This window comes from Silene latifolia, chromosome 4 (genome assembly GCF_048544455.1).
Source record: "Silene latifolia isolate original U9 population chromosome 4, ASM4854445v1, whole genome shotgun sequence".
NCBI classification, from domain to species: Eukaryota; Viridiplantae; Streptophyta; class Magnoliopsida; order Caryophyllales; family Caryophyllaceae; genus Silene; species Silene latifolia.
This window is the reverse complement of record NC_133529.1, coordinates 57,481,257-57,553,345: the sequence shown is the minus strand read 5'-3', so window position 1 is coordinate 57,553,345 and position 72,089 is coordinate 57,481,257. Positions and strand designations below refer to the sequence as shown.

The 72,089-nt window shown below is 39.6% G+C and overlaps 1 protein-coding gene across 1 annotated transcript; it reads left to right on the top strand.

Moving 5' to 3' along the window:
- Nucleotides 1-32,814: 32,814 nt before the first annotated feature.
- On the top strand, nucleotides 32,815-46,370 carry LOC141651538 (uncharacterized). The gene is made up of 2 exons (XM_074459245.1): nucleotides 32,815-33,015; nucleotides 45,324-46,370. The coding sequence occupies exons 1-2, from the start codon at nucleotides 32,815-32,817 to the stop codon at nucleotides 46,368-46,370; spliced, it is 1,248 nt and encodes a 415-aa protein (XP_074315346.1).
- The last annotated feature ends 25,719 nt before the right edge of the window (nucleotides 46,371-72,089 follow it).

Genomic DNA, 72,089 nt, shown 5'->3' with positions numbered 1-72,089 from the left:
TTAATAAGTCGGAATATATTTAGAATTGACTAGAATGTATACAACAAAAATGGGAGTAAGTGAGTAAGTACGTGTCCCCTTTTTGTCTTCCTTCCTTTGCTATTTATAGTGGCCTCCTCTGATCTTCAACGGCTCCTTCAACGTTCATATGAACGTTCCTAAATAATAGGTGATGGTGAGAGTGTCGTTGGAGCTCTCAATCAAACACATTTATATTCTCAACAAACAACTAGTTAATGGTTAAGTCGAGGTCGATCCACGGGACGGTGTGCTTTGGGTTCTAAGTCTATCTATCTCAATTCATGCAAGTGTCACAATTGATTTGGGTTGTAGTTGTGAAAGCAATCAAGTAAAGTAAGCAATGAATTAAAAGATGTAACAAATGATTAAAAGCACTAGGATATCATGGGATCATAGGGGATTCATGCGAGTAGATCATACAAACATATTCTCAATTATATAGCAAGCACTTATTGTCGTGATGGGATCGAGTTGGTGTATAAGCTTACAATCCCTAAGAAGGTTTGGGTCTTGGAGCCGAATCGATTAGATTGTACAACACCTACAAGTTGACTTAATCCTTCCTATCCAACTATATGCATGGTCTAATGAGGCTCGAGTTGGTCTATATGCTTACAAGCCTCATTGAAGAGATAATTGATGGGTAAAAACTGCAAGGATTCATAGGCTCGCATTTCATCAAACATAACATGTGCATAAGTTGAAATCATAGCAAGCAAGCAATTTAATTATGAAAAAATATTAGATTAAGCATGAATCATTCCCCATGTTTATTTCCCTTAATTTCCCATTAATCCTAGCCAGGAAACTACTCACTCATTATCATGGAAAACATGTCATTAATGGTGTCAATCATCACAACAAGTATAAACATGATAAGAGAATGAGGAAATAAACAATAAAGAGTAAGGAGTAAAGAGATTATACTAAACTTAAGATGAATAAATGGAAAGGAAAGAATAATAGAAGAGAACTTAATTGATTGATGAAGAGTTATCAATTCTCCAATAATAACCCAATAATCTTCAATTACCTAATAAACTTTGAACAATGATTAAGGAAAGATTAATATGGAATGTTTGAGATTCATCTATTCTAATCTACTCCTAATCTGATTTAAGGAAGGTATGCCTCCACTAAGAGGGCTCTCCCCTATTAATTATTACAAATGGAGTATATATAGTAGTACATCATTAGGTTAAGCAAGGGTGGATTAGTAAATAACAATGCTAAGTTGTACTTAGGGAATTGCAAGTCTCGAGGGAGATGCGCATATCACGTAGCTACTCTCACCACGATCCGATCGGATCGAATTGAAGCACGGTTGAAACTGCCAAGGGATCCGCTCGTCTTGCTTGGGAGACGCTCGGATCAAAGGTCCTGGAGCCGATCGTCTCGTGCTCGGGCCGCTCGGATCTGGACAGTGGAAGCCGCCCGTCTTGTGCTTAAGACGCACGGATCGTGGTCCAGTTTTCCACCATCTTGTTTTAGAAGCCTATGATCTATGCATACTTTTTATTCTTGCTTCATTGGTCATTGATCTTGCCTCCTCTTCATACTAGTCCATCTAGGATTGCCAACAAGCTTCCAAATATGCACGGGAGACGGGAATTCCGCCTCATCATCTCCTTTCCTATAAGACATATAAAATGCACTAGGAAAGAAAAATAGAAAGCGTTTGACGGATAAAATGGTCAAGAAACGTTATAATAGTATGCAAAATGGATTCAATTAGGGGACTAAATGTGCGCAAATAAGAGTCACATCAAACATCCCCAAACCGAACCTTTACTCGTCCCGAGTAAAGAGGTGACTAGAACTAGACCTTTATTTAAACTATCCTAGTAATATAACCGATGTGAGACAATTAGTGGGTCTCACTCCGCCCCTTCAACTCACAACAAGACATCCATGAGGTAAGATGCCTTCTTGCAAGGCAAGTTGGGGCTTGCCAAAATGGCGATACATCCAAGCATTAAGCACACAAAACCAGTAATGGATGCATCTACAAAAGAATAGCCACTTTCCTCATCTAAGTGGCGGAAATCATCTACAGGGGAAGCAATTTAAGGGTACACACTCCATCATACATATTGTTTCTCCAAGCTACTAAGTCTAAGAGGATACCAACAAATCACCTCCAAGTTGTGTCAAACTAGGGTACTTTTATCCTCAATCGCTAAATGCTTTTGTCAAGAGTAGACTCCCTATGGTGTTAGAAACACTATAGGATCAGGAAATTCCCCCTCTTGCCTAGACAAGAAGAAGGGTCGTCCCCTCTCCACCATGCAACAAAAATAAAATCAATGGATAAAAGGGATCAAGATGTTTTGAGTTTCACATTTTTAGTTTGCTTTTTGATTTATTTTTCCCCTAATTTCTTGTGGCATTTGACATTTGAGAATAATTTCTTTGCCATTTCTTTGATGTTTGGCATTTTGATACTTGACAATTTCTTTTAATCTTTGAATTTTTTAACATTTTTCAAAGTAACCCCATTTGTAGCAAGGGTACTTTTATTGAAGCATAGGAGTCTATTTTTTCTCCTCTTTTCATTTATGCAATTTTTTTTTTGGAAACCTTTTTTACTTTCATTTTGGTACATGAACTCAATTTGATGTTTTTGTGTCCATTCCCTTTTTGTTGACAAAATATGATGATAGAAGTGAAAGAACAATTACATGGCCTCAAAAGTCACCTTGGAATAAACAGTAGCCAAGGAGTCATCACACCACAAGGTACTCTTGACTAGGCCTTAGTCCATGGGTCAATAGATACTAGTATAACACATCCTAGGGTGTCTTGAGGGTATTCTAGCAAACAAAGTCTCAAGGAGAAAAATTATATACAAGGGCCTTATATACACTTGTCAAGCTTCCCATATAGGCATTTTCACAAAATTTTCTAACCATGAAACTACATGCCATAATGCAACTAACATATATACAATTCTAATGCATATGCTTCTATCAACTAGTATGCCATGTAATCTAAATGCAACTCCTAACAACACATAGGTACACAAACCGCAATAACAAAATACATCACATCCTCCTTGACATGTAAGCCCATTCTCCTGGATATTAGAGCGATCATACCAAGCGGTGTTCACATTCCCTTGACAATGCCGCAAATGTAGTGTTGTATCTACGTGAGAATGCCGCAAGTATATACAATTCTACACTACTAAATTAAAGAACATATTTTTGGAATTTTAATTTTTCAAAATTTTATGGATTTTGTTTTTATGAAATTTAAAAAAAAAAAACATATTTTGTGGATTTTTCAAAAATTTTCAATTTTTATGTGTTTTGGATTATAAATTCCCATCCTCCACTTTATTTTGGACATTGTCCTCAATGTACATGTAGGAGTAGGAATGAAAAAGAAATACATGTTTTTGGATTTTTGATTTTATGGAAATTAAATACAAATACAATGATATGATATGAATGCATGCTCTAACTAAATGCAATTCTATATGGCATATATAATAAATGATTTCACTCTAAACTACACTATATGATGCATGTTATATGTAGATGCTTGGGTCACTTATGATCAAACCTCCCCAAACCGATTTAAGCACTATTTCTAGCGAAGAAAGGAATAGGTTTGGTCATTAGTGACTATGCAGGAATGCACATTTATATGCAACTATCTACATGAATATGTGAGATATATTGCAATGCAAACTATACTATATGAACTAACTAATTTAAATGCAATATGAAATATTTCACAAATGCAAGCTAAATGTGTATATAACTAAATGCAAGGTAATTTAAAATGCAATGCAACTATACATGAGAGAAAGGAAAGGAAAGAGTGTCATACAAATGGAGGTGGTGTGGTAGACACCTCTTGCCCTTTCACTCATCATCATCATCATCATTGCGGCATCCATGTCCGCTAGAACCCCCTTGGTAATACCATCCTCCTTGGCCAAAGAATCCTCCACCTTGGTTGCCAAAGTTCCCGTTTTGGTTCCCTTGATTAGGGAATAAAAGATGCGGTTGAAACCAAGATGGGTGAGTACCTCTAGAGTCGATGTACCCTTGTTGAGCCATGTTGTAGTAGGAGTGGTATTGAGCCAAGTAGTTGTTAACCCTCCCATCGTATTCTCTAAAATCGACACGTTGCATGAGCTCCATTAAATCATTCATGTTTGGGGCCCTTGGATCTTGGGGAGCGAAAGGCCTATGTGGTGTCGGGTAGGGTGGAATGGGCTCATATGATGGTGGTGCAGTAGCCGGTTCTGACAACTCACGAGGTTGACGAGGTTCCTCTTCTCTTTGTGGTGGGTTGGGGTGAATCTCGATGTTCAGGAGGTAGCTCGGTGTAGGTGAGTACCGACTCAACCGTGGTTCGGTAGGTGGTACGTTCCATCCCATGAGGACAATTGAAGAGCATCCCTTTGTAAACCACTCCACACTTCCGGCTTGATTGTAAGTGCACCACCGGTGGTGGTTGAAGATAGCATCTTCGTCAATCAAAGTTCTCCCTTGGAGCTTCTCATAGGCCCCATGAAGGTTAAACCCGGGGCAAAGATCATTTTCCAACATTGTGATTACGCCTCCCATCACAAAGGTCTTAATGTTAGAATTACCTTGAGCATAATCAAAGAACCTTGTAAGTATCTCAAGGGGCGTGTTGAAATTGTTAGCCCTTGTCCCTTGAACATTTATGTAGGACTCTAAGATGGTCAAGTAAGAAGGGTGCACCTATCTTGTTCTAGCCTCCCATTGATGGTTCCGGCTATAAAGCGCTCGGTGATCCGAATCACCGGATGTTGGATGGCAAAGGTATAGCATTGTTTTAAGGCATAGAGTTCCCTCCCGGAGATGGCTCTCCAAATGTTGTTAACGGTGAAGTCGTAGGGCTTATCGGTGTTTTCTCGCGGCACTTCAAGACCAAAAATGTTTGCAAATTGGTCAAGAGTTAACCTATGGTCTTGATTACAAAGTCGGAACTCCAAACAAACATTTCTCCGAGTATTAGTGACGTTGCGGAGACTACACAAAAACTCGAGGGTAAGACTTAGGTAGGTATCCTCATGAGCATAGAATAGCTTCCCGATACCCAAACCATCGAAGAACATTTCGGTTTGATACCTAATGCCTAGAATTTCTAAAACAGTGGTATCAATAAATTGGGTGGGTTTGTAATGCTTACCTAGAAAATGTACGAATTTTTGGCGGTGCTCATCGCAAGTGAAGATTACCTCGGGGAAGTATTCGAGTTGTTCAACACTTTGTATCACCACATTGTGATGGCCCCTTGCCTCTCTTGGGATGGATGAAGAAGTACCCTTGCGCTTCTTAGGTGCGGCGTCGGCGGATTTCTTGCCCTTGCCTCTTAGGTTCATCATTTTTGGGTTGGAAAGTTAGGGTTTTGGGTTGGTTTTTGTGATGGGGATTTTTGAGAGATGATGATGTGAGATTTTTAGAGGATAAGATAAGGAAAATGGGGGATGGTGAGGGTGTTTATAAAGGAGACGGGTGGGAGACGAGCGGTCCAGGGCCGGGCTCGGGCGGATGTTTCGAGAATTTAGCAAAAAGCCGTGTCAATCCGAGCGTCTTGTGCACGAGACGAGCGTCTTGAAGCTGCAATCCGAGTGTCTTGCTGGGAGGATGCGCGGATTCAAAGTCAGTGAGCCTGGGTGTTTCAAATCCAGTTGGGGACGAGCGTATCATGGGGGAGACGAGAGTCTCTGCTGGGACGAGTGGATTGTTGAGAATCCGAGCGGATTCTCATCCAGTACAGAAACGTTCCCAAAGCACTCCCCATGGCGAGCGTTCCAAGGCCAATCCGAGCAGATTCCTTTGATACGAGTGTCTGTTCTACAATCCGGGCAGATTCTTTCACAGTGCTGATTTTTGCTTGAAGCAAGGCTCAGAACGAGCGTCTTGCTGTCGGGACGAGCGTCTTGTGCCGTTGTTCATCAATCCCTTATTCATTTCTTTTGAAATGTTTACCTTGCACCCTTTTTTGATTCCTTTTTATCATTTTCTGAAAATATTCTCGATGAATGGGTAAGAAACCCTCTCTCACTTCTCTCATGAAAGAACAATAAAAGTATATACAATATTATACAATGCGAAAATTATGGGAAGGCATATTTTACAAATGGTGGTTTGAGATAGGACTCCACCAAACTAGTTTGAATTGCAGAAATTCTTTGTTTTGTCCATAGAGCGCAAGGCTCTTAGAAGAAGATCAAAGGCTTGTGAGCATGCCCCAAATAAGCATAAGTATGGTTTGCTCCAATTCAAAATAAAGTTTGGCCAAGGAAGCTTGTCATATGTTCTCTCTTTCACCTTGTCCTTGGCACTAGCGCCTTTGCAATGCTTCCAATTAATAAGCCCATGATTCTTGTCAACCCGAGGAATGATGTATGGCTCATATTCGTCCGGATACTTTCACTCACCAACTTCTTCTTCAATTTTGGTGATGATGATAGCATATGGATTTATCAATCCTTCAAGAGTTGAAGGAGAATTCTCATGGCATTGATGACGGGATACCTTAGGAGTTGGAATCGTGGGTACCAAATCTCCATAAACAAGTTCATTTGCTATTTTGTTCTTGAGCTTTTCCACCAAGTACCCTTTATATGATGATTTGACTTTTTGGAGAAGGTCCACCATGTCATCTCCAACAATCATAGGTTCCATGGTGGGTGTGAAATGGTCTTCATAGGCAATAGGGGAGAGATATTCATTTTCTTCATGATACGATATCTCGAATTTCTCAAAGATAGGCTCCTCAAGTAAGGTAATTTCACAAGTCCATTCTTCTTCCCTATTCCAAAGGTCCTTGTAAGACACATATTCTTCATAAGCTTCTTTTACGATCTTGTCATCATGGCTATCTTCATAAGAATCATAAATAGGGGCTTCATCTTTCTTCAATAGTTCATCCTACACCATCTCAATATTCACATCAAAAGTTACACCCTCATACTCACAAAGACTAAGAGTATTTGGCGTACTCAACCTCATATCTTCTTCATCAAACAGAACACTTTCATATTCACAAGAGCTCAAGGAGATTGGCTCTTTCCACTTCTCGTATTCCATATCAAAGGTTACTTTTTCAAAGTCGCATTCATGGATATTGTCTAAAGGGTGGTGAGGGGTAGTTATTTGGGCTTTCTTCATTTGGAAAATTTGAATTTCCAACTACTCACCTTGGGTAACAATGCCTTGAAGAACATTGTCCCTATTTTAGCTCTCCTCTAGCAATTGTTTGAAGAAATTTTGTTGATCTCCCATCATTTGGAGAATCGCATTCTGAATGGCAAATTCATGCTCAATTTCTTGTTGTGGGTGTGTGTGAAAGTTGTTGTATTGTGGCATTTGAAATTCACTGTAGAGTGGGTATTGGAAGAGTAGTTGTTGTGGGTATTGGATGTGGCGATTTTGGTGTGAAAAATTGGGGTAGTAGTTAGGATTTTCATTGTATATGTTGTAAGGTAGGTTTGTGTTGAATTGCTCCTCAAACTCCCCATACCCATAGTCACACTCAAAATATCCACCACATACTCCATATTTCAAGTCTTGAGCCATCATAGCTAAGACAAGGAAACAACTACAAGCATGGAAACTACATTGAAACGGTAAGAACGAACCTTGAGGAACAAGTTCCTCAAGATTAAAGCTCAATTAAAATAGACAAATAAGCAAGAAATTAATCACATAACACCATCCCCGGCAACGGCGCAATTTTGATGTAGAGAGTGTCGTTGGGGCTCTCAATCAAACACATTTATATTCTCAACAAACAACTAGTTAGTGGTTAAGTCGAGGTCGATCCACGGGACGGTGTGCTTTGGGTTCTAAGTCTATCTATCTCAATTCATGCAAGTGTCATAGTTGATTTGGGTTGTAGTTGTGAAAGCAATCAAGTAAAGTAAGCAATGAATTAAAATATGTAACAAATGATTAAAAGCACTAGGATATCATGGGATCATAGGGGATTTATGGGAGTAGATCATACAAACATATTCTCAATTATATAGAAAGCACTTATTGTCGTGATGGGATCGAGTTGGTGTATAAGCTTACAATCCCTAAGAAAGTTTAGGTCTCGGAGCCGAATCGATTAGATTGTACAACACCTACAAGTCGACTTAATCCTTCCTATCCAATATATGCATGGTCTAATGAGGCTCGAGTTGGTTTATATGCTTACAAGCCTCATTGAAGAGATAAGTGATGGGTAAAAACTGCAAGGATTCATAGGCTCGCATTTCATCAAACATAACATATGTATAAGTTGAAATCACAACAAGTAAGCAATTTAATTAGGAAAACATATTAGATTAAGCATGAATTATTCCCCATGTTTGTTTCCCTTAATTCCCCATTAATCCTAGCTAGGAAACTACTCACTCATTATCATGGGAAACATGTCATTAATGGTGTCAATCATCACAACAATTATAAACATGATACGAGAATAAGGAAATAAACAATAAAGAGTAAGGAGTAAAGAGATTCTACCAAACTTAAGATGAAAAAATGAAAAGGAAAGAATAATAGAAGAGAACTTGATTGATTGATGAAGAGTTGTCAATTCTCCAATAATAACCCAATAATTTTCAATTACCCAATAAACTTTGAACAATGATTAAGGAAAGATTAATATGGAATGTTTGAGATTCATCTATTCTAATCTACTCCTAATCTGATCTAAGGAAGGTTTGCCTCCACTAAGAGGCCTCTCCCCTTTTAATTATTACAAATGGAGTATATATAGTAGTACATCATTAGGTTAAGCAAGGGTGGATTAGTAAATAACAATGCTAAGTTGTAACTAGGGAATTGCATGAGGGAGATGCGCATATCACGTAGCTACTCTCACCATGATCCGCTCGGATCGAATTGAATCACGGTTGAAACTGCCAAGGGATCCGCTCGTCTTGCATGGGAGACGCTCGGATCAAAGGTCCTGGAGCCGTTCGTCTCGTGCTCGGGCCGCTCGGATCTGGACAGGGGAATACGCCCGTCTTGTGCTTAAGACGCACGGATCATGGTCCAGTTTTCCACCATCTTGTTTTAGAAGCCTATGATCTACGCATACTCTTTAGTCTTACTTCATTGGTCATTGCTCTTGCCCCCTCTTCATACTAGTCCATCTAGGATTGCCAACAAGCTTCCAAATATGCAAGGGAGACGGGAATTCCGCCTCATCATCTTCTTTCCTATAAGACATATAAAATGCACTAGGAATCCAAAAAATAAAGCGTTTGACGGATAAAATGGTCAAGAAACGTTATAATAGTATGCAAAATGGGTTCAATTAGGGGACTAAATATACGCAAATAAGAGTTACATCAATAGGCTTTGTGCCCTATTTACCCGGAAGTGGGTATTTGACTTCACAACTGTCCATCCTTATGAACTTATCAACAATACTTTTCCTTCTCACACGAAACCCTAATCACCTATTCATGATTCCCTAATTACCATGGCTTCCCTATGTCCTAGCATAAACAATTAGCTAAGTATAATTAAAGTTGAGAGAACAATAACAATAACCAGAGAAGAGTCGTCTTCTACCTTCGACTAGGGCATACTTTTCCACTTATTCTTTGCATATGGCACGTAATTCTTCCTTAAAAACAAAACAAAAACATTCTAGTAGGTTTATAGCAATGCAATCAAGAGGCAGAAGTAGTGGTTATCAAGGGAACAAACTGAAGAAAGGCCCGTCTGAGGAGGACGTTGTAAGGACCAAATCCATGCAGGAAGTCAATGGCATCCCTGGATTGCCATTCAGTGATGAAGATGGGATTGAAAATGAGAACTTATGGATTACTAAACGTAAGAAAAAGGGGAAGCAGGTGGATGAGGATGAGTTTAATGGGGAACTCATTCAGTTTTCAGGAGAGGACACTAAGGAGGAAGTTGAGTATTGGAATCAGGCCGTATATTGTTTTGTATTGGGAGCAAATCCTCCTTGGGAGGTGCTTCATGGATATATACATAGAATATGGGCGAAATATGGTATATACAAAGTATCTTTCCTCCCTAATGGTGTTTTCTTAGTCAGATTCAAGACAAACAAGGATAAGGATGCTGTTTTGCAGGCAGGTTATCATATGTTTGACAATAAACCTTTAATTGTTAGATCTTAGACAGAGGAATCAGAGATTACAAAGGAGGAGGTGAAAGTAGTCCCTGCTTGGATCAGAATATGTGACTTGCCTCTACAATTCTGGGGTAAATGTCTCCCTAGAATAGCAGGACTTATAGGAAATTCGTGAAAGCAGACCAGGCAACAGCAGAGAAGACGAGATTGGGATTTGCCAGAGTAATGATTGAACTCAATGTGGGTGATAAGTTTCCCAAGGTTGTGAAATTTCTTGATGAGAAAGGGTCAGTGATCACTCTGGACATCGAGTATGAATGGAAACCAATCATTTGTGATAAATGTAAAGGAATTGGGCATGATGGTGGACACTGTAAGAAAATTGAGCAAGGAGCCAAGAAGAAATATGTAACACAAAAAATTTGGAAACCAGTTATCAAAGTTGCAGAGGCCAGTACTGTGGCAGTGACTGATACACAGACAGAAGTTGATGCACAGGTGGATCAACTAGGAACAAAACAAGGCCAGGAATTAGCAGAAGCACCTGTAGTTGAACTCATTACTCCTATTAAACAGAAAGATCAGGAGAATCAGCAGGTGATGGATACTGAATGTACACCCCCACAAAGTTCAAATGGAATGAATTATTTGAAGGCATTAGGTGGCTCAGTAACCCCAAAAATTGGGATTGGAATAGGTAACCCTGATCCAAAGCCTACTCATGAATAATATAGGTTTTTGGAATGTTAGGGGTCTCAATAGTGTACATAAACAGAAAGAGGTTAAGTGGTTTATTTTTAATAAAGGGATAGGTCTTTTTGGCCTTCTGGAAACCAAAATAAATGCAAATAATGTCTTCAACATAGCATCTCATATGTTGGATGGCTGGAGTGTTACTACAAATAGTAGGTATCATAAAGGTGGGAGAGTGTGGATATTGTGGCAACCAGGATTGTTTGATGTGCAGATCTTGTAGTATGATGCACAATTTATCCACACAAAGGTTCAGTCCAGGATTACTCAGAAGAGTTTTTACCTTACTATGATTTATGCCTTCAATGAAGGGAATGATAGGGTACATCTGTGGACTAAACTGGAAGAATTTGCACAACAGTGTAATGGACCATGGGCCTTAGCTGGTGATTTTAATACAGTGTTATGCCCTGATGAGAGATTGGGGGGGGGGGAATACTAACGAAGCTGACATGGATGATTTCATTAGGTGTATGGAAATTTGTGGTATGACTGATATTGCAGCAACAGGTGCCTTATACCCATGGAATAATAAACAGGAAGCTAATACCAGAATCTACAGTAGATTAGATAGATTTCTCATTAATCAAGAATGGATGAACTGGTTTCCTGATATGGTTGCCCACTTTTACCCTGAAGGCATATTTGATCACTGCCCCCGTGTTGTCAGTAACTGTAAGACTGGTACTCCTCAACATGCCAGTTTTAAGTACTTCAATATGTGGGGCCAGGCTCCCAATTTTTTGGACAGGGTGAAGGAGGAATGGACAAGGAGTTATGAGGGTCATAAAATGTTTGGTATTGTGAAAAAATTGAAGGCTCTGAAACCTGTTCTCAAAGGACTCAATTCAGAATGCTATTCTGATATTGAGAATAGAACTGTTAAGGCAGTTCAAGGATTGGATAACATTCAGCAGCAGCTTGCCCAAGATCCTGTTAATTCTGAGCTGGTGTCTTAGAAAATAACATTGCTTGCTGAAGTTCGAAGCCTCACTGCTGCAAGGGATGGCTTTCTGAAACAAAAAGCAAAAATACAGTGGATTGAGAATGGAGATCAAAACACTGCACTGTTTCATGGAGCTATTAAGAAGAGATATATGGCTAACAAGGTTATCCAAATTGAAGACCAGAATGGCCAGCTCTATCAGGATAGCCAGAGCATTCAGGGAGCCTTTTTGGATTATTATATGAACTTGCTAGGCAGTACTAAACAGACTGAGAAGGTGAGGATTGATATCTTGAACACAGGGAAGCTTTGCACCCAGGAGCATTGGAGCATTCTTAATAAGCCTGTCAATAATGAGGAGATTAAACAAGCATTCTTTACAACTCCTATTGACAAATCACCAGGACCTGATGGGTACACCAGTGGCTTCTTCAAGGATGCTTGGGAGATTGTGGGTATGGATGTTTGTAGTGCTATCAAAGAGTTCTTTACTACTGGACAACTGTTAACTCAGCTAAATGCTACAAACATTACCTTGATACCCAAATGTGAAAGACCTACTTCAGTTAAGCACTTTAGGCCAATTGCCTGTTGCAACATGATTTACAAGGTAATATCAAAATTACTTTGTAACAGGCTATCCCTTATTCTACCTGAGATTATTCATGAGAATCAAGGAGCTTTTATCAGAGGAAGGTCTATACTTGAGAATGTGCTTATTTGCCAGGATATTGTCAAAATGTACAATAGGAAGAGTGCTTCTCCAAGATGTCTTTTTAAGATTGATTTGCAGAAGGCCTATGACTCTGTGGAATGGGACTTTGTGGAGCAGATGTTGCTGGGTGTAAACTTTCCTGAACTCTTTACTCAGCAGATTATGACCTGCATTAAGACCACCACTTTTACTCTAGCACTTAATGGAAATCACTTTGGCTATTTCCAAGGAAAGAGAGGACTTAGGCAAGGGGACCCCATCTCCCCCTTACTCTTCACAATCTGTATGGAGTATTTAACAAGAACAATCAAATATGCCACAGGAAGATGGGACTTTCAGTATCATCCCTTTTGCAAAGATTTACAACTGACACACCTGATGTTTGCAGACGATTTGCTGATGTTCTGCAAAGGGACAGCTCAGTCAATTATGCTACTTGTTCAAGCTTTCTCCACTTTTTCAAAAGCATCTGGATTGATTATGAATAATGGTAAGTCTGAGGTGTTTTTCAATGGCATGGCAACTGAACTGAAGGATGATATCAGGCAGGCTACTGGTTTTATAGAAGGATAAATGCCATTCAGGTATCTGGGATTTCCTATTCAACCAGGGAGAATTTAAAAAAGAGAGTGCAATATCTTAACTGAGAAGATACTGAATAGAATTAGGAGTCTAGGAGCCAGGAAATCGTCTTATGCTGGCAGACTGACCCTAATCAATTCAGTTCTGAACACTTTGTACAACTACTGGGCAAATATTTTTATTCTCCCCAAAGGCGTACTAAGAAGAATTGAAGCTGTGTGTAGGAATTTTTTCTGGGATGGATGTGCTGAATACCATAGAGTGCCCCTTGTCAAATGGGACACTATCACTCTCCCAAAAAATGAAGGAGGATTAGGAGTGAAAAATGCTGCAATCTGGAATACTGCAACAGTGGCTAAGCTTGTGGATTGGCTCTATTGTAAAGCTGATAGACTGTGGATTAAATGGGTAAATCAAATTTATCTTAAGCAGCAAGACTGGCATGACTATGAACCTACATCTGATGTTACTTGGACTTGGAAAAATATTTGTAAAGTTAAGGAACTCATGAAGCCTGCTTATGCAGATGGACAATGGATGCCTGATACTCGGGGATATACTGTCAGTAGGGGGTATGACTGGTTGAGACTTCACCAACCTAAGCCAATCTGGTTTGAGACTGTATGGTCCAACTGGAATACTCCTAAACACTCACTGATCTCTTGGCTTATAAAGAATAACGGGATAAATACAAGAGAAAAGCTGTTCAGGATTGGATGTAGTAATTCTGATAGATGCTGTGTCTGTGAAGATGCACCTGAGACTCAGGAACACCTGTTCTTTGAGTGTGGGTATAGTAAGCTTATTCTGAACCAGATAAAGGATTGGAGCAAGCTGCAGATATCAGTGACATGGGATATAGGATCTGCAGGGTCAAAAATACAACAGCGTGTGTATGCTCTTGTGTTGACTGCTAGCTACTATCATGTGTGGACACAGAGGAACAATGCGAGGATAAATGCTGTGCTTGTGAGTCCAAAACGAGTTGTGCAATTGATTAAGGACAGTGTGAGGCAGAGAATCAAAATTAAACGGGATGATCACATGTCAAGTGCTGAGAAGAATTGGTTACTAAGTCTAGAAAATTGAATGTACGGTTTGGTCCTAAAGGGATTCGAACCTAAAAGTCTTGGTATATTACTTGTAATTATCATGCTTTTTTGATATATAATATAAATCTCACATTTTACCAAAAAAAACTGTCCATCCTTATGTTTTGCTTGGTTGACTGCTTCTTTTCTTTTGTAGGTTTGTTGAATTGGTCTCCCGTAAAAGTAGGAACCACTCTATTGCATTCTGATTGTCGCCTGACATATTGAGTGATATCCAATCTGTGTCTGATATGTATCCCTTTAAGTCAGGCCTGATAGGATGGCCTGACCTGTCTTTCCTTCCTTGCCGGCGCCTGTCTAAATGATAAATGTAGCGTCTTGGGTTGCCCCTGTCCAAGCTAGCCTGATAATCTTTGCCTGACAGTTGTCTGATTAGGCAGGACAAATCTTGGCCCAAGAATTGCCCCTTATCTCCTTATTTTCATTGAATCTGGCCAGGAATGAGGAGATAAAAGATCGGGCCAGGCATAAATATGAGAATCTTACCGGAAAAGAGTTTTGAGTTATTTTCAACTTTCTAACGGCTAGTGCCCATTAAATGGGTTAGGTTCATCAAACCCTAGGAGAGTCATGATTAAACTCATCCACTTGTGTTATCCGTTCGCTTGATTTGTGCCTCTAAATTTATTTGAGCCGTTGTTTTGGTAAGATTTTACCGACTAAAGATTTGTGAGTCAATGCGGCTATTCTAATTAAAATATGATATTAAAGACTTAAGTAGATCGGTAGTAAGAGCATAGCGAGAACGAAAGTAAACAACTAGTACGAAAGAGAAACAAACGAAAAGAAAGAGAGACAAACGACACAAGCAAAATGGTGACGCGGGAAACCCAAAATGTGGGAAAAATCGCGGGGGGAATGGTATCCCACCAATGATTCACTAGTAGTAATAGTATTCGAGGGTGAACCTAGATGGAACGATCAGGAGGTACAACAGTGATCTCCAAATGACTAAGTACAAATGATACGAACGATGTATACATTTCTAAGTGTGTTAATGATATTAATTGTTGCAGGTGGTGAATGATATTTCTTCGAGTGGAGTCAATGATGAATGCCCTTGAATCCGATGTTTGTTGCTCTTTTATAGCCCTCCTTTGAATTTTTGCACATGCTCCCTACATATGCTCAACTATACGCTCCACTTCCTATGAAATAGGAAGTGGTTGCTGACTTTGTCAAAGCTTTTGGTGATTACTGCAATGTTCATGCTGACCATTTCAACGTTCTTGCTGGCCGTTTGTTACTTAATTCAAACGTGGCCTTTGCATCACTTGAATGTCTAGGTTCATCCCCCCTTGTTCTTTCTTGCGTTTTACAGCATGCTGCCTTGTTATTGATCTGTGTGCCTTTATTTTATCCAATTGCGAGTTGCCACGTCATGACGAGAATGACAGGGTATTTTTACCCATGCAATTACCCCTAAGCAACTGCCAGGTTCTGTTCTTGCTCGATGGATGCGGGGAGTTGCTTCCCTCCTGGACGCTGCATGTAGTGGTGATGTCATAGCGTGACATCAGCCCACTTGCATTCTTATTCACTGAGCCTGACCGTTAGAGGTCTAATCAGTCGCTTCCTCTTAATAATTCCCCACCTCCCCCACGTCTCCTTTCCCTTGATCCCCCCTCCCCAACGTAACTCCCTACTCTTAACTCCCTCTCTTAACTTCCTCTCTTAACTCCCTTCGGTTATAAATACACCCCTCCCCTCCCACTTCCCTTATTCCCGTCCTTATTAACCCTTTCCCTAAAAACCCTTTACTCTACCTCCCTTCTTATAAGATCTTCCTATCCACCAGGTAAACTCCTTACTTTCTTCCCTCTCTCCTAATTTTTTCACCTCTAAACTTTGCAATCATGGTAAAAAAGGCTATCCGCCGCACTGCTCCTCCTCCTTCTCCCCGTGGGGGTCCATCTGCTGCTGCTCTCTCTCCGTTTTGATCCTCTGGGATCCTCGCAGATCACTATCTGTGCGATTCCAGCTTTGCTGACACCCCCCTCGAGGAGGTGAGATAGAGGTTTGGCCTTGGGCAGGAGGTCGAGATTCACATTCCTCAGCCTGGGGAGGCGCTGGATGCCCATAATCCCGGTTGGGTATGCCTGTACAAGTACCCTTTTACCCAGGGTTTGTCTTTTCCCTTCCCTCCTTTGGTGCAAAGGATCTTGCGTCACTACAGGTTCGCGATCTGCCAGCTTGTGCCTCATGCATGGCGCATTCTGGTTTCGCTCTGTATCCTCGCTGAGGATCACATTCTGGGAATTGGTCTGGGTGACCTCGCCCTGCTCTATGCTTTCAGGCCCTTTGTTGCCGGGCTTATCACCTTGAGGTCCTATGACAGAAGCAACCCTGGCGTGATCCTCCCTCCCAAAGTGAGGGACGAAGGCTGGAATACGAAATTCATCTTCGTTAAGATTGACTCTCTTACCCCCACCCCTGAGTACTTATTTGACAAGTGGGGGGCCTCTAAAGGTAATTTTAGTTTCTGGGTGTCTGTCATTTTTCTTTTATCTTAATGTTCTTACTGGTGTACTGCTGCAGGTTTGAAGCAGCCAGTTCCCTCGAGAGATCGCAGCGTGATTAGTCGTTTATTTGCTCTTTCTATTGCAACTCGTTCTTACCCTGGTGTACTTTCTTACCCTGTTGGTGCATCTGCCTCCGAACCTCTTGATATTAGTGAAGGAGAGCAAGAGGAGGAAGAAGAGAGAAAAGAAGAGAAGCAAGAAGAGGAAGTTGGTACCTCCACAAGTCAGCAAGAACCCCAAGCTGCCGAATTCCAGATGTCATCTGGTAAGGCTTTGTTTTTTATAGGTTTTCGTTCTTGCTAGATGGCCATTTGCTTTTGTGTTCTAATTGTGTTCCTGTACTGTGGAATACTCCTGTTTCCTCTCTCTCCCTGCTGGATAGAAAGAGAAAGCAAGTTGCTTCTGCCTCCTCGGGTCCTTCTCTCAGGAAGAGGCCATCGCTCCCTGCTGAAAAGGAGCCGGTTAACACGCCTGACCTTATTGAGGTTGCTCGTCGGGCTGCAGTGGCTCCTAGGCCACCTTTGCCCAATACTTCCACTGTAATCCGCCTTCCCAAGGGGTATGGCTCCAGTCGGGTGCCTCTCTGGCCTCACATGAACAACTCCAGCTCCCTGCTGCTGTCCATTCTATAAGAAATACCCCTCTTCCTGCAGTACTAGATGAAGCTCCTGGACGCGCTCTGCAGGTACCTTTTTTAATTCCCGTTATGCTTCATTGGTCTATTTTTTTCGTACTGCTGACTGTTCTTCTTGCAGGTCTTGCAGGACGGCCTGTTCCTACGTAGGGAGGTCGGCAGATTGATGGGGGAGGTGAACAACCTCAACGTCAACCTGGGGAAGGTGGAGGCAGATCTAGCGATGGCTAGGAGGGAGAAGGTGGCGACCCAAAAGAAGCCGACTGAGGAGAAGGCGGCTGCCCAGAAGCATCTGGATGCTGAGAGGAGGGCAGTAGAAGGGCGTTTGGAAAAGGCTCACAAGGAGGTGGAGCTGTTGAAGCATCTGCTCTTGGACTCTACATTGGTTTCCGCCTGGGAAACAAAGATCAAATTCATCAAGGAGTTTGAGGCGGTTGAACACTCCAACTGGGACCTTGCTGAGGAGGAACGACTGTTTAATGCTGCATATCCAACTAAGCCGGACTTCATCCTCATCAACGACTTGTTGGGTGGTGATGAAGGAGAGACCAGTGTTAGGACTGAACAACCAGCTGTCGCGTCGGTCGAGGAGGTCAGGGAGGATACCCTTGTTGCCCAGGTAGGAGAAGGTCAATCTGGGAGAGAGGCTATTGTGGATCCCAACACCCCTGTAGATGTTCCTGCTGGTGCCGCCCCGTATTCTGCTGCTGCTGCCTAGTTTAGGCATTTAAATTTTAATTTTTTTTATCTTGATGTTTTGTTGGGCACCCTGTGTGGTGGCCCATTGTAATCCAACTCTTGGTGCCTGGTAGTTTTGGGTACCTTTTAGTACTCTTTTGTTTTTGCCTCGTATGAGGGGCAAAAATACTTGCTTTTCAAGTTCCCCCTGCTGAGGGGTGTTTATGAATTTTCCGTTTTGTTCCTTTTGTTGTTTTGCTAGCAATTCTTTTGTTATTTCTATTTGTGTGCTGACTTCGTACTTGTTGAGGTGTCTATGGTGGTTCAGGGAGCTTTCTGTCCATCAGGATGCTCGAATCCCTCTATTTCGACCACGCGCACATCGGGTACTTCTTGCAGGAGGAACAATTTGCTAGTTCTTGTTCATCAGTTAGCCTACGAGGACATTGCCTTAATATTAAACTTACCATATAATGATAAACCTAAAAAAATGGAAGCGATTTCATAAATCCGAAATAGTTTAGGGAGCACAAAGTGTGTTTCCCCAGAGTTTTATAACAACTTAAAAGAAATAGAGTTTCATTTTGGCCTTTTGAAATACTAAGTACGCTGCATCCATATTTTGCTCCTTGTGACACCTGTGAAGTTGACACCAAGGGAAAATAAGAAAAAGGGTTTTGACTCAAAAGGATTTGAAAGATACGTTGTAAGTTGTCATTTCCTGAGTAGTACCTGCTGAATTTAGGAGACTTACCACGTGCGTACTGAACGAAAGACCTTGCCAGGTGACTTAGTTGTTTCTGCTGTTAAAAGAGATGTTACTGTTAGACCAATGCAGGTGGTATAGTCAGGCGGTAGGAAACAAAATGATTAATTCTTTGCGTATGTACCTTATGAGAGAGTGAGATGTGGCTCCAGCAAGTGGGTTCTGGGTTTGTTCCCCTTCAAGCGATAGATGCTTAATCAAAGACACTTTTAGCAAGTTAGTTCATGTTCCAAGGTTTCTGGAGTACTGAATGCTAGGATTCAAGGGTCCTGGGAAGTACCTGTTAGAGGTGGGACTTCTGTGTCCTGCACCTGGAACCTCAGACATAATACTTTTTAAGGTGAATGATGTTCCAAGATCTAGGGATAGCTTCCCCATCCATAGTCTCCAACATGGATGCCCCATTACCCACGATGCCTTCTATGCGGTAGGGACCTTCCCCGTTGTAGGCGAATTTGTCTGCACTCTGGTTCTTGGTGTTTGGGAATACCTTCCTGAGTACCAGGTCCCCTACCTGCAGCGTTCTCAGCCTCACGTTTTTGTTGTAACTCCTGGCAGCTGTCTGCTTGTAGGCTGCCATCCTGATTTGGGCGCTGGTCCTTGGCTCATCAATGGTATCCAGGCTGCTGGCCTCTTCTACCTGGTTCCTCTCTTCGGTGGCATTGGCATATCAATGTTTTTAGGTTCATATACCTATTATTAGACTCTTCTAATAGTGAACAAATTAAATTCTTAATATGTGTTCTTTAGATCTAGTGCATGCATAACAAAATAAGAGATTAATAAGGAAAAACAATGTCCCTTACATTGTTATATGGTTCGAAATAATGGGCACAAATAAGGTCACCTTCCTTATTTGTTCTTGACCTATAATATGTTGGATGATCCTCCAAAATCCCAATGTAGAGATCCTCCTTTGATTGCACCCAAGACTAATCCCTTAAACTAGTATATTAATTAACTAGATTAATATAGTAGTACCTTTAAAATAATTCTAATAATATACTTATTACTACACTAGTAATCTTATATTGTGATTTAGAATTTATGATGAACAATTTCTTATTTCTAAAACAAGTTTAGAAGGAGGATGAGAGAATAGAAGAACAAGATGCATGCAAATGAATGTGTAATGTGAAGTAATGAAAAATGAGAACAAATTCTCATTATATGGGGGAAGAGGCCGGCTAGCATAAGGCCAAAGAGAGCATCTTGCCTTTTCCTTTTGGTCTTCACAAAAAATAGGTGTTTAAGGCTATGATGCAATAGGTATGATTATGCTATTTTCTCACATAAAATAAAACAACCACAATCCATCACAACTCCCTCCATTTCGGTCCACTTCACTTAAAATGTACTACCATTTTATTTTGTCAATTTGTCGTTTGTCACACAATATGTCACATGTAGTATGTGACATGTTATTAATTAATTTAATGCATATTTATCAAATAAATATCATTTTATAGATTAATTAAATTACATACAACAAATTGACTAGTGATACTTGATCACATAAATAAAATGGGTCATATAATTATAATTCACAACATATTGTAATTATAATTAACCATTCATTCTTATCTCAATTGTTTCACAAACAATAATCAATTTTAGTAATAAAGTATTTCAATTAATAAAATAAATCTTATTTAATCCAATTACAATAAGATATAAATATTCTCTCTCACAATTGAATTGTTTAATTTTAAGGAATTGATTAACTTGTATCGTCATACAATTAATCAATTTGTCTATTAAGGGAATTGTCCTTTAGGTGTGACCTTAAGGGATCAACAGATCACCACCGTCAAACGATAGTAACGTCTAACTCTAGTTAGCTGATAATTACTGATTAATGTTGATCAGTTGACTATATAAATGAATCATCCCTTACGTATTCTTAATATGAGATTTAAACATGTGATCGTACTATTGTTGAGGACACATACATCAACAATCTCCCACTTGTCCGAGACAAGTGTGTGTCACCAATTCTCTTGTCCTATTACAATCTCCCACTCAATGTAAGGTGTCTCGCAGGTCGTACTTGCATTTGATCTTATCTTGAGTGGTTTCCTCGATCTTGGAGTGTAACTGTTTGATCGGAATTATCTACCGTAGATACTTTCCGAGCGTGGCCACGCATTTTCAGTTCACTACTCCTCGAGTGGCCTTGAGATTTGAAATAACCCTGACAAGGGGGTGGACAATTCCTATCGCACTATTCCCTTTGTTTAGCCACAGTTCATCATAACCCAAAATATACTCATTTGACCTCAATTACGACAATCGTAGATCATAAATCGAAGTCAATCAGAAATTTGTGCCAACTTTGGCTAATACTCTCTAGTCAAAAGAATTGACTCATAAGAATACTATTGCAGCTCTTGCCACGACCAGACTTTATGAATTACCAGAACTCTATAAGCGGTCACTGCCCGACAGAGAGTCCCATACAGTCTGCCTATGTGATCGACTAGTCATCCCATATGACTCTATGGGACTTGAACTTGCCATCAATCGCATCACACTCTAGTCACTTCGAGACATCATCTCTTCTAAGTAACTAGAGGTGAATACTATGTCAATCCAGTTCACTTTAATGGGGTTCAATTTGTCTCTACAACCCATTTGGATATAACAAAGTAAAGGGTGAGTTTAAAGAAACTCAAACGATAAATGCGATTATCATATATGAATAGTCAATACACTATTACTACTTCATATCTTATAATCATCAGTGTACCTTTTACACTAGTTGAAATGCAATAAAATCTTGGCAAGTGGATATACCATATATCCATATATTCCAACTTTATTAATTGCTATTTCTTTCTTTTCAATGTTATTTCTAATAACATGAATTTATCTAAGTATATGTCTCGTCTTCTTACCAGACTTGGGCTCTTTAACTTAGAAGATGCTCCCACTATTATCACATAACTTATGATAAAGTCTTTGGTAGAGGAATCTACTCTCATTCCCTACCTTGACCATTTATCACAATTTACTTAGATTCCTTTTGTAGAATTTGCAATGTACGAAACTAAAACACTTTTCTAGTCTCTTGCTCTTAAGTCAATAAAATCAGCCTAGGTTTTCAACAAATCCTAATTGGTTTGGAAACTAAAGTTTGTGCAACCCTTCAACACACAGCGTAGTTTATCATCCAAACATATGAACGAATCCTTAATTTTTCTCAAGAATCTCAAAGATGTTCTTTAAGGCTTTCACATGCCCTTCATTGGAATTAACTTGTTATTGACTTATTATGCTCTAAGCATATGTTACATCATGGCGTGTGCTTCTGTTGGCATACATGATCGTTCTAAGGGCGGAAACATTAGCAAACGATTTCATGTGATCGACAACTTAATAGGTTCAGTGAATGGCTATGACTCCATCATAGCAATTCCACTTTCATCAACATGAATAACCTACTCAAACTTGTCGAGGTTAAACAGATATGAAAGATCTTATCATCATAAGACTCTCAACTCTATGCCAATATTCTCTCACATAGATTCAGAATTCTAGAATACATCGCACCTGGCCTTTTCCTAGTCTCCCAATCACTCTTTCACAGAAAAGAGCATTGGTACATTATTCTCAATCAGTAATATGTTATCAAAATATAAGACATGGAAAAATAATTCTTGCTCCCACTTAACTTCATGTATAATCATGATTTTTCAATCATGTGAATGAAACCATTCTTAATTATCACATGAAAGAAAAATATAATCCTTTGATGCTTGCTTAAGACCATTCTAGGATCACATAAGAAAGCTACGCATAATACGTTAGGATTCTTAGATCTTTATCTAAGGTGTTGTGTTCCAAACACATCCTTCTCTAAATTCCCATTTTAGAAAAGCGAATTTTTAATATCATTTGCCATTCTTCATTAAAATGAAATGCGGCAATTCCTAACATAATTTATCTTGATTAACATCTTCATGTCAATCTATGTACTTGGGTACTCTAAAGCTCTATTTACTTTTAAAGAGACTCTCGCCTTAAAGTAAATCTACTCTTCAGTAACAAACTTTGGATTTGTAATGCTATGGCTCGTATGTAACAAGGTCAATTTGGGACAAGGTCATAATACCATTAATACCATTACTTTCGAAAAGCAACATTTTAACAATAAAACATGTGTGCTATACTCCCACTAAACTATACTCCCACTCTATATTTATAGATTATAGTTCCATTACTTTCAAAAAGTAACACAATAACTATAAGTCATGTTTGTGACTATCTAATCTACTCCCACTCTATCTCTTAGAAATACATCTATCTTCTTAAGAGATAGCTTTGTGAGTTACAAACATATATGGTGGAGTAATTGAAGTTTGTCTAGACTGACGTATTTAGCACATAAAAGACTAGCTCTATTATGGCAGTTTGATTCATGTCATATGCGAGTTTGATCCATGTCATATGTTAAATAGACTCTCTATTTCAGGTATCTCCTGGGTTGACCATTTGTTTTTAATAACGTGTCCGTATTGGATTGCAAATTCCCAAAATGGAGTTCGATAACTCAAACCAACTCATATTAGTTTGATCTTATGGGTAGTGACACAAGGTCATAATCCATATTTAATAAATCAAATTCATTACTTAGATATTTTCCACTACGATTGGATCGTAATGCTTTAGTTCTCTTGATCAATTGGTTCTCTACTTTATTTAGAAATTCTTCAATTTCTCAAATGCTTCACTTTTATATTAGATTAAGTAAACATACTCATATCTACTTAAATCATCGGTAAAAGTGACTAAGTAGTCATAATTTCTCCTTTGCGGTGAAGCTCATTAGACCACATACATCGGCATGTATTAGTCCTAATAAATCACTTGCTCGTGTTCCTTTACCACTAAAGGGAGTACGAATCATTTTGCGAAGGAGACAAGATTCGCATATTCCATATGATTTAAAATCAAATGGCTCAATAAATCTAGTCGACACTAGCTTTTAATGCGTTTCTCATTTATGAGACCTAATCAACAATGCCAAATGTACAAAAAATTTGGATTACTTTTTTGAGTCTTTTGGATCGTATTATGTAGATATCTTTGCTTGAATTGGAAGTGTCTAAGACATGAATATCATTAGGAGAAGTGACTTGGCTCACAGCCATATCTATTTAAAAAAAAAACAACGATTGTTTTTTATGGCGAAATATTAAATCCTTCCATGTCTAACATGGAAATAATGTTTTAGACAAAATGGGTACGTAATCACTATTATGTAGATTCAATTTAAAACCACTTAGCTAAGGCAATCACAAGGGTTCCCTTTGACATGGTGGCTACTCTAGTTCCATTTGCGAATTGGAGATCCATGTTACCCTTGCTAAGTGCTTCCACACTCCTTAACCCTAACTGGAATGACAAGTCCAGCTTTGATATCTCACAAATACCCGGGGCAATTTCGCTTCCAATGGCCCATGACATTACAATAATGACATTTTTCGTAGGATTTGGCACCCTTCTTGGTTTTGGTTGTGGTAGTCTCACTATCCATTTCCGATTCATTATCAGGTTTGGGTTTCTTACCCATCTTTGCCTTTCCTTTATTAATACCATTACTCCTTTCAGTTTCAAGAACATTCTTGCTAGAACTCCCACTGAAATTAATATTTCTCCTTGTTTCTTTAAACAAGGATGCCTTAGGATTAGTGAGATTTTCTTCACAAGATTTTCTTACTAAAGAAGCGGGCATAAATATTGGAGTGGGAGGTGTGGAAGTGGTAAAGTAGCAAATATTTCTGTCCGGACCAATGCCAAAGCGTAATTCTTTAATCGTATCATTGTCATACTCGGAGCACGTTTCATCGAATGATTGGATCCATGAATTAATGGTGATTGGTGTAAGAGTATTAGATGAATCCATTGCGTTTAAATAACTACAAAATCGGAAATGAAGGAAATAATTAACATCTATCGTTTTAATAATACTTGTAAACGTTTTAAACAAGTTTTAAGCATTTATATAGTGACCTCTACCCAACTATTATAAATGATCCCGAGATCCAAATTCATATCAATTCGGGCACGGTGAGCTGATTCATCCCTTATCAATATAACTCGGTGGATTAACTCTTTAATCGATTCTACTTCTAGAACTCCCTGTCGATAAAAATTACTTTAATATTTATCTTTAGCCCGGAACACATGCGACTACGGTCACGAATACTTCCGTTGAGCTCAATCCAAATTTCGATGTAATAACATTTTATTACCCACTTACCCAACGTAACAAGTTTAGCACCCCAGTGAGCCGAGCCTACTTCCTTATGAAATTGGGACTCATGGTTTCTACTATTTGGTAAGGCTAATGCTCAATTATTATTTAGTGAGAGGTCTTGTCAATTTATTATCTATCACGTCTTAAGTGAACTAAAGCGGTGAACTACGATAATTATAATTGACACGGTCGATGACTCGATATGATAAGCATATGTTGTTATGGCGATTTGGCAATGCATGCAACATATTAAAATAAATGCTAAGCAATAATAATAAATTCCTAGTATGGCCTTCCTAAAATAGAAAATAAAATAATTTATTACATATTCGGAAACCAACTCTTTGGTCCCTTGAATCTTCAAGTAGCACGCCTCCCAAGGACACCGTCTTTGTCGGAACGCCTTTCCAAATGGCACCGTCTTGAAGAAATTCCATAATTACAAATAATAATAAAAATACAAAGCTATTACTATTATAAATTTGTAATATGAAAAACTAGTAAAAATAAAAGTGATACGAGATCACATTAAATTACAACCGAATCAATATTCTTTTTCATTACGGGTTATATCGATTAAAACTAAGACCATACTAAGATAAAATTACATAATTCATAATTATATAAATAAAAAGACATTCAACAACTGAAATATTCAGCATTATAATAAGTGTCTATCATGCCAATTTATGTGCTAAATCGCCCTATTTAACTTATATCGATTATATAACCCGGTTTTATGGAAATGCGTGATAATAACTTATTAAAATCACTAATCAATACTTAAATCAAATTTAAGCTCAAGTTAATTATCCTGACACTCTTAGGACTCAAAAATTAGTCATCACTCAATTTTTGACAATAATTCAACTTGATATAATTTTATGCTCATTTTGACCTTAAAATCATAACATTTATGAAATAAATCCAAATTAAATTACAATAATTTCAAAATTTGAATTTTTAATTTCTAAACATTCTGGAATAATTCCATGACATTCACAATGTCAAAAATCATGGTTAAAATATTCGAATTAATTTCGAGAAAAATATAGTTGCAATTTATCGGTTTTATCAAATAAAACATCTAAAGTATACAAAAATTAATCCAATCAATTTTACAACTTTATATCTGATAAGTGGTATATTAATGAAACTTAAAATAATTTTCTCATACCATGTAATTCGTTTTACCAATTTATGCTAAAATAGTCACTATTTATGTCATTTTTACACTAAAAATTCATAAATCATGCTAAATGAAACCATTTTATTTTAAAATTTACATACAGTGTGTAAATCATGCATGTGACAACATATTAAAATCTCATGGTACAATTCGAAGCTTAACTATATATAACCATTTTACCTACTTTTAATCCATTTTTATCTCATAAAAATCATAAATCATGCAATATTAATCACTTTATATGAAGTTTTACATACAATAAGTAAAATATGCATGTGAGGTCATATAAAAATTTCAAGGTCAGAATCTAAGTTTAACCATTTTTAGTCATTTAACCTCTATTTATACCATTTTTATCACATAAAAATCATAAATCATGAAATATTAATCACATTAATATGAAATTTTACATAAATACATAAAATATTCATGTGAGGGCATACTAAAAAATCACAGCCAGTAGTGAAGGTTAACTTATTTTAGTGAATAAAAGTTCATTTTACTCATAAAAATGTAATTATTTCACTAAAAATCAGTAAAATTAGCAATAAAATACCATAAATCATAAAAACGACCTAAAAACATTTTAGGACAAGAATATATAACATGCAACATGATTTCGTGACTTACTCTTATAAATCACAAATTATTAGTTTTATATGTTAACATTTTAACTCGGAAAAACAATAACCGATTATGCATGCAATATCCTATGCTCTGATACCAATTGTTAGGTTCATATAACTATTATTATACTCTTATAATAATGAACTAATTAACTGCTTCATGTGTATTCTTTAGATCTAGTGCATGCATAACAAAATAAGAGATTAATAAGGAAAAATAATGTCCCTTACATTGTTAAATGGTTCGAAATAATGGGCACAAATAAGGTCACCTTCCTTATTTGTTCTTGAGCTATAATATGTTGGATGATCCTCCAAAATCCCAATGTAGAGATCCTCCTTTGATTGCACCCAAGAATAATCCCTTAAACTAGTATATTAATTAACTAGATTAATATAGTAGTACCCTTAAAATAATTCTAATAATATACTTATTACTACACTAGTAATCTTATATTGTGAATTAGAATTTATGATGAACAATTTCTTATTTCTAAAACAAGTTTAGAAGGAGGATGAGAGAATAGAAGAACAAGATGCATGCAAATGAATGTGTAATGCAAAGTAATGAAAAATAAGAACAAATTCTCATTATATGGGGGAAGAGGCCAGCTAGCATAAGGCCAAAGAGAGCATTTTGCCTTTTCCTTTTGGTCTTCACAAGAAATAGGTGTGTAAGGCTATGATGCAATAGGTATGATTATGCTATTTTATCACATAAAATAAAACAACCACAATACATCACAACTCCCTCCATTTCAATCCACTTCCTTAAAATGGACTATAATTTTATTTTGTCAATTTGTCATTTGTCACACAATATGTCACATGTAGTATGTTACATGTTATTAATTAATTTAATGCATATTTTTCAAATAAATATCATTTTATAGATTAATTAAATTACATACAACAAATTGACTAGTGATACTTGATCACATAAATAAAATGGGTCATATAATTATAATTCACAACATATTGTAATTATATTTAACCATTCATTCTTATCTCAATTGTTTCACAAATAATAATCAATTTTAGTAATAAAGTATTTCAATTAATAAAATAAATCTTATTTAATCCAATTACAATAAGATATAAATATTCTCTCTCACAATTGAATTGTTTAATTTTAAGGAATTGATTAACTTGTATCGTCATACAATTAATCAATTTGTCTATTAAGGGAATTGTCCTTTAGGTGTGACCTTAAGGGATCAACTGATCACCACCGTCAAACGATAGTAGCGTCTAACTCTAGTTTGTTGATCATTACTGATTAATGTTGATCAGTTGACTATATAAATGAATCATCCCGTACATATGCATAATTTGAGATTTAAACATGTGATCGCACAATTGTTGAGGACACATACTCCAATAGATGCGTCGGTACTTGCACCTCAGAGAGAATAACTGCCTCGGCCCCATTTACCAGACTGAATGGTGTTTGACTTGTTGCCACTTTGGGAGTAGTTCTATTAGACCATAGCACGAAGGGGAGCTCATCTGCCCAGTTGCCTCCTATCTCCTCCAGCCTTCTTTTCAGGTTGTTCATGACTATCTTTTTGCTGGATTTTGCCTGACCGTAGGACTGCGGATTCCTAGGAGTGGATTTAAACAGCTTGATGTTCCACCTGGCGCAGTAGTCTTCCGTTCTGTTGGATATGAATTGTGACCCGTTGTCACATATGATTTCTGAAGGGATGCCATATCTGCTGACTATGTTCCTCTTGATGAAAGATATCACATGCTTCTCCAGGATCTGAGGGAAAGCTTCTGCCTCTATCCATTTAAAGAAGTAGTCCGTCATTGCCAGCATGTACGTCCTGTTTCCAGAAGCACGGGGTAATGGTCCCACAATGTCCATTCCCCAATTCATAAAAGGCCAAGGCGAGATGATCGGATGCATATGTTCTGCTGGATGGTGGCTGACAGGAGCGTGCCTTTGTCATTCTTCGCATTTCTTGATATAGTCTATGGCGTCCTTTCTCATGGTAGGCCAGAAGTAACCTTGCCTTAGTGTCTTGTTGGACAGGCTCTTACCCCTTGTGTGATTTCCACAATCACCACTGTGGATATCACACATTACTACCTGTGCCTCCTGCATGCTTAAGCACCTCAGATAGGGTCCTGCCAAGGACTTCCTAAATAGGATACCATCAATGAGTACAAATGTAGAGGATTTCATGAAGCTCCTGGTGTCTTTCTGGTCAGGTGGTAATACCTCATCATATAGCCAACTAATGTAAGGCTTGCGCCAATCATCAATCTCTTCCTGGGGTGTGGCAGTACACAGTATCCCTGCTTCGTATGTCCACTGGGTGGTTGCAGCCTTACTGGCGTTCTGCTGTTCATTATGGCGTATGGCAGGTTTTACGACATGTATGAATGGTATAGTACCCACTGCCCCTGGATTGAAGGCTGCTCCCAGGGTGGCAAGAGCATCTTCTTCAACATTCTGATCCCTTGGTATCAGCTGGATGTGGAAGGAGGCAAAACGGAGTTTGAGCTCCTTTGCCACTTCCAGGTAGGCTATCGTTTTAGAATCCATGGCCGTGTATACGTTATTCACATGGTTTACGATCAATTTGAAGTCACTATACACCTCGATGCGGCTGATTTGCAATTCTAAGGCTAATTGGAGTCATAAGATTAGGGCCTCGTATTCAGCCTCGTTATTCGTTGCTTTGAACTCACACCGTACTGCCTGTATTATCATCTGTTCCCTCTGAGGTGATTTCAGGACCAGCCCTACCCCTGCTCCCTTCGTATTGGATGCCCCATCAACATGTAACTCCCATACCTGATCCCCTTTAGCCTCACTTAGGGTCAAGATTTCACTGTCGGCTTGTTCTTGAAGGGTGGGACTAAAGTCTGACACAAAGTCAGCTAGGGCTTGGGTCTTTATGGCTGTTCAGGGTTCAAATTTCAGGTCGTACCCACTCAGGTGGACAGACCACTTAACCATTCTCCCTGACAGTTCGGGTTTCCTAATTATGTTTCTCAGGGGGTAGTTGATCACGACTGAAATTGTATGTGACTCAAAATAGGGACGCAATTTGTACGAAGCAGTAACAAGTGCTAAAACGAGTTTTTCTAGAGATGTGTACCTGGTCTCTGCAGGTAATAGAGACTTGCTTATATAGTATACTGGTTTCTGCATTCCTTCGTGCTCTCGTACCAGTACAGCGCTTACAGCCACCTCTGCCACTGATAGATACAAGTACAACGGTTCACCCTTTTCTGGCTTGGATAGAAGAAGAGGGGTCCTTAGGTACTGCTTGAGCTCCTCAAACGCCTTTTCATGCACCTGCATCCACTCAAACTTCTGGCTCTTCCTCAGGATGTCATAAAACAATCGACACCTGTCTGAGGGCCTTGATATGAACCGGTTTAGGGCTGCTACCCGACCTGTGAGCCTCTGTACGTCCTTTGTCTTCTTAGGAGATTCTAACTGAAGTACTGCTTTGATTTGCTCCGTGCTTGCCTCTATCCCTCCTTGCGTCACCAAGTACCCCAGGAATTTCCCAGAGGAGACTCCAAAAGTGCATTTCAGGGGGTTCAGCTTCATATGGTATTTTCTGAGGATCGAGAAGGTATTCTCCAGGTGCGACATATGTTGTTCTGCCTTCCAAGATTTGACTACCATATCGTCAATGTAGACTTCCATTATTCTCCCTATATCCTCCTTGAACATTCTGTTCACCAGGCGCTGATAGGTGGAACCAACATTCTTGAGGCCAAAGGGCATCACATTGTAGCAGTACAAGCCTCTGTCAGATCTGAAGGCCATTTTCTCCTGATCCTTAGGGTCCATTTTTATCTGGTTGTACCCACTCCAGGCGTCAAGGAAGGTAAGTAACTCTTATTCACTTACCACTCCTGGATCATACTCACTGCTTCCCTCTTCTTTACTCTTTTATACTCGGATTCGGATTTGTGATCGGTATTATTGTTCCTTTATAATTTCTTAATCATGATTGTTATTTGAATTCCTTCCTTTCTATTATCACTTTTATTATTGCTTTATTCCATCTCTTTATTTTCATTATTATCATGTTTAATTCCGATTGTCTATATATATATTATTGTTGTTGAGTCGATAATGATGTGTAGCTAATTCCCTTTTGCTAAGACTAGGGAATCCATGATTATGAAGGAATAGCTATCGCCATATTAGGTTAATACTTGTGTAGTCTTTGTTGTTAATCGCTACAGTTAATTGTTTCTGTCTAATTGAGTAGACGCAATTAGTCATTTTATCGTAGTAAACCTTGACCTGGACCGGAAGGTTGGAAAGGGTGAGACTCGTAGCGAACATTAGGGCACCGTAGTGAGGGCGGAAGCTAAGCTATTTGTGCTTTAGGGTGAATTGAGATCGGAAGGAGATATTCACTGCCCCATAGGCTATACTTGCATTGACCTAAGACCCAGATTGCTTGACTGTCTTAGCTGCTTATTCCTTGTTTGCTTAATCTTTATTCTCCTGCCTTTTTCTCTTTCTCAATCTCTTTAGTTTAGAACAACCAAATCAAAACCCCCAAATTGGTTACCGTGACGAACTTAGTTAAGCTGACATTTTCCCATCTCCCTGTGGAGATCGACCCGACTTCCCTAGCTATATTAGTTTGAGCCAGTTGGTTATATTTGATAGGTATACGACTGCGCTGTCAAATTTTGGCGCCGTTGCCGGGGAGGTGGCGCAATTTTGTTGCTTTATTTAAGTTTATCGCTCGTCTCAAGGAATTTATTCCTTGAGACTGATCTCATTTTTACAAAGTTTTTGATTAGTTTTGCAGGTTATCCATTCTAGAAGAGAACATTGTCGTGCCTGCTCCGCTTTGTAAATTCTATTTGCCAGGATGCCGAATATAGCCAGCCTTTCAGAGCCTAACGTGGATTCCCTTCCAAAATGTTTCTTACTACGAACTACTGAATCGGGAACCTTTGGAATCCACCCATCTTACATACAGCTGGTCGAGAGAAATCTCTTTAGGGGGGTACCTGAAGAAGATCCATGCTGGCACATAGAGCTATTTACAGAGTATTGCTCTACCATTCCTCTTGCTGCTGGGGTGACACAAGACAAAGTTAAGGGAGTTCTCTTTCCCTTTTCTTTAGCTGATGATGCCCGGGAATGGTTGAGGGATTTAGATAGGGAAGCAGCCTGTGTAACCGACTGGAGTTCTCTTGCTTTGGCCTTTTACAGGCGATATTTTCCACCTCAGCGCACTAATGCTTTGAGAGCTCAGATTATTTCTTTTGAGCAATTGCCCACCGAAGACTTGGATGGGGCTTGAACTAGGTTCAAGAGGCTCGTCTGTTCTGTGCCTCATCACGGTTTCAAGCGATGGTTCCTATGTACCCAATTTTACAACGGGTTATATCGAAACCAGAGAACTATCCTTGATAGTGTAGCTAAGGGGAGATTCACGAAAAACGTGGAAGATGATCAAGGGTGGCGTCTTATTGAGGAGATGGCCATCCATGTTGCCGAATATGGAAATCCCCGAGGAAATGGGCAAGTTAACGAGTTGGCAACAGCTGAAGTGGAGAGTCCTAGCAAAAGTCTAGGTAATGTGGAGATTAAGGAGGTTACGGGTGAGAGTGCACAAGTTTGTGCAATTACTGAGCATGTGGAGTTATGCGGTAGATGCGGCATGGCGGGGCATGACCCCATTGATTGTATGGCGAGAATATAGCGCGTCCTTCCTTATCAAAAATACAAGCAAGGAGTTCCTTTTTTCTCAATTATATGAAGAAATTACAAATGTTTCTACTCCTTCCATGCCAATGCCGCAGCCAAACCCCCCTTCTACAAATGGGGAAATTGCCGAACTGAAATCCTTGATGTTGAACTTAACATAACAGTTTGGGGAAAAATGCAACAAGAATGAAACTGTTATCATGGACTTAAGAGAACAAGTCGCGCAGTTGATACTCGCGAAACACCAAGCGAACAATCCACCGACATGCGACCCAGTTAACGCCATTAATCTCCGAAGTGGCCTTGCTTATGAGGGGTCAAAAATGCCGAAAGACGGGGTTGTGACAGCTGATAATGCCCCGGAAGAAGAGCTAGACGAGTATACGGACGATATCCCTGCTGTATATTGTCCTGGCACTCGATCGAGGGAAAATACTACTCGATCGAGTGAAATTTTCCATCAAGATGGTCGATCGAGTATAAACACTACTCGATCGAGTAGTGCTCAATTTGAAGAACTCGATCGACCAATGAATTCTTCTCGATCGAACAGTTTAGCAGATGAAGTCACTCGATCGAGTGAAAATTGTGATCGATCGAGTGAGCCAGAAATCCAAGAGCTCGATCGAGTGGTTCAAATAGCTCGATCGAGTAATTTCAAAGATAAAATCACTCGATCGAGTGAAAAAAGTGATCGATCGAGTGCCAGAGCCAGCGGAGATCCTATTTTGACATCTAATTCCGCTACTGTGTCATCTTCCTCTGCTGTGAAGACGTCACGTGCTGATAAAGGTAAAGAGAAAGTTGCGGGTCTACTCATTGCTACCAGAGTACTCTTCCCAAGTCGTCTGAAGGACGCGAAGGTCGAGCGACAGTACGGTAAGTTTGTGGACGTTGTGAAGAACCTCCAGGTAACTATCCCTTTTACCGAACTTATTACCTAGGTACCTACTTACGCTAAATTCATGAAAGATATTGTGACGCGTAAGAGAGAGCTAAGTGAAATTGAGACCGTTTCATTTTTGGAAGAGTCTAGTAATTTACTTTTAAATAAGGCTCCACCTAATATGAAGGACCCGAGTAGTTTATCTATTACTTGTGTTATAGGCAATGTAGTTATTGATAAGACTCTTTGTGATTTAGGAGCCAGCGTGAGTGCCATGCCCCTATCTATCTGCAAGAAATTGAATATGGGTCATCTTAAATTGACTAACATTACCCTACATATGGTTGATAGATCTGTTCGGCGACCCTTAGGTGTCTTAGAGGACGTGCCTGTGAAAATAGGCAAGTTCTTTATACTAGTAGATTTTATTGTTTTAGACATAGCTGAGGACACCCGGAGCCCGATTATATTAGGAAGACCGTTCCTTTATACAGCTGGGGTTATTATTGATGTCAAACAAGGGCGTTTGACTCTTGCAGTAGGGGATGACGCGATAAGTTTCAGTCTGCCTAGCACTTTGGCTCGGCCAATGATAGAGGATACATGTTATTTTGTCGATATTATTGACGAGTCTATTTATGACTTCTGGGCGGGTTCTTTTATAAAGGACCCACTTGAGGCTCTTATGCTTTTGGATGAGTGTGCAGATAACCCAGATGACGATGACGCTGTGTTGGATTTGCTTAGGGATGATTTAGATGAGCGTGAATTTACCGATGCTGATGGAGAGCAAGTGGAACAGATGATCAGCACCCTTTGCTCCATTGAGGTAAAGGTGCCTGAGCGTAAGCCTCTTCCCTCTCATCTAAAATATGTTTTCTTAGATGATACTAAGCAATATCCAGTCATTGTTAGTGCTAAGCTTGATAACGATCAGCTGACTTCCTTGTTAGCTGTGCTTAAGAAAAACAGGAAAGCTTTGGGTTATTCCTTAGACGATATGAAGGGGATTAGTCCTGATATTTGTATGCACAGGATAGAGCTGGAGGAAGATCACAAACCTTGCGAGACAGGGTCGGCCACAAAAGTTTGAACTAGAAGACGCAAGATGTTGTGATGGCTGAGGTAATGAAGCTGCTCGACGCAGGTATTATCTATTCTGTTGGTCATTCTAAATGGGTGAGTCCAGTGCAGGTGGTCCCTAAGAATGGGGGGACCACCGTGGTTAAGAATGACAAAAATGAATTAATACCTACTAGAGTAGTGACTGGTTGGCGGATATGTATAGACTACAGACAGCTGAATGCCACCACCAAGAAAGATCACTTTCCCCTTCCTTTTATTGATCAAATGGTAGAAAGGTTATCTTCTCATAAGTTTTTCTGCTATTTAGACGGGTATTCGGGGTTCTTTCAGATCTCTATTCACCCAGATGATCAAGCTAAGACTACTTTTACTTGTCCTCAGGGTGTGTTTGCTTATCGCAGGATGCCTTTTGGTTTATGCAATGCCCCTGCTACCTTTCAACGGTGCAGGATGGGGATATTTTCAGAGTATATTGAGTCTATCATGGAAGTTTTCATGGACGATTTCAGTGTTTATGGAAGTGATTTTTCTAACAGTCTGTCAAACCTTGATAAAGTATTGCAGCGCTGCATTGAGGTTAATCTCGTGCTTAACTGGGAGAAGTGCCATTTCATGGTCAAAAAGGGAGTTGTCTTAGGGCACTTAGTTTCTGATAGGGGAATAGAAGTTGATAAAGCAAAAGTGGAATTGATTCAGCAATTACATCCTCCTGTTAATGTTAAAGGAGTGAGAAGCTTCCTTGGTCACGCCGGCTTTTATCGCAGGTTTATTAAGGATTTTTCAAAAATTGCTAAACCACTTACACATCTGCTACTTAAGGATGCCCTTTTGTATTTACTGACGAGTGTCTTTCTGCTTTTAACAGGTTAAAGCAGGCTTTGGTATCTGCGCCGATCATACAGGCTCCCACCTAGGACTTGTCGTTTCAGATAATGTGTGATGTCAGTGATTATGCACTAGGAGCGGTGCTAGGCCAAAGGAAAGACAAAGCTTTAAATGCGATCTACTACGCGAGCCGAAATCTGGATGAGGCTCAAGTGAAGTACACTACCACTGAAAAATAGCTGCTAGCTGTAGTTTATGCCTTAGAGAAATTTCGTTCTTATTTGATTGGGTCAGAAGTTACTGTTAATACTGACCATGCAGCGTCGAGGCATCTCCTTGCCAAGAACGAGGCTAAACCACGGCTATTGAGATGGATAATCCTTCTCCAAGAGTTTGATTTGCAGATTAAAGATAAGAAAGGAGCTGAGAACGTTGTAGCTGATCATCTGTCGCGACGGTTGCGACAAGAGGGGGAGAATTTTTTACCTATTGATGAGGCTTTTGCTGATGATTCTTTATTTGCTGTATTATCTTCTATTGTTAACCAAGAACCTTGGTATGCACATATATAGCTAATTACGTTGTCAGTCGCAAGCTGCCGCCTGACCTTTCTCATCAGCAGAGGAAGCGTTTTCTGTAGAACGCTAAGCAGTATTTTTGGGATGATCCTTATTTATTTAAAGAATGTGCATACGGTCTCTACAGACGGTGTATTCCTCAGTGGGAGACCAAAATAGTCCTGGAAGGCTGTCACTCCACTCTCTATGGTGGTCACCACGGTCCTTCGCGCACCATGGCTATGGTACTTCAGTCTGGTTTTTACTGGCCTTCTTTGTTTGCTGATGCTAAGGCTTTTGTTTCAGCTTGTGATGCCTGCCAACGATCGGGAAATATTTCAAAGAGACATGAGATGCCATAAAATGGTATCTTAGAGGTCGAGGTTTTCGATGTCTGGGGCATTGATTTCCAAGGACCGTTCCCATCTAGTAAAGGTAACAGGTATATTTTAGTAGGTGTTGATTATGTGTCTAAGTGGGTAAAGGCAATTGCCTCACCCCATTGTGATGCCAAGACCGTGATTAAAATGTTCAAAAAGGTCATATTTCCCCGATTTGGTGTCCCGAGGGTCGTCATTAGTGATGGGGGAATGCACTTTAAAGAGAAGAAACTAACTTCCATTCTCTCTAAGGTTGGTGTTCAACACCGGCGTGGTTTGGGGTATCATCCCCAAACTAGTGGTCAGGTTGAGGTCTCTAATCGTGAGATTAAGGAGATCTTGTCTAAGGTAGTTTCTAAATCACGGAAAGACTGGAGTCTTAAATTGGAAGACACATTATGGGCCTACAGAACTGTCTTTAAGACACCGATTGGTGCATCACCTTATTGACTAGTTTACGGGAAATCATGTCATTTACCTGTTGAGTTGGAATGTAAGGATTGGTGGGAAATTCGTGAGCTTAACTTTGATCCTAAGTTGTGTGGTCAAAATCGTCTTTTGCAGCTAGATGAATTGGAAGAGTTTAGGCTTAATGCCTATGACAGCTCGCGCATTTACAAGGAAAAGACGAGGAGATGGCATGACAAAAGAATTCTACCTCGGGAATTTCATGTCGGGCAGAAGGTGCTGCTGTTTAATGCCCGACTGCGATTATTTCCTGGCAAGCTGAAGTCCAGGTGGAGTGGTCCTTACACGGTGACATTTGTTACTAAATTTGGATCTGTCGAGCTAGAAAGTCCCGAAGGAAATCGGTTCAAGGTGAATGGGCAATATGTGAAGCATTATCACGAAGCAAATGAAGCAGACAATCGTGTTGAGGTCTTGTACTTCGACGAGCTTGACGCGCCAGTTAATTGATGCCATAAAGGTCGTGCGGGACCTCTTAAACCTGCGCTTTCCGGGAGGCAACCCGGACTGTTTTATTATATTTTTGTTGAACTATTTCTTTGCCTTTAACTTTTTGTTGAACTTTAAACGATAAACTATGCATCTTTTGTTTTTCCCTTGCTTCTTATACGTGTTTTGCAGGTGCAGCTACTCGATCGAGTAGTTTTTCTACTCGATCAAGCACTTTTGCTTTGATCGACAAGCTGCAAATCCATGATCACTCGATCGACAAGCTGCAAATCCACGATCGACAAGCTGCAAATCAACGATCACTCGATCGACAAGCTGCAAATACACGATCACTCGATCGAGTAATAATTTCACTCGATCGAGCATTTCTGACACCATTTCACTCGATCGAGCTATTCCAAGCCACTCGATCGAGCTGTTTCGTCTTTAAGATGCTACTTTTCATCTGTTGAGCTGCTGCTTGACTTCTTATAACTTCCCATGTTCATGGTCGGTTTGGGGAGGTCCCTCTTCATGACGTTTTGTAAGTTTTCCGACTCCACTTATCCTTTTCTCCTTAGTTTGCATTTCTTCCCCTATTTTTGGTACAATGAGGGCATTGCACGGTTTGGTTTGGGGAGGTATGCATCCATATTTGTGTCTGCATGTTTTCTTGCATTTCCGTTTGCACGTTTATTTACTTCCGCATGAATTATCGTTCTTAAATTAAAAAAATCACATAAATTTCAAAAAATTTCACGTTTAATTGAGTCAAACTGTTTGAACTTTGACGCTACATTAAATCCTTACCTTAGCCCTGCATATTCTTGACATTTAGTTGGCATGATAATGTGCATACCCTACGAGTTTTTGTTTCTCCCTTTTCTGAACGAATAGACTTGACTCATATATTGGCAAGCTACTATACATTCTGAGGTTTCATTTAGGATGTGAGTAGTACTCTCTATAAGGCATGTAACATCAATTTGCATAAGCATGAGTCTAGTCTTCTTAATACCTGTATGCATTCGGTCTGTGGATGGTGACACATGTAAGAGAGGCAGTTTCCTTTATTTCATTCAACATTCTATAATTTTGCCTACCCTAGCCGAGCTAGTGATGAGTAGCTGTTTGGAATGCTGTACTGCAGTTTGGTTATTTTTATCTGATTTCAGAAGTTGGTGGAAGAATTGAAGGGAATGAAAAGAGAAAAATGAATGAAGAAAAAAAAAAGGAATGAAAAAAAAATTGGAAATATGAAAAAAAAAGAAGAAAAATCATATATGAAAAATGAGAAATTGTATGGATGATTTCCACTCCCATGTCTTATTTATATTTTATGGAGAGTTGACAACTTTATGGTGTTTTGTGAGTTGAGTGCATCGAATTTGCACCGTTCTGTTTTGTTATATTGAGTACGAAGTTGGGATGCAGTTTCATAATTTGGATCCGTGTTGCTAGTTTGGCTATTAACTCCACATTTCCAAATTCATCTTAGCCCTTTCTTACCCATTACCTCACTTACCCAAATGTAAGTCCTCGGCATGTATCTTGGTCATTAGTTTGGTTGGAATGCAGATGTACGGTTGTAGAGACTTTATTCATGTTAACTGCATGCATGCTCTTATAGGTTGAGTTAAGTGAGTGTCTTTACTTCTTTCTATCTCTCACATATATACTCACCATGTGCCTAAATTTGAGTGATGAGCAACCTGTGAGAGTCCGATATTTTTTAGTCTTGCAAGGTCGACGGTTCAGTAAGTTTGAAACATTGATTTAACTCGTTTGCATTTATCACTTGCCACTTTGTTAGTTGTTGCATTAAACTGGTTTTGGCGGTTGATTTGTAGCTGATGCGATGGTCCCGTTCCACTGTTTATTCTTAGTTGCATTCATAGTGTGCTTGGGGACAAGCAAAGGTTTGGTTTGGGGAGATTTGATGCGTGTATTTTATATAAGATTTTCACCTCATTTTTACACGCATTTCTGTACTATTTTACGTAGCATCTATCTACAAATACCCTCGAATAGTCTACTTTGGTTTGTCTTATGTAAATTGCAGGTATACACCGAAGAGGAGATAAATCGAGCCCAAACTCGTCCCTTTTTGCATACATTTATGGAGAATAAGGAGCCGGAGCTTGGAATCTATCACTTTGAAGACACGTGAGCTGATTTCGGAAGGTGTCATAATGCCTAACGTGCCAAAATATCTCGATCGATCACTTATCTAGTCGATCAAATGCTTTATACTATGAAGATCACTCGATCGAGTAGTTCTTATACTCGATCGAGTAGGCAGCATTAAGGAGTTACTCGATCGAGTAGTATTTCTACTCGATCGAGTGGAATTTTGCTTAGTTTACTCGATCGAGTGGTTTATTTCCACTAGATCGAGTGGTTCGTCTTGTATTTGTATTTTTTCCGCCTATTTTCGTATGGGCTTTTGGTAATTAGGCTTTTGATTAGGTTTATGGGGGAGATTTTCGTGTGTTACTACAAGGAGTAGACTGTGTAACTCTTCCTCACTTACCTCTCCTGGATCTTACTCACTGCTTCCCTCTTCTTTACTCTTTTCTACTTGGATTCGGATTTGTGATCGGTATTATTATTCCTTTATAATTTCTTAATCATGATTGTTATTTGAATTCCTTCCTTTCTATTATCACTTTTATTATCGCTTTATTCCATCTCTTTATTTTCATTATTATCATGTTTAATTCCGATTGTCTATATATTATTGTTGTTGAGTCGATAATGATGTGTAGCTAATTCCCTCTTGCTACGACTAGGGAATCCATGATTATGAAGGAATAGTTATCGCCATATTTGGTTAATGCTTGTGTAGTCTTTGTTGTTACTCGCTACAGTTAATTGTTTCTGTCTAATTGAGTCGACGCGATTAGTCATTTTGTCGTAGTAAACCTTGGCTAGGACCGGAAGGTTGGAAAGGGTGAGATTCGTAGCGAACATTTGGGCACCGTAGTGAGGGCGGAAGCTAAGCTATTTATGCTTTAGTGTGAATTGAGACCGGAAGGAGATATTCACTGCCCTATAGGCTATACTTGCATTGACCCGAGACCCAGATTGTTTGACTGAATGATCATGGTGAACCGACTGTCTTAGCTGCTTCTTCCTTGTTTGCTTAATCTTTATTCTCCTGCCTTTTTCTCTTTTTTAATCTCTTTAGTTTAGAACAACCAAATCAAAACCCCCAAATTGGTTACCGTGACGGACTTAGTTAAGCTGACATTTTCCCATCTCCATGTGGAGATCGACCCGACTTCCCTAGCTATATTAGTTAGAGCCAGTTGGTTATTTTTGATAGGTATACGACTGCCCTGTCAACTATTATTCATAATAATAAGGAAATAATTCCCAATAAGAAATAAAAATTCGAAAAAATCAAAATCATAATTTTGTATATTCTGGAAAATTCCCAAAATTCCAAAACTTTAATAAAATTTGCCCTTAGAATATTTTAAATTTATTTCACAAAAAAATCGTATAATACATAACTTTATCCCATTAATTCCAAATTAAACAAAAAATTATGTTATAAATAAAAATTAAAATTTTGAATATTCTAAATAAGTTTCTAGAACCTGGAAAAGACAAATTTTTAGGTCCAAAAATCGAATTTATAACTATGACTATTTAAAGTTGCTATTTATTAATTTTAAAATATAAAAATCAATAAACATCTAAATCAAACGAAATTTGACATGAAACTTTAGATTTGATGTTCATATTATATATACAACATTCGGAAAAATGTTCATGCCATAAAATTCATTTTAGCTATTTTTGCTAAAATAGTCACTATTTATGTGATTTTTACATCTAAAAATCATAAATCATGCAAAATGAAACCATTTCATCTAAAAAATTGCATAGTGTGTAAATATTGCATCTGACAATATATTAAAATTTTATGGGCAGAGACGAAGTCTAACTATTTTTAACCAAAATACCTCTATTTAATCAATTTTTATCATGTAAAAATTATAAAGCATGCAATATAAAACCATTTTATACGACATTTTACATATAATGTGTAAAAAATGCATGTGAAGTCGTGTAAAAATTTCAAGTTCAGAATCATAGTCTAACTAATTTTAGTAATTGAAGTGACATTTTATTCAATAAAAAGCAATAAAATTACTAAAATCATATTAAGGAGCAATAAAATACCATAAATCATCAAAAATGACCCAAAATCAATTTAGGACCAGAATGGTTAACATGCAAAAATTCCGTGCCCTATATCATCATATATCACAAATTTCTTGTTTTATGTGTTAACATTTTAACTCGGAAAAACAATAACCGATTATGCATGCAACAACCATTGCTCTGATACCAATTGTAAGATTCATTAACCTATTATTAGACACTTCTAATAACTATATATTTTAGTTTAGTCATAAACTAATCTAGATCTTATGCATGCATAACATAATGATACAAAGTAAGAAAAAATCGATTAATCTTACATTGAGGGCCGAAATAGTTTATACTAATTGGTCTCTCACCAAGTTAGTCTTCTTTAAGAAAAATCCAAGTGCCCAAGAAAACCCTAGATCCAATGATGGGATCTACTCCTTAAGGATTGTGCCAAGGAAATCACTCTTAAATCCTATACTAATTTTGTACTAGAATTAGTATAAGAATCCAATAAAAGACTTAATATTATTTGGTTACTACTTCTAGTAATGATATAATATTATTTGAGATTTTGTGAGTTTTTCCTCCTTAAGTTTTCAACTACAAAAACTAGAGAGAATAATAAAAATTATCAATATAATTTATAAGAATGAATAATAATGAGAAGATGAAAAAATCTCCTCTTTTTGCATGGGGTGGCCGGATGGGTAGAGGGAAGAGTGCTCAATGCTTTTTCTATTTTCTCTTCTCAAGAGACTAGGCATGCAAACCTATGATTAGTAGGTCATCATTATGCCCTCCACTAATTAAAAGAACAAAACACAATTTATTCCCTACACTACCATTTACACGGCACACTCAAGGTTGAGAGGGTCCATTTTAAGTTTGTCAATTGTCCAATTTGTGTAATGTGACATATTGGACATGTTACTAGACATGTTGTTTTAATAATGCATTTTTAACTTATTAAAAATCATTATATAAACAAAATAAACCACATACAAAAAATTAACTAGTAATTCACAATTAAAATTACTTAAAATGGGTCATAAAATTATAAATTTCAACAACTTGTATTTATTATAAACCATTCATTCTTATTTTAGTTGCTTCATAAACAATAACTAAACCTAAGTAATAAAAACAATTTAAATTACTTAGACCGAATCTTATTTAATCGAATTACAATAAGAGACGTAATTTTACTCACAAAATCATTTGTCAATTTTAAGGAATTATTTAACTTGTATCAGCATACAATTAATTAATTAATCAATTAAGAATGTTTCCCTAGAGGTATGACCTTAAGGGATCAACTGATCACCACCATCATACGACAGTAATGTCAAACTCTAGCCAGCCAATCATTACCGATTAATGTGGATATGTTGACAATGAAATATTACTTTCCCTCATGTATTCTTAATATGAAGTTTAAACACGTGATCACATTATTGTCGAGGACACATACTCCAACAACAACTTGATAGGGACAAATCATGGTGTGGTTCCTGAGAATCAGCCCAAAGAGGCGTGAGCCCCGGGGCGATGCAAGGGAGCTTCCCCTTTTTTCGGAAAAAAGACGCTGATTGTTTTGTATAAATAGGGACATTTGTGCATCATTGTTTCATCATCCGAAACACGAAAAACATCTCTACGAAAACATTTCTTCTTCTTCCACAAAAATAATTCATGGATACTTTCAAAAATAGGTTGCGACATTGGTGTCGGATTTGTCACCACCCGAGAAGTATCAACTCGTTGTAATGGGAGTTTGTCAATTGTTGATGCTTCGTCAAGTCAAGGTGCAATCCTCGTTCCTTGAAGCATGCTATCGGTTTTGGGATTCGAAACATCATGTTTTCATTTTCTCGAAAGGTGAAATTTGCCCTCTTGCCGATGAAGTGGGCGCCATTGGAGGGTGGCCGGGTTGTACTACGGTTCTTCCTCCGACTCGGTTGTGTTACAAAGAGAAGTTTCGTTTAATGTTAGGCTTGTCGATGAGCCAAGTGAAATTTCTCCTTGCTCCCCAAGGTGTTGACATGTTGGCTCTTATCAACATCTTCTCAAATCGGTTGGATGTGAATGTCTCGTAGGTGGCTAGGAGAAGGGCTCTTGCCTTTTACCTAGTGCATGCGTACCTTCTTTCCGATGCCTTGAAGAATGAGGGGACAAGATGGTATGGTAGCATGACCCTTGTTCATCTGGTTGAGAAAATGGAGCACGGGTGGCATCCATTGTGGTTGGTGCTTGGCGAGATCATCCAAGCTTTGGACAAGAAGGGCTCTTGCGGAGAAGCTCCTTCGTTTGGATCTCCAAGGATCCTCCAAGTGTGGCTCATGGAGATGCTAAGGAATGTAGAGCCTCTGGTCGATTCTTCTTCTTACTCCTTCCGTCACCTTACTATGAGGAAGAAGTTGTATTCGGATAGCTTTGCGTCCCTCGAGGCCTGTTGGACCTCGAAATTGGTGGAGGATGGTGGTCCTCATATTCGTTGGGTGGTGCCATGGTGGCACTTGCGGTCGTTCACGAGGTTTCCCGCCTTGGTCACTTGTTCTTGTTCTTTGATGGTGGTGGGCTTGAAGGTTGCTTCCTTCATTTATCCCGAAAGGCTTATGAGGCAAATGGGCCGCCAATAAATGGTGCCCGTTCAAGATACTCTCGTCCAAGAGTGTGTTTTCCGAAACTCCGAGCTTGTGGATATTTTCGAGAGGTGGTGGGCCACTCGGCCGACTTCGGAGGTACCAAACCCCGCTTCCACGACATGGGTGACTCCCACTTATGTCAAGTGGTCAAGAGCTCAAACCTTGGTAGAAAGGTCCAAGTTCCGCAAAGACGAAGTTGTCGACTTGAAGTATAGGGATGTTGGCAAGGCCAACCGTAACTTCTATGACGACTTTGCCGATGACGTTAACCCGGACGTAGTGAAGCCGCCGAAGAGGAGGAGCTTGGGTCCCAAAGAAATAGTGGCCGTGTATGGGCTCGGCTTGGGCCGAGTATGAGGTCTTGCAAGAGACCGGATGCCGTTGCCGTTGTAGATCCGTTGAGGATCCATTCCGAAGAGGAAGTCCATGCTAGGCGAGCTAGCAAGAAGAGTACGGGGAAGATGTACCCCGAAGGAAAAGGCAATGGTAGAATGGAAGAGTGAAGACCTCCATTACCTGTTTTACTATTATGTTGTAAATGTTGAAGTATGTGTCCTCAACAATAGTGCGATCACATTATTGAAACTCATAATAAGAATACGTAAAGGGATGATTCATTTTATAAGTCAACTGGTCAACATTAATCGGTAATGATTGGCTGACTAGTGTTTGACATTAGTGTCGTTTATACAGTGGTGATCAGTTGATCTCTTAAAGTCACACCTAAAGGACTATGGCCTTAATAGATAAAATTAATTAATTGTATATTGATACAAATTAATTAATTCCTTAAAATGGAACAATTCACGAATGTGAGTAAGAATATGAATCTTATTGTAATTCGATTAAATGAGATTCGTTTTAGTAATTAATATAATATATTACTAAATTTTTTGTTTATGAAACAATTAAATTAAGAATGAATGGTTAATTATAATTGCAATGTGTTGTAGATTATATTAACATGAACTATTTTATTTACTTATAATTGAGAATTACTAGTCAATTGTTGTATATAATTAAATTAATAGATATAATGATATTTAATTGTTAAATATGCATTAATATTATTAATAACATGTTATATGTCACATGTCACACATTATATGACAAAATGACAAATTGACAAAAATAAAATGTAATGATAGTTAAGCTATTCTGACTACTACTGGTTTTTCTTAAGGAAGTTTTCCTTTTCGTTATTTGGGTTTGCCTCTAGGTTCTTCTAGATACTCTGTGAGTATGTATGATTCTTTGATCATAAAGATTCAGACTAAGTTGCAGCATTGGTCAGTCAAGTCTCTTACTTATGCTGGTAAGGCTCAACTGCTTTATGCTGTCATTTTTTGTCTTGAGAACTTTTGGTGTTCAAGTGTTCTGCTTCCTAAAACTGTGCTACAGCAGATTAATCATTTAAGTAGGAATTTTTTCTGGGGCATTAAGGATGGGGAGAGAAAGATGCAGTTTAAAAGCTGGACTCATATTTGTGCTCCTTGGAATAGAGGTGGATTTAACATCAAGAATGTGCAAACGTGGAATATTGCCTTGTTGCTTCAATGGATATGGAAGTTCTCTAATGGTCCTACTAGTCTGTGGGTAAAATGGCATAATGAGTTTGTCTTGAAAACTAATTCAATCTGGTCCCTTACCTCCAAAGACCAGTTTTCTTCTAGCTTCAAGGGTATTTTGGCTGGTAGGGATGTCTTTCTTACTAAAGCACGTTCTAGCCAGGTAGCCAAAGGTCTGCTTGACTCTTGGGTTAAAGGTGGTAAACTTCTTACAAGCCAAATTTATGAGTATTTGCTTGAAGCACCACATCAGGAGGATTGGTATTCAGTCTTTTTTCATCAGAGCATAGTCCCTAGCCATAGAGTTACATCCATTCTTGCTGCTCAAGGAAAGTTGGCAACAGTGGATAACTTGCAACTTAGGGGCTTCCAACTTGTCAATAGATGCAGTCTTTGTAAGCAAGATTTGGAAACTCACCAGCATTTGTTTTTCAGATGCTCCTTTTCTCTGGCAGCCTGGACAGCTTTGCAACAGTGGCAGCATTTGTCCGTCAGAAACTCTGATTTGATTGAGAATATGAAATGGAGTTATGCTTCTAGTTCCCAGGTTGGTTGGGCTGCATCTTGGTTTAGAACGACTCTTGCTGCAGCCATTTATGGTATTTGGATGGAGAGGAATGGGCGAATATTCAAGCATCAGGAGTGTACTGTTCAGACAGTGGTCACTAGAGTTAAGTACATTGTTGCAGTGAGATTGTATATGAATCCTCGATTTTCTACTTTTGTTGATAGGCTTTGTTCTTAGTTTGCTCATTGTTTGTGCTCATTGTTAGAGCATGGTTTGCTTGGGTCTTAGGCTTAAGCTGTTTGTTAGTGTGATATTTCTGCAAAAAACTTGTAATTTCTTTTCTTTATGGAAATGAAATGATAATCTTTTGCAAAAAAAAAAAATGGACTCCATATTGCATGGGGCTACCGGTTTTATGAGAGGAAATGGGTGATTTGGTTGAATTGTTTTATTTAGTGGGAAACATAATGATTAAACATTCTAGCCTAATCGACACCCTAGCTTATTTAGGTAAGAACAATTCTAAAAAGGCATGAGCATGCATTAACTCTCCTCTCCCCTCTCTTAGCCACCGGTTTCCCCCCTCCTTCCTACAATAAGAATTGTTCTTATTTTTCCTATTCATTCATTCTATGTTTTTTTACACTTCTTACTGTGGATATGGCCCACCTGCACGCCCAGCCGATCTGTGGACATACAACGGTCTTTTGAAAGACACGCTCGGCGGCGTAAAAATGATGTCGACAGGATCGTTTCAGATCGGTCAGTTTCGTCTCGGCAAGGGTCCCGAAATGATTAGAGATGTTCGGAGTTGCCACCACGCATTTGTGGGATGCTTGGAACCCGTTCGAATCCACTTTATACCTCGGTCAAATGAAGCACAAAGAAGTGTTTGACATAGGTACTAAAGATAAGGAATCGTCCCTCTTTAGCATCCTATCTCTAGAATGACCCTCGTACGCCCTGGATAAGGTCGTCCACTATCAAAAGTTTTTGAGTAAGAGGTGAAGGTACGTATTGGGAATCCCTTTAATCAGACATCTAATCCCGCCCGCGGTAGCGGCCTCTACTGACCGATCTTGGTTGGTTGAATGCAAAAGTTGATAAAACGGTTTAAATGCATGAATGCGCATCCAATAGTTTAAACCTAACATGTGAGAGCTTTCTACGTCGGTTGATTTAATCCAAGTATCAAGTATAAGATGTCGAGTTGGATTTATGGTAGATTTGCATGCAAGACGGAAATTAAACACCCATTTACCAAATTAGGTTTACGGTGCATAACATGATCCATTTGCCTTAGTAAGACGTTTTGTAAATACGGTGTTTGAATGAGCAAACTAATCGTCTGATCCGTCCTGTATCCGGGTTAACTGAAGTCGGGATCCTCCTAGACTAGTACTGAAAAGGAAACAGACCCTGCATCAGGTAGACAGAATAGGCGCGAGCCTATTGGCGATGCAAGAGTGTCTCCCCTGGTTTGAAAAATAGAAAAAGGAGTGGCCTGTTTAGGCGCGGGTCAGTCAACGATGGAAGACGTGTTCTGACCATTGAAAAACTTTTATAAAACGTGTTGAAAAATGGGTATTTGAAATCGTTTTGTTTTGAAAAGGCCGTTTTGGCCGCTTTTGTGTTGATTTAAAGAACGGGACTTGAATAATCGTCATTGTGTTGACAATATTCGATGTCGGGTTTCATTTTGCAAGCTACACATGAATAGTTTTGAAAATGATTATGAACTAATTGTATTAAGTTCATTTGAATATAATTAGTCAATATTCACCATCGTACTCGGGTTAAAATCCGACATGGTATATGGAACCAAGGAAGACTTTGTGTTGGTGACTAATACACTTATTTCGATAATTGTAAAGAAATGATGAAAGGCTTTGAAATACCCTTCAAAATGTAAATAAATGAAATAAAAGGCTTTAAAATACCTTTTAAATGTAATTAACCAAATATTATCACCGAAACACGGATTAAACCGTCATGGTATTGAGAACCAAGGGTGAAAAATGTTTTATGGTTAAAGACTTGTAAAAATGACTTGAAAATACTTGAAATGGTAAAAATTGACTACAAATATGAAAATGAAAATAAGGGAGATGAAGAGACCATACACGGTTTGGACTTAAGTCTGGGCAGGGTCCTTTAGGCGCGAGCCTATCTGCTACGTAAGTAGCCTCTGCCTCAACCAAAAGTCCGTTTTTGGCTCATTCTTCCCATGTTTTGGACCATGTTATACAAGATTTAGCATGCTATAGTCATGAAACATATAAAAACATGATAAAAGAATATTTTTACACCCTCATACTTACATGTTTGGCTTATAACGAGAAACCGACGTAAGTGTATCAACTCGTTTGGTCGGAAAAACTCAGTTTAAAACCGTTTTGATAAGTAAAAAGAGTGTTTGTTAATTTTAGTGTTGGTGTAGTGGTCGAGATGGTCCGTCAAGTGATTTAATGCACGATGACTGTACCAAACAATGTGTAAGGCTTGTGTTTACGATCGGTAGGTCGTAGAAATGTGTCGGATTGTGACTTAGGAAGTCGAGTCGAGAATTTTAAGGGAGAAAAGAGGGGGCGGACGCTCGCGTAACACTCAAATAGTTGCATTTGTGGGGTATTTATAGGAAAATGAGTGGTTGTGTGAGTTTTGAGCGACGTGGCCACCTGGGCTGCTCAAAGAGGCGCGAGCCACGTCGCACGTCTTCGAGGTGTCTTGTCGCTTTCACACAAGTGCAATCATGATTTGTTCTATCCTAGGATTTGGATGAACATGTTTGGTACTTGACTATGTAAGATTCCGGGAAATCTTAACATAGAAGCATTTGAATGGTTTGTTTTTTGTGTTTGACTCGGTTTGACTCGTTGTTGGAGTCAGGATTTGAATTTTGAGTCGGTTTTTGGTCCAGTGTCGGTTTTGACTCTAGTTACTGTCATTGCGACCCCGTCGTCATGCATTAAACACTCAAGTACTTTTGAAAAGTTTTGAAATGTTTTATTTTCGAAATAATTTTAAGTTTTCCGACGTAAAGTTGTACACAAACTGTTGATCAAACGCCACGATTCCAAAGCATGTTGCAGTCCGATAATCATCGGGTGTTTGTTGGAGTCTCAGCAGATATTGGGTATCTACAGAGTTCCCACTTTGACTGAGGCTTGGACAGGGCGAAAGTTAAAGTAGAGCCCCTAGGTCAATCGAAGATTACAACCTAGAGACCCAAGCGACGTCGAGGCGGCTCGAAAGGATTCGGGCTAAGGACCTGCCATCGGGATGGGCGACGCCAAGGCGACTCGAGGGTACGAGCCAAGGACCTGTCATCGGGAACAGTTTAGAGTCTGTCGACTATCCGTGCGGGTCGTTTAAAGTCCGTTAGGCTATGTACAAAGGCTCGCCAGCCATAAGAAGGAGTCATACCTGAGGCATCTTCGGGATATTTCCTTAAGCTGTGTCCTGTTTGCAGATAAAGGCTCGCCAATTGTGTGGAGGAGTCGTACCCGAGGCATCTTCGGGATATGTCCTCGATTTGTATTGTTCGTGGATAATGGCACGCCAGCTGTGATGCGGATATGAAGAGGGATCGCCAACCGCGGTGCGTATATGAATAGGGCTCGCCAGCCGCGGTGCGCTGTAAGGCTCGCTAGCCATGGTGCGCTGTAAGGCTCGCCAGCCATGGAGCTTTGTGAGGCTCGCTAACCATGGTGTGTTGTAAGGCTCGCCAGCCATGGTGCGTTGTAAGGCTCGCCAACCATGGTACGTTGTAAGGCTCGCCAACCATGGTGCATTGTGAGGCTCGCCGGCCATGGTGCGTTGTGAGGCTCGCAAGCCATATGCATTGTGAGGCTCGCCAGCCATGGTGCGTTGTGAGGCTCGCCAGCCATGGTGCGTTGTAAGGCTCGCCAGCCATATGCGTTGTGAGGCTCGCCAGCCACGGTGCGTATATAAAGAGGGCTCGCCAGCCGCGGTGCCTTGTAAGGCTCGCCAGCCATATGCTTTGTGATGCTCGCCGGCCATGGTACATTGTGAGGCTCGCCAGCCATGGTGCGTTGTGAGGCTCGCCAGCCATATGCGTTGTGAGGCTCGCCAGCCACGGTGCATATATGAAGAGAGCTCGCCAGCCGCGGTGCGTTGTAAGGCTCGCCAGCCATATGCGTTGTGAGGCTCGCCAGCCGTGATGCGTATATGAAGAGGGCTCGCCAGCCGAGGTGTGTTGTAAGGCTCGCTAGCCATATGCGTTGTGAGGCTCGCCAGCCATATCGAAGGTCGGTTGATCGACTGTGGGGAAATAGCCATGATAGGCTTGTTTTGAGTAGTTTTTTTGAATTGGCCGGCTTCATGAGGAAACCCGCGATATCCCGTTGGGGAATCTCGGCGTTTGTTTGTGGTGCCGGAAAGGGATAAGTTTGTGAGCCTAGCCCCCAGGGTCGGCAACGATTTTTGAATCCGAGGGGAAATAGCGGCTTTTGTTACCGTTGATTTTACAGAAAAGAGACAGATGAGTGCTCTGCTGTTTGATGTTTGTTTGGGGAGGACGATTTCAATTTCGTCATTCCGCGATTTGAAATTTTGTGGGAATGGCGGGTTTGGGACCTGCCCTTGATTTTGTGTTTGACAGGTGGGGGCTTTTAATTGCCGCCGTGGAAAATAGTGAGTTCTGATTTTCACTATTATTTTTGAAATTACGGTTTTAATTGTCGTCGTTGAAATTTGAAGAAATAGTGAATTTTGAATTTTCACAATATTTTTTGAAATTGACGGTTTTAATTGCCGTCGTTTGAAATTTGAAGAAAAAGTGAATTTTGAATTTTCACTATTATTTTTGAAATTGACGGATTTAATTGTCGTCGTTGAAATTTGAAGAAATAGTGAATTTTGAATTTTCATTATATTTTTTAAAATTGACGATTTTAATTGCCGTTGTTTATAATTGAAGAAATAGTGAATTTTGAATTTTCACTATTATTTTTTGAAATTGACGCTTTTAATTGATGTCGTTTGAAATTTGAAGAAATAGTGAATTTTGAATTTTCACTATTATTTTTGAAAATGGAATGGCTGTTTTGGTCGCCTTTGTTGAAGTTTGATAGTTTGCGTAGGAAATTGGGCCCAAGCCAAAAATTCCGCTGGAAAAGTAAAGGGGAAGCCCCATTTAGGAGCGAGCACCTTGGCGAGGGACGGAGGCTTCCTTTTTTTTCTGTTAAAGACGCGAGAATGGGAAGCTCCCTATTCTCACTTCGTCTTCCTCACACAAACTCGAAAACCTGCGGAAAATCCCCATTGTTGGTCTTCTTGCTTGCTTGAGTTGGTGCCATTATGAACATGTCATCTCATGGTATGTAATTCCTCTTGAATCCATTTGAATTTGTTGGTTTTTTTCATTGATTGAATTAGGGCAAAATATTACCCCCCTCCAAATCGACTTGGGCGTTTTTGTTTGAGCCAATTTCGAGTGAAATTGATGATTGCATTAGGTTAGAAACCTGTTTAGGAGTATAGGGGTGCTTTTTGTTTGCATTTTGGTCCCCGTTTCCGTCCCCTATGCTCGAAAAACGTGAGTGAGGCGAAGAAACCGTCTCATTTCACAAGGTCAAGTTTATTTGCTTAAGTTGTGTGCGTCTGTTTCGGCTTGAATTGAGTCAGTTTTCTTTGAAATGGACCCTATTGGAAGTTTAGGTCGATTTGAGACGTGGTAAAATCACGTTGCTTTGTTGCGGTCACATTTTGAAATTTCGACCTGTCTGCGCTCAAATTGGCGTAGAAATTACCTTTTTGAGTTGTAGAGAATATCTCATTGTATCGGGAGCGTACTCTGGGTTGTTGGCGGACCTTGTGTGGGTCTTGAGGTGCCGTTTTTGTTGTTGTTGTTTTTACTCGTCTTTTACTAAGAATTTATAAGTAGCTCGCCAAAATTTCAGGTCAAGTCTATTCGTTCAACTAAATTTAACATTAACTCGTACATATGCAAAAAGACAAAGCTAAAAGAATATATAGTGCAATGCAAGGCTTAAGCAAAAAGGCAAATTACAGTGCAATTTCATCACTGAAAACCACTGTTCCGACTCAACTTATATGCAAAAATAAACGTGTTTTTTTTTTGAATTTTTGAAATTTTCAAATTTTTATGAGATTTTGAATTTTAATAAGAATAAACAACAATGCAAACGGAAATTAAACGTGACAACAGAAATGCAATAAAAACAAAATGCAGACACAGATATGAATGTATAACCTCCTTAAACCAAACCGTACAATGCCCTCATTGTACCCAAAAATAGGGAAAGGAAATGCAAACTAAAAAAAAGGAGGGTGAAGATGCGGAAAACTTACAAGATAACGCGAAGAAGGGACCTCCCCAAACCAGCCAGCAACATCGGAGGTCGCAAACAGCTTCATAGTGGCGTCATAGGAAGCGAATCAAAGCAAGAAAACTCGATCGAGAGAACCGATTATTAAACAAAATAAAAACTGAAATGTTTGAAAAACAACTAAAAACAAAATCTCCAGGTTGCCTCCCGGGTAGCGCTAGTTTCAGACAGGTCCCAACTCGACCTTCTTTTCTTCGAGCCTCTATAATTAACCTGGTCAAAACAGCTTAAAGCGCGCAACAACCGATCAAACAGCTGCGCATGTGCTACACAAAAATGTAAGTAGCACCACAATGGAATAAAGAAATAGGAAATAAAAATGTACGACCGTTTAAGTCTAACAAATTTCCTATGACAGCTCCTAAATTTATCAACAAAATAACGGAGCTCAGGAGCAATTAACAATAAATTAGGGTACCGTTTCAGATTAACAAAATTATGATGACAAGAACGGTGAAAGATCGTTAAATTAATTGACCAACTGGGAGGGGCTATAGCATTAAAATACAAAGCATGAGTCAAATGAGGCGATGTACTATTTAAACAAGCAATAATATAATTATCGTTTACTACCTCGGGTTGGTGTCTCTCAATGTCGGAATCATTGACAAAAGAATATATTACCTCATCCGTGTTAGGAGCAATCACTGACTCAGCTGCCTCCTCTGTGGAAACCGTCCCGTAAATCGCAGCCTCAAGCGCATCCAACTCGGCTTTGAAAAGGGGAGACTCACCATAACCGTTGTCTTCATCAAAATCGTCATCTCGAATAAACCCACATGACGTTTTATTGCTCACACTGGCCAATTCAGTCGATCGAGTAGAAATGTTACTCGATCGAAGACTCTCCTCTTGAATTTCACTCGATCGAGTGCATGAAATAGCTCGATCGAGTAGTTCCTCTAGGCAGCAGTTCGATCGAGTAGAATAAAGTGTTCGATCGAACGATTCTTCAGGTAATTCACTCGATCGACCAATATATTTCACTCGATCGAGTGATTCTTGCTGTACAGTGCTGAAATCCTCGTGTAAGGCATCATTATTTGATAGAACTTCGTAATCCGAGTCATCCCAGTCATCGAAACATTAAATCGAGCTATTTGAGACTCGAGCTTATCAAATCGCGCACAAGTGTGTCTATCACCTTCTTGCACTTGGAGTGCAAACGCCTTCATCAAAGATTTCAGCCCCGTAATCTCTTCTTTCTGCTTATCAGGAGGAGGAGCTTGTTGTTGCAGTGGCCAGACAAATGGAGGATGTTGGTAGCCTCGTTGATAGGGTAGATGTGGCGGCACAACTACAGCAGAGTGGCTAGCTTGTCCACGCTGCTTGAATGCATAGACCTCGTCACGCCAAATTTTGACACGGTCGTTTCCCGCTAAGCAAACAGCTGCATCATGCTCAGCAGCACCACATCTCTCACACAAAACCACCTACTGCGCCATAGAATGTGACATAGGTGGAAGGTCAAAGGTACTCAAGCCTTCCCTTTGACGATCTTTGATCTAGAATTGTCTAGGTAGGACCTGTAGGACCTATCAAAACAGCACTAGAGAAAAAGATGAGAGCGGCCTCAAGGGAAAAAATCCCTTGAGGCTAAAAACAGACAAAATAAAACAAGTAAATAAATAGTTTCCTCCCCGGCAACGACGCCAAAATTTGATACGGTCGTTATGTACTAAAAATAAATACCTAAGTACAACTAACATAAGTCAGCGGTAAGTAGGGTCGATCTCCACAGGGAGGCGGTCACTATCTACTTGTTTATTCGGTCTGTCTACGGTCACAAGATGGGGGGGGGGGGGTTTAAATATTTTAACTAAACTAATAAGATTAAAAAGGAATAAGAGAAATTAAAAAGAGAGAGAGAGAACTAGGATTTCGGGTCATCAATGAACGTCAGTTAATTGCAGGTAAGGTCACAGATTAGTCGATGTGTCGGTCTAAGGGGCAATGAATATCTCCTTTCGGTCTCAATTCGCCCTAAAATGCCATTAGCTTAACTTTCGCCCTCATTAAAGCATCCTATTGTTCACTGCGGGCCTCACCGCTTCCAACCTTTCGGTCTAGGTCAAGGCTTACCAAAATTAAAAGGCTAATGGCATCGATTCAACTAGCAGGATACAATTAAAGCAGTGATTAACAACATAGACTAAAATAACAACGACAACATATAAACCTAATTAGCAATTAACATCGGTCCATTGAATCACCTAATCCTAGCAGAGAAATTAGCTAGACATAAATAATAAGAGATCAAGAATAAGGGAAAGAAGATTAACAAACATTAAATAAGAAGAATAGAAAGGAATAGAAAGTTACAGAGTAAGGATTCAGAAAAGGGAAGAAAAGCAATATCCAAAGTAACAGTAGGAGAAAGTAACATATGATAGTGTATATTATGATAAGAGATCCCCCTTAACCTAATTATGAAAGCTTAAATAGGAAAACAAAAGTCTATCCCGAAATTAAGCCCAACACGGGTTAATTAATCCCGCGTAACATCAAAACCACTCGATCGAGTAACTTTATATCACTCGATCGTGTAAAATTAAGCTCAACCCACTCGATCGAGTAGAAAATCTACTCGATTGAGTAAATCCTAAAATGCAACTACTCGATCGAGTAGAAAAAGGACTCGATCGATCATAATTGTACTCGATCGAGTACTTTCCAGCTCACAATTTCCTGCTTTGCGCACTGAACTTAAAACGGCTGCCATTTCTTCGTTACTTGGGCAAACAGGGCGATTCCGGTGGCGTTGGAAGCTAAGAGGACAAGCTTTCATCTTCTATTGGAATCACCAGAATATCTGTTGTAGAACTCGAGATATGGCTCTTCAAAGTAGGCACTAGCAATTTGAAGTTCTTCCTTTGCTCGCCCAGTTATCTTTCTTCTTTGCGCATCTCAAAATAGCTATATTCCCGCTCCAAATTCACTCTTCCTCCAAATGCATGCTAAACGGACGGTAAAAGGCTCAATTTCACTACTTTCTGGTTCATTCCTGCAAATAAGACAAAACAAACCAAAGTAGCATATTCGGGGCATTTCGTAGCATAAAACTACGATAATAGCATAGAAATACGTGCATAAAAACGCCTAAAAGGACTATATAAAATGCACGTATCAGCGCACTGGTTGGACTAGTAACTGTCCCGGTCCGGAACAGGTCCTCCAAGGTCGCGGCAATGGACCCAAGAGGTCCCGAGCACTCTCCTGCAATCAAAGAACGTCAGCCTAAATTTCGGCATTACGACGGCATAAAATGGACAAATCCAAAATAAACCTGCAAAGCAGAACAAGGGCAATCCCGCCCAAACCCAACCAAACAAAACAATCTACGAAAAAAACGCACAAAAAACGACTCGCCCTTCTTGTTGAATCGATGCAATTAGCCTTTTAATTTTGGTAAGCCTTGACCTAGACCGAAAGGTTGGAAGGGGTGAGACCCGCAGTGAACAATAGGATGCTTTAGTAAGGGCAAAAGTTAAGCTAATGGCATTTTAGGGCGAATTGAGACCGAAAGGAGATATTCATTGCCCCTTAGACCGACACATTGACTAATATGTGACCTTACCTGCAATTAACTGACGTTCATTGATGACCCGAAATCCTAGTTCTCTCTCTCTTTTTAATTTCTCTTATTCCTTTTTAATCTTATTAGTTTAGTTAAAATATTTACACCCCCCCCCCATCTTGTGACCGTAGACAGACCGAAAAGACAAGTAGATAGTGACTGCCTCCCTGTGGAGATCGACCCTACTTACCGTTGACTTCTGTTAGTTGTATTTAGGTATTTATTTTTGGTACATAACGACCGTATCAAATTTTGGCGCCGTTGCCGGGGAGGCAACTATTTATTTACTTGTTTTATTTTGTCTGTTTTTAGCCTCAAGGGATTTTTTCCCTTGAGGCCGTTCTCATCTTTTTCTCTAGTGCTGTTTTGATAAGTCCTACAGGTCCTACCTAGACAATTCTAGGTCAAAGATCATCAAAGGGAAGGCTTGAGTACCTTTGACCTTCCACCTATGTCTCATTATATGGCGCGGAAGGTGGTTTTGTGCGAGAGATGTGGTGCTGCTGGGCATGATGCAGCTGTTTGCCTAGCGGGAAACGACCGTGTCAAAATTTGGCGCGACGAGGTCTATGCATTCAAGCAGCATGGACAAGCTAGCCACTCTGTTGTAGTTGTGCCGCCACATCTACATTATCAACGAGGCTACCAACAGCCTCCATTTGTCTGGCCAGTGCAACAACAAACTCCTCCTCCTGATAAGCAGAAAGAAGAGATTGCGGGGCTGAAATCTTTGATGAAGGCGTTTGCACTCCAAGTGCAAGAAGGTGATAGACACACTTGTGCGCGATTTGATAAGCTCGAGTCTCAAATAGCTCGATTAGTCAAGCTTTCGATGACTGGAATGACTCGAATTACGAAGTTCTATCAGATAATGATGCCTGACACGAGGATTTCAGCACTGTACAGCAAGAATCACTCGATCGAGTGAAATATATTCGTCGATCGAGTGAATTACCTGAAGAATCGTTCGATCGAACACTTTATTCTACTCGATCGAACTGCTGCCTAGAGGAACTACTCGATCGAGCTATTTCATGCACTCGATCGAGTGAAATTCAAGAGGAGAGTCTTCGATCGAGTAACATTTCTACTCGATCGACTGATTTGGCCAGTGTGAGCAATAAAACGTCATGTGAGTTTGTTTTAGATGACGATTTAGATGAAGACAACGGTTATGGTGAGTCTCCCCTTTTCAAAGCCGAGCTGGATGCGCTTGAGGCTGCGATTTACGTCATGAGGCTGAAAGGAGATATTCATTGCCCCTTAGACCGACACATCGACTAATCTGTGACCTTACCTGCAATTAACTGACGTTCATTGATGAACCGAAATCCTAGTTCTCTCTCTATTTTTAATTTCTCTTATTCCTTTTTAATCTTATTAGTTTAGTTAAACTATTTAAAACCCCCCATCTTGTGACCGTAGACAGACCGAATAGACAAGTAGATAGTGACCGCCTCCCTGTGGAGATCGACCCTACTTACCGTTGAATTCTTATAGTCGTACTTAGGTATTTATTTTTGGTACATAACGACCGTATCATGCGCCTGACGTGACTGTAGAGGACGCTTCTGAGGAGGAGGGGCCCTCCGAGGAGGCCATTAGGGTTGAGAGAGCCGCTAAGGTTCGTGAGGGGCCCGTTGTTGGTGCTGAGGGAGCCGCTGGGGCTCGGGAGGAGCCTGTTGTTGGGGCTGCTCACGTTGAGAGAGCTCAGACAGGGTCTGAGGCTGGTACCTCCGGGAGGAGGGTTACTAGGAGGAGGGCTCCTCGGCCGACCAGACGTGAGTTGCAGAACGTCGTTAGGAACATTAAGATGCCTCCTATCCGTCACGTGGAGTCTTGTGGTCAGAAGACACGGAGGGCGGAGACGGTTGAGGATGACGTTCACGTCGCGGGTTGGGAGGCCAGACGGGTTACAGCCCCGCGGGGGCTGAACCTGCGGGCGGCGCCTGCTTGGGCTGAGGATTTTGATGGTAGCCAGCTGTTGCTTCGGCCGGACAGACACATTTCCTACCGTGCGCATTGATGTGACCATAATTAGAACATATTTAGTCCCCGAATTAGCCTTGTTCCCATGCTTTTTAGTGCATATTTGGGTAATTTATTGTCTTTAGTCCTTTGTTTTGCATATTCTTTGAGGTTTTGTGTCCTTGGTAAGAAAGGAGTGCAAACCTTGCATTTTCATGGCAAAATGAGGCTAATTTGATTGAATTCAATGACCAAGCATCAAGGAGGGACAAGATTAGAAGTCCTTTGTACATACTATAATAGATGGGCAATGATGAGAAAAGATCCTTGCATCCCTAAGGAAATCCTTAAGGATTCTATGAAGAAAAAGGAAGAAAAAAAGAAGGAATGAAGCTGTTTGACAATCCGTGCGGATTGCGCTGAAGACGCCCGTCCATCACCTACAATATGAGCGTCTTCCTCCATAAGACGCCCGTCCAAAACGCCACCAATCCGCCCGTCTTCCCCCTCTGGACGCCCGTCTAGAAGCACCCAAATCCGCCCGTCCCGTGCTAAAGACGTCCGGATTCCCTTACAGCTATTTCGTCTTCTTCAAACTTCAAGAAAGGATGCGCATCTTTTTCTAAGACCGGCGAAAAAGAGACCAGAGTCTCCCTAGAGACCGGCGATTCCTCAAGGACTTAATCGTCATTTAAGCCCTTAGTAAACCCTAATTTATGTAACTAATCCCCACTATAAATACCCCATTAGTCTAATTAGAAGAGTGTGTTCTTCTTAGCAATCTTTGGTGTAGTTAATATCAATCAAATCTCTCTTTAATCTTGTAATCAACATTTAATCAAGTTTTAATACAAGTTTTATTTCCTTAATCTCTCTCTTGTTCATCCTTTATTTTGGGTAATTGATGATTATTTGGGTTATTATTGGGAGATTGACAACCTTCCAATCAAGCATCAAGTACTTCTTTTATTCTTTGCTTTATTATTGGAATCATTAGTAGGTATAATTCTTTTAATCCCTTTTTAATTATTGTTAATCACTTTCATTTATTCATCACGTTTCACTTTGTTGGTATGATTGACAACCTTGCTAGCATGTTCAACATGATAATTAGTGAGTAGTTTCCTTAGCTAGGGTTAATGAGTAATTAGGGGAAACCAACATGGGGAATGATTCATGCTTAATTTAATATGTTTTCATAATTTATTTGCTTGCTTGTTGTGATCTCAACTTATGCACATGTTATGTTTGATGAAATGTGAGCCTATGAATCCTTGCATTTTTTACCCATCACCTATCTTTTTAATGAGACTTGTAAGACATAAACCAACTCGAGTCTCATTAGACCATGCATATTGTTGAGTAGGGAAGATTAAGTCGACTTGTAGGTGTTGTACAATCTAATCGATTCGGCACCGGGACCCATACTTTCCTAGGATTGTAAGATATAAACCAACTCGATCCATCACAACAATAATTGCTTGCTTATAATTTGAGAATATGTTTGTATGATCAATTCCCATGAATCCCCTATGACCCCATGACACCCTAATGCTTTTTATAAATTGTTTACATCCCTTTTAATTCATCTTACTTGTTTACTTTCTTTGCTATTTAGTTTAGTGATCTTCTACTTCAAACCCCAAATTGTGACACCCTTAGACACCACTAGTTGCAATAGAAAATCTCATCTCAATTCCCGTCCCTTGGGATCCGACCTTTACTTGCCTCTTTACTAATTGTAGAGTTGTTTGTGAAGTTATAAATTGTGTTTTAGTCTAGGTGCTCCTAACAACAAGTACTGAAAACTAAACCCCTCATAAGGGATCATGACCAAAAATGGCGCCGTTGCCGGGGACGGTGTTAACTTGATTTAGATTTTCTTGTATTGTTATTAGTTGTGTGTTTCTTTGCCTTGGGGAAGTAAAACTCCTCAAGGTTTATTTTAACTATTTTCGAGTTGTTTGATATTTTGCAAGATGGACCTTATAGATTGTTTTGTAGAGGACCACTTAAGTATACCTTTCTTCAAAGATCCCATGCAAGCATTGGAAGCCTTGGAAGCCTTGGAAGTAAGTGAGGCTAAAAATATGTATTGGGAATTGGAGGTAGATCTTTTTGAGGCCGCTCTAGCTAACATAGAACTCACTCATGCACAATCCGAATTAGTACATAACATCCTTGTGAAAGTATGTCAACCTATAGAAGATGAGCAATCCATTCTAGAAGACATCTTACAAGCTCAAGAGCAAGAGGAATCCGTCATGGAATTCGAATGTGATGAGATTGATGAGAATGAAGAACAAGTTGAATATGCCATGAGAATCGAATGTCTAATGGAGATGGAGCAAATTCTCAATGAACCTTCAAAGGAGGAAAGTGAGGTACAAACTCCTACTTTAAAACCCCTTCCCCCAAATTTGAAATATGCTGACCTTGATGAATCAAAGACCAAACCCGTGATTGTTAACGATAGACTTGATGAGAACCAATTGGGAAAATTGCTTGATGTGTTGAAACAACATGAGAAGGCTATAGTTTATAGTCTAGATGACCTTAAGGGGATAAGTCCCAACTTTTGCATGCATAGAATTCATCTAGAGGATGACCATAGACCTACCATTCAACCTCAAAGAAGATTAAACCCCCACATGCAAGAAGTTGTCAAAGGAGAGGTTATGAAATTGCTTGATGCGGGAATCATATATCCCATATCGGATTCTTTGTGGGTTAGCCCCGTTCAAGTAGTGCCTAAGAAAGGAGGTACCACGGTGGTGACAAACGAAAAGAATAAGATAATACCCACGAGGAAGATCACCGGTTGGCGTATGTGTATTGACTATCGAAAATTGAATTCCGCAACAAGAAAGGATCATTTCCCCCTAACATTCATTGACCAAATGCTTGAGAGGTTAGCCTCCAACAAATTCTTTTGTTACCTTGACGGGTTGATGTGACCATAATTAGCGCATATTTAGCCCCCGAATTAGCCTTGTTCCCATGCTTTTTAGTGCATATTTGGGTCATTTATTGTCTTTAGTTCTTTGTTTTGCATATTCTTTGAGATTTTGATCCCTTGGTAGGAAAGGAGTAAGAATCTTGCATTTTTATGGCAAAACGAGACTAAATTGATTGAATTCAATGACCAAGCATCAAAGAGAGACAAGATTAGAAGGCCTTTGTACATATTAGAGTAGTTGGGCAATGACGAGAAAGGATCCTTGCATCCCCAAGGAAATCCCCAAGGATTTTTATGTAGAAAAGGGAAGAAAAGAAGAAAGAACAAAGCTGAGCAGCAATCCGTGCGGATTGCCCTGAATCCGCCCGTCCTCCACAGCACAATCCGTGCGTCTTTTGCCAAAGACACCCGGGCAACAAGCCCAGAAGACGCCCGGATTCCCTTGAAGACGCTCGTGCCCAGACCCCTGAATCCGCCTGTCCCGACACCAATACGCACAGATTTCAGTCCAGCACAATTTCGTCTTCTTCAAGCTTTAAAGAAAGAAGCCCTTCCTTCGAAAAATACCGGCGTCTCCCTGCTCAATCTAAAAAGTATAATTACTAGTTTAGCCCTTAGTTAACCCTAATGCATCCACCTAATTTCCACTATAAATATCCTATTAGTCTAATTAGAAGAGCATGTTCTTCTTACCAATTATTAGAGTAGTTAATATCAATCAAATCCCTCTTTAGTTTTGTAATCAACAATTAATCAAGTTTTAATACATGTTTTATTTCCTTAATCTCTCTTTTGTTCATCCTTTATTTTGGGTAATTGAAGATTATTTGGGTTATTATTGGGAGATTGACAACCTCTCAATCAAGCATCAAGTACTTCTTTTATTCTTTGCTTTATTATTGGAATCATTAGTAGGTATAATTCTCTTAATCCCTTTTTAATTATTGTTAATTACTTTCATTTATTCATCATGTTTCCTTTTGTTGGTATGATTGACAAACTTGCTAGCATGATCAACATGATAATGAGTGAGTAGTGACCTACCTAGGGTTAATGGGTAATTAGGGGAAACCAACATGGGGAATGATTCATGCTTAAATTAATATGCTTTCATAATTTATTTGCTTGCTTGTTGTGATCTCAACTTATGCACATGTTATGTTTGATGAAATGTGAGCCTATGAATCCTTGCATTTTTTACCCATCACCTATCTTTTCAATGAGACTTGTAAGACATAAACCAACTCGAGTCTCATTAGACCATGCATATTGTTGAGTAGGGAAGATTAAGTCGACTTGTAGGTGTTGTACAATCTAATCGATTCGGATTCGGGACCCAAACTTTCCTAGGATTGTAAGATATAAACCAACTCGATCCATCACAACAATAATTGCTTGCTTATAATTTGAGAATATGTTTGTATGATCAATTCTCATGAATCCCCTATGACCCCATGACACCCTAGTGCTTTTTATAAATTGTTTACATCCCTTTTTAATTCATCTTACTTGTTTACTTTCTTTGCTATTTAGTTTAGTGATCTTCTACTTCAAACCCCAAATTGTGACAGCCTTAGACACCACTAGTTGCAATAGAAAATCTCATCTCAATTCCCGTCCCTTGGGATCGGACCTTTACTTACCTCTTTACTAATTGTAGAGTTGTTTGTGAAGTTATAAATTGTGTTTTAGTCTAGGTGCTCCTAACAACAAGTACTGAAAACTAAACCCCTCATAAGGGATCACGACCAAAAATGGCGCCGTTGCCGGGGACGGTGTTAACTTGATTTAGATTTTCTTGTATTGTTATTAGTTGTGTGTTTCTTTGCCTTGGGGAAGTAAAACTCCTCAAGGTTTGTTTTAACTATTTTCGAGTTGTTTGATATTTTGCAAGATGGACCTTATAGATTGTTTTGTAGAGGACCACTTAAGTATACCTTTCTTCAAAGATCCCATGCAAGCATTGGAAGCCTTGGAAGTAAGTGAGGCTAAAAATATGTATTGGGAATTGGAGGTAGATCTTTTTGAGGCCGCTCTAGCTAACATAGAACTCACTCATGCACAATCCGAATTAGTACATAACATCCTTGTGGAAGTATGTCAACCTATAGAAGATGAGCAATCCATCCTAGAAGACATCTTACAAGCTCAAGAGCAAGAGGAATCCGTCATGGAATTCAAATGTGATGAGATTGATGAGAATGAAGAACAAGTTGAATATGCCATGAGAATGGAATGTCTAATGGAGATGGAGCAAATTCTCAATGAACCTTCAAAGGAGGAAAGTGAGGTACAAACTCCTACTTTAAAACCCCTTCCCCCAAATTTGAAATATGCTGACCTTGATGAATCAAAGACCAAACCCGTGATTGTTAACGATAGACTTGATGAGAACCAATTGGGAAAATTGCTTGATGTGTTGAAACAACATGAGAAGGCTATAGTTTATAGTCTAGATGACCTTAAGGGGATAAGTCCCAACTTTTGCATGCATAGAATTCATCTAGAGGATGACCATAGACCTACCATTAAACCTCAAAGAAGATTAAACCCCCACATGCAAGAAGTTGTCAAAGGAGAGGTTATGAAATTGCTTGATGCGGGAATCATATATCCCATATCGGATTCTTTGTGGGTTAGCCCCGTTCAAGTAGTGCCTAAGAAAGGAGGTACCACGGTGGTGACAAACGAAAAGAATAAGATAATACCCACGAGGAAGATCACCGGTTGGCGTATGTGTATTGACTATCGAAAATTGAATTCTGCAACAAGAAAGGATCATTTCCCCTACCATTCATTGACCAAATGCTTGAGAGGTTAGCCTCCAACAAATTCTTTTGTTACCTTGACGGGTTGCTGTGACCATAATTAGCGCATATTTAGCCCCCGAATTAGCCTTGTTCCCATGCTTTTTAGTGCATATTTGGGTCATTTATCGTCTTTAGTTCTTTGTTTTGCATATTCTTTGAGATTTTGATCCCTTGGTAGGAAAGGAGTAAGAATCTTGCATTTTTATGGCAAAACGAGACTAAATTGATTGAATTCAATGACCAAGCATCAAGGAGAGACAAGATTAGAAGGCCTTTGTACATATTAGAGTAGTTGGGCAATGACGAGAAAGGATCCTTGCATCCCCAAGGAAATCCCCAAGGATTTTTATGTAGAAAAGGGAAGAAAAGAAGAAAGAACAAAGCTGAGCAGCAATCCGTGCGGATTGCCCTGAATCCGCCCGTCCTCCACAGCACAATCCGTGCGTCTTCTGCCAAAGACGCCCGGGCAACAAGCCCAGAAGACGCCCGGATTCCCTTGAAGACGCTCGTGCCCAGACCCCTGAATCCGCCTGTCCCGACACCAATACGCACGGATTTTAGTCCAGCACAATTTCGTCTTCTTCAAGCTTTAAAGAAAGAAGCCCTTTCCTTCGAAAAATACCGGCGTCTCCCTGCTCAATCTAAAAAGTATAATTACTAGTTTAGCCCTTAGTTAACCCTAATGCATCCACCTAATTTCCACTATAAATACCCCATTAGTCTAATTAGAAGAGCATGTTCTTCTTACCAATTATTAGAGTAGTTAATATCAATCAAATCCCTCTTTAGTTTTGTAATCAACAATTAATCAAGTTTTAATACAAGTTTTATTTCCTTAATATCTCTTTTGTTCATCCTTTATTTTGGGTAATTGAAGATTATTTGGGTTATTATTGGGAGATTGACAACCTCTCAATCAAGCATCAAGTACTTCTTTTATTCTTTGCTTTATTATTGGAATCATTAGTAGGTATAATTCTCTTAATCCCTTTTTAATTATTGTTAATTACTTTCATTTATTCATCATGTTTCCTTTTGTTGGTATGATTGACAACCTTGCTAGCATGATCAACAAGATAATGAGTGAGTAGTGACCTACCTAGGGTTAATGGGTAATTAGGGGAAACCAACATGGGGAATGTTTCATGCTTAAATTAATATGCTTTCATGGTTTATTTGCTTGCTTGTTTTGATCTCAACTCATGCACATGTTATGTTTGATGAAATGTGAGCCTATGAATCCTTGCATTTTTTACCCATCACCTATCTTTTCAACGAGACTTGTAAGACATAAACCAACTCGAGTCTCATTAGACCATGCATGTTGTTGAGTAGGGAAGATTAAGTCGACTTGTAGGTGTTGTACAATCTAATCGATTCGGCTCCGGGACCCAAACTTTCCTAGGATTGTATGATATAACCCAACTCAATCCATCACAACAATAATTGCTTGCTTATAATTTGAGAACATGTTTGTATGATCAATTCCCATGATTCCCCTATGACCCCATGACACCCTAGTGCTTTTCATCAATTGCTTACAACCCTTTCATTTCATCTTGCTTATTTACTTTCATTGCTATTTTGTTAGTGACCTTCTACATCAACCCAAATTCTGACACCCCTAAGACACCACTAGTTGCAATAGAAATCTCATCTCAATTCCCGTCCCTTGGGATCCGACCTTTACTTGCCTCTTTACTAATTGTAGAGTTGTTTATGAAGTTATAAATTGTGTTTGATTGGATGTGTGACGACCAACTCTTGTCCATATCACGGGTATTCGGGATTCTTTCAAATCCCTATACACCCGGATGACCAACATAAGACCACCTTCACATGCCCTTATGGTACTTTTGCATATAGGAGGATGCCTTTTGGCTTATGTAATGCCCCCGCCACTTTCCAAAGATGCATGATGAGTGTCTTCTCCGACTACCTAGAGAACATAATGGAAGTTTTTATGGATGATTTTAGCGTTTATGGAAAGGACTTTGACTCATGTTTGCATAATCTTTCTCTTGTATTGCAAAAATGTGAAGATGTTAGTCTTGTTTTAAATTGGGAAAAGTGTCACTTCATGGTCAATGAAGGAATTGTTTTGGGTCATTTAATCTCGGAAAAGGGCATCGAGGTCGATAAAGCTAAAGTTGAGGTGATAGAGAAACTCCCACCTCCCGTGAATGTTAGAGGGGTGAGAAGTTTTCTCGGTCACGCGGGTTTCTATCGCCGTTTCATAAAAGATTTTTCAAAAATAGCGAACCCCCTCACTCAACTCTTGCTTCAACATGCCCAATTCCATTTCACTGATGAGTGTGTTGAAGCCTTTAATAGAATCAAGGAAGCACTAATCTCGGCACCAATCATTCAACCTCCAAATTGGGAACTACCGTTCGAGATTATGTGTGATGCTAGTAACTACGCCGTTGGAGCGGTTCTTGGACAACGGGTAGGAAGAGCTCTCCATGCCATCTATTATATAAGAAAGACTCTTGATCCCTCCCAAGTGAACTATGATACCACCGAAAAAGGGCTTCTTGCCATTGTCTATGCTTTGGACAAATTCCGTTCCTACTTACTTGGATCCAAGGTGATTGTCTTTTCGGATCACCGTGCTCTCCGCCATCTCTTGATAAAGAAAGAGGCAAAACCAAGGTTGTTGAGATGGATTTTGCTTCTTCAAGAATTTGACTTGGAAATAAGAGACAAGAAAGGAGCCGAAAATGTAGTGGCGGATCACTTGTCAAGGATCCGGTTTCATGATGAACAAGGAGAAACACCGATCAATGACTCATTTCCCGACGATATCTTGATGGCCATTCAAACACAACTTGAATGGCACATCACCCCATGGTTTGCCGATTATGCCAACTATATTGTTGGAAGAGTACTCCCTCCAAATTTGAACAACAACCAAAGGAAGAGGTTCTTATTCGAAGTAAAGAGGTACTTTTGGGATGATCCAAACCTCTACAAAGAGTGTAGTGATGGGCTCTACCGGAGATGCATCCCTCAATGGGAAGTCCAAGGAATCTTGGAAGGGTGTCACTCATCACCCTACGGTGGGCACAATGGAGCAAGGAGGACCATTGCAAAAATTCTTCAATCGGGCTTCTATTGGCCTACAATGTTTCAAGACACAAGGGAATTCATCATTCATTGTGATGCTTGTCAAAGAACGGGGAATATCTCTTGGAGGAACGAAATGCCACAAAGGGGCATACTAGAGGTGGAGATTTTCGATGTTTGGGGGATCGACTACCAAGGTCCGTTTGTGACATCCAATGGGAATAAGTATATCCTTGTGGCCTTAGACTACGTCTCAAAGTGGGTAGAGGCAATTGCCACTCCAAACGATGATGCAAAGACGGTCACCAAGCTCTTCAAGAAAATAATCTTCCCAAGAGTTGGAGTTCCTAGAGCAATCATAAGTGATGGAGGAATGCATTTTCATGAAAAGAAACTCGCATCCCTTTTGACCAAGTATGGTGTTCAACATAGAACTGGCTTGGGATACCATCCTCAAACAAGCGGTCAAGTTGAAGTTTCAAATAGAGAGATCAAGCAAATTCTTGAGAAAGTTGTGAACAAGACCCGAAAAGATTGGAGCACAAAGCTTGATGACGCTCTTTGGGCTTATAGGACGGCCTATAAGACTCCCATAGGAGCCTCCCCTTACAAGCTTGTTTATGGAAAAGCATGCCACTTGCCAATCGAATTGGAGTACAAAGCTTTTTGGGCAATCTGAGCCCTTAACCTTGATCTCAAATTGAGTGGTCAAAAGAGGATGATTCAAATTCAAGAGTTGGAGGAATTCTGACTACAATCTTATGAGAATGCCAAAATCTACATAGAAAGGACAAGATTGCTCCATGACAAGAGGATTAAGCAAAAAGTCTTGCACAAGGGGGATAAAGTCCTTCTATTAAATTCCTTGGTCGGACTAAATCTTTTCGGTAACATGTCGTTAGGAGCACCTAGACCAAAACACAATTTATAGCTTCACAAACAACTCTACAATTAGTAAAGAGGCAAGTAAAGGTCGGATCCCAAGGGACGGGAATTGAGATGAGATTTCTATTGAGACTAGTGGTGTCTTAGGGGTGTCACAATTTGGTTTGATGTAGAAGGTCACTAAACTAAATAGCAATGAAAGTAAACAAGCAAGATGAATTAAAAAGGGTTGTAAACAATTGATAAAAAGCACTAGGGTGTCATGAGGTCATAGGGGATTCAAGGGAATTGATCATACAAACATGTTCTCAAATTATAAGCAAGCAATTATTGTTATGATGGATTGAGTTGGGTTATATCTTACAATCCTATGAAAGTTTGGGTCCCGGAGCCGAATCGATTAGATTGTACAACACCTACAAGTCGACTTAGTCTTTCCTACTCAACAACATGCATGGTCTAATGAGACTCGAGTTGGTTTATGTCTTACAAGTCTCATTGAAAAGATAGGTGATGGGTAAAAAAATGCAAGGATTCATAGGCTCGCATTTCATCAAACATAACATGTGCATGAGTTGAGATCAAAACAAGCAAGCAAATAAACCATGAAAGCATATTAATTTAAGCATGAATCATTCCCCATGTTGGTTTCCCCTAATTACCCATTAACCCTAGCTAGGTGACTACTCACTCATTATCATGTTGAACATGCTAGCAAGGTTGTCAATCATACCAACAAAGTAAAACATGATGAATAAATGAAAGTAATTAACAATAATTAAAAAGGGATTAAGAGAATTATACCTACTAATGATTCCAATAATAAAGCAAAGAATAAAAGAAGTACTTGATGCTTGATTGAGAGGTTGTCAATCTCTCAATAATAACCCAAATAATCTTCAATTACCCAAAATAAAGGATGAACAAGAGAGAGATTAAGGAAATAAAACTTGTATTAAAACTTGATTAATTGTTGATTACAAAACTAAAGAGAGATTTGATTGATATTAACTACTCTAAGAATTGATAAAAAGAACATGCTCTTCCAATTAGACTAATGGGGTATTTATAGTGGAAATTAGGTGGATGCATTGGGGTTAACTAAGGCCTTAAATGACGATTAATTCCCTACTTAAGGAAACGCCGGTATTTTCTGAAGGATGGGCATCTTTCTTGAAGCTTGAAGAAACGAATTTGCGCTGTCTTGGAATCCGTGCGTCTTAGTCACGGGACGGCCGGATTCCTGTGTCTCTGCCCGGGCGTCTTTGGGAGAAGACGGGCGTCTTCTGGTGGCTGCTGCCCGGGCGTCTTTGGTAGAATACGCACGGATTGTCAAGGTGGAGGACGGGCGTCTTCTTGGCAATCCGCACGGATTGCTGCTCAGTCTTGTTTCTTCTTCTTTTCTTCCCTTTTTTTCATATAATCCTTGGGGATTTCCGTGGGGATGCAAGGATCTTTTCTTATCATTGCCCAATTACTATAGTATGTACAAAGGCCTTCTAATCTTGTCTCCCCTTGATGCTTGGTCATTGAATTAAATCCCCAAGGATTTTTATGTAGAAAAGGGAAGAAAAGAAGAAAGAACAAAGCTGAGCAGCAATCTGTGCGGATTGCCCTGAATCCGCTTGTCCTCCACAGCACAATCCGTGCGTCTTCTGCCAAAGACGCCCGGGCAACAAGCCCAGAAGACGCCCGGATTCCCTTGAAGACGCTCGTGCCCAGACCCCTGAATCCGCCCATCCCGACACCAATACGCACGGATTTCAGTCCAGCACAATTTCGTCTTCTTCAAGCTTTAAAGAAAGAAGCCCTTCCATCAAAAAATACCGGCGTCTCCCTGTTCAATCTAAAAAGTGTAATTACTAGTTTAGCCCTTAGTTAACTCTAATGCATCCACCTAATTTCCACTATAAATAGCCCATTAGTCTAATTAGAAGAGCATGTTCTTCTTACCAATTATTAGAGTAGTTAATATCAATCAAATCCCTCTTTAGTTTTGTAATCAACAATTAATCAAGTTTTAATACAAGTTTTATTTCGTTAATCTCTCTTTTGTTCATCCTTTATTTTGGGTAATTGAAGATTATTTGGGTTATTATTGGGAGATTGACAACCTCTCAATCAAGCATCAAGTACTTCTTTTATTCTTTGCTTTATTATTGGAATCATTAGTAGGTATAATTCTCTTAATCCCTTTTTAATTATTGTTAATTACTTTCATTTATTCATCATGTTTCCTTTTTTTGGTATGATTGACAACCTTGCTAGCATGATCAACATGATAATGAGTGAGTAGTGACCTACCTAGGGTTAATGGGTAATTAGGGGAAACCAACATGGGGAATGATTCATGCTTAAATTAATATGCTTTCATGGTTTATTTGCTTGCTTGTTTTGATCTCAACTCATGCACATGTTATGTTTGATGAAATGTGAGCCTATGAATCCTTGCATTTTTTACCCATCACCTATCTTTTCAACGAGACTTGTAAGACATAAACCAACTCGAGTCTCATTAGACCATGCATGTTGTTGAGTAGGGAAGATTAAGTCGACTTGTAGGTGTTGTACAATCTAATCGATACGGCTCCGGGACCCAAACTTTCCTAGGATTGTAAGATATAACCCAACTCAATCCATCACAACAATAATTGATTGCTTATAATTTGAGAACATGTTTGTATGATCAATTCCCATGATTCCCCTATGACCCCATGACACCATAGTGCTTTTCATCAATTGTTTACAACCCTTTCATTTCATCTTGCTTATTTACTTTCATTGCTGTTTAGTTAGTGACCTTCTACATCAACCCAAATTGTGACACCCCTAAGACACCACTAGTTGCAATAGAAATCTCATCTCAATTCCCGTCCTTTAGGATCCGACCTGTACTTGCCTCTTTACTAATTGTAGAGTTATTTGTGAAGTTATAAATTGTGTTTGATTGGATGTGTGACGACCAACTCTTGTCCATATCACGGGTATTCGGGATTCTTTCAAATCCATATACACCGATGACCAACATAAGACCACCTTCACATGCCCTTATGGCACTTTTGCATATAGGAGGATGCCTTTTGGCTTATGTAATGCCCCCGCCACTTTCCAAAGATGCATGATGAGTGTCTTCTCCGACTACCTAGAGAACATAATGGATGTTTTTATGGATGATTTTAACGTTTATGGAAAGGACTTTGACTCATGTTTGCATAATCTTTCTCTTGTATTGCAAAAATGTGAAGATGTTAGTCTTGTTTTAAATTGGGAAAAGTGTCACTTCATGGTCAATGAAGGAATTGTTTTGGGTCATTTAATCTCGGAAAATGGCATCGAGGTCGATAAAGCTAAAGGTGAGGTGATAGAGAAACTCCCACCTCCCGTGAATGTTAGAGGGGTGAGAAGTTTTCTCGGTCACGCGGGTTTCTATCGCCGTTTCATAAAAGATTTTTCAAAAATAGCGAACCCCCTCACTCAACTCTTGCTTAAACATGCCCAATTCCATTTCACTGATGAGTGTGTTGAAGCCTTTAATAGAATCAAAGAAGCACTAATCTCGGCACCAATCATTCAACCTCCAAATTGGGAACTACCGTTCGAGATTATGTGTGATGCTAGTAACTACGCCGTTGGAGCGGTTCTTCGCCAACGGGTAGGAAGAGCTCTTCATGCCATCTATTATATAAGCAACACTCTTGATCCCTCCCAAGTGAACTATGATACCACCGAAAAAGAGCTTCTTGCCATTGTCTATGCTTTGGACAAATTCCGTTCCTACTTACTTGGATCCAAGGTGATTGTCTTTTCGGATCACCGTGCTCTCCGCCATCTCTTGATAAAGAAGGAGGCAAAACCAAGGTTGTTGAGATGGATTTTGCTTCTTCAAGAATTTGACTTGGAAATAAGAGACAAGAAAGAAGCCGAAAATGTAGTGGCGGATCACTTGTCAAGGATCCGGTTTCATGATGAACAAGGAGAAACACCGATCAATGACTCATTTCCCGACGATTTCTTGATGGCCATTCAAACACAACTTGAAAGGCACATCACCCCATGGTTTGCCGATTATGCGAACTATATTGTTGGAAGAGTACTCCCTCCAAATTTGAACTACAACCAAAGGAAGAGGTTCTTATTCGAAGTAAAGAGGTATTTTTGGGATGACCCAAACCTCTACAAAGAGTGTAGTGATGGGCTCTACCGGAGATGCATCCCTCAATGGGAAGTCCAAGGAATCTTGGAAGGGTGTCACTCATCACCCTACGGTGGGCACAATGGAGCAAGGAGGACCATTGCAAAAATTCTTCAATCGGG

What these genes read in the sequence shown, in the direction of transcription:
- LOC141651538 (XM_074459245.1), top strand. Translation starts at nt 32,815, where the DNA reads ATGGACTTAAGAGAACAAGTCGCGCAGTTGATACTCGCGAAACACCAA. An exon ending in ATACGGACGATATCCCTGCT is followed by an intron (nt 33,016 to 45,323) that starts GTATATTGTCCT and finishes TTGATCATAAAG; the next exon opens with ATTCAGACTAAGTTGCAGCA.